Source organism: Pinus tabuliformis, chromosome 7 (genome assembly GCF_031772625.1).
Source record: "Pinus tabuliformis cultivar Carrire ecotype Pingquan chromosome 7, CPIR1, whole genome shotgun sequence".
In the NCBI taxonomy this organism is placed as follows: Eukaryota; Viridiplantae; Streptophyta; class Pinopsida; order Pinales; family Pinaceae; genus Pinus; species Pinus tabuliformis.
This window is the reverse complement of record NC_142293.1, coordinates 1,451,017,715-1,451,089,803: the sequence shown is the minus strand read 5'-3', so window position 1 is coordinate 1,451,089,803 and position 72,089 is coordinate 1,451,017,715. Positions and strand designations below refer to the sequence as shown.

General features: G+C 38.2%; 1 pseudogene; it reads right to left on the bottom strand.

The window, feature by feature from the left end:
* Nucleotides 1-47,506: 47,506 nt before the first annotated feature.
* LOC149253171 (protein GAMETE EXPRESSED 1-like) lies at nucleotides 47,507-57,821 on the bottom strand (annotated as a pseudogene).
* Between the last annotated feature and the right edge of the window lie 14,268 nt (nucleotides 57,822-72,089).

Genomic DNA, 72,089 nt, shown 5'->3' with positions numbered 1-72,089 from the left:
AACCTTCCAGCTGGCCCTTGATGACTCATCCTTTTGGTGTTCCTAGAAACTAGGAGACTGTCCCTTGCTCTGTTTCTGGCTGAAAAATAGGTCTTGGGACAGAGCTCATAACTTCTCGTAAAAAATGTATTTGGAAAAACTGAAGGAGGCTTTTGTGAACCAATCCATGCTTAACAAAAACCTCTCTTGGTTTTTTGAAACACCTTTCCTACCGTCCAGAATACTTCTTTGAAAAACAGGTGTCAAACAGAGAAATATGCCTGTGGAAAACTTGCACCTACAGCAGTTTCGTAGCGCAAGTTTGATAACAACCATTGCCACTGTGTTGCTGTCTGCAATTGTATGAAGTTGATCTAGATTTATTTCCCAACCCCTTTCTGGAACTAAATCATGATGCCTTGCTTCCTTTTTCTTGCATTGCCAATATGATGGTAAGTGAAGATGACATGAGATATAAGCTTCTATTCTGGCTGAAAAATAGGGCTTGGGACAGAGCTCATAACTTCTCACAAAAAACGTATTTGGAAAAACTGAAGGAGGCTTTTGTGAACCAATCCATGTTGAACAAAAACCTCTTTTGGTTTTTTGAAACACTACTCCAGCTGCCCAGAATGTGTCTTTGAAAAACAGGTGTAAAACAGAAGATGAAAAACTGCACCTACAGCAGTTTCATAGCGCAACTTTGGTCATTAATTTCTCTCAGCTCATAATGAATTTGAGGAAAATGGAAGAGGTTTTTGTACTTCAGTATCTTAGGAATTAAAACCTCTTTCACTTTTCAGAGATGAGTTTTCAAATGTTCAGAAACTCTTCTAGAAGCTGACTAGTAAAAATAAGGAGACAAAGTTCCTCATTTTTAGAGTTTCATTCTTATGCTTGTCTTGAAATCCTTCTGCTGACCATGTTGTCTCTTTAACCACATGAAATGCATTAAATCAACCATATACCCTGCTCAAATACTTGTGCTAAGACAAAAATTCTTTAATGGCGCCCGGAGCATTATGAACCTTACATGCCTTGCTTGAACCTTCAAAGAACTCTGATGTATGTTGACCCTGAGTTTTCCAAGTGCTTCTTATGTATGAAAGGAGCATGAGAATGACCAAGACCAATTCTCCCTTACCTTACCCTTTTCCTTTGAAATCTTTTCAGTGATAACAGTTAGCATGCCTTTTCATTCCTTGGCATGCCTTGACCCTCCCTAGCTATCATGCCCTCACAACTACCCTTACTTAACTTGCAACTTGGGAACCCAACCAAGTCCTCGTTTGACTACAAGAGCTTGACCAAGTTACGATTACTACAACTAGACTATGTTGTTGAATTGTGTAGCTTGGGAGGTACTCCACAAGCCTAGTGAGATGGGTTTGTGAGTTTAGTCATCGATGGATTTGTGAGCAAAGAACCCAAGTGAATGGGTTTTGTACCCAAGATGGGGTTTAAAATCTAAAAGAAAATTAAAAAGGAAAATTAATATTTCCTAAGGTCTAAGTGGATAAAACCCATAAGTTGTAGATCATTCCTAATAGGCCTAGCTAGGAAAAGACATTTAAGGAGGCCTTAGTATGAAGGACCTCATTTGATCAAGGAGGTGAGGAGAGACGTAGTCATAAAGTAGGTCAAGTTAGAGGGTTGAGTAAGGATTGCTAAAGGGAGGCCATTATCATCCACCAAGAGCAAGATCATCATGTGAGGGTTCACAAGAATGTCACATACCTTAATGGGTTCGAGCTAGGAAGTAGATGGCATGCTTTTGGTTCTCTTTTGGCAGATCGAGCTCAAGAAAGGTAGCTCATGATAATTTGGGCATGTGATTACAATGGTGTTTCTGTGTGAAGGCTGCATCAAATTATGAAATACTAGAGAGGGTTGAAACATTGTCTTGTGATGGTTAGTAGGCCGCAAGTCTTGCGATAAAGATGAACACAAATGGAGGAGGCCCTGCACTAGAATTTAGGGCCATAACAGAATTAGCCACAGGTGTTAAATTGATTAAGGTAATCATAGTTTTAGGGTTGTAGAGATCTAAATTTCAGGTCAAGATTTAGTCAACGAAATTCCCAGAATCTATGGATCCATATGAGCTATGTCAAGTTAGGCAAGAGTTTTTTTTTTTTGCTATGGGTGGATAAGGTTTATTCTAAAGAAATTAGAACAAAAGTATAATGCCTTAGTTAGGGTGGTTTCCTAGCATTTTCAGTCCATAAGGTATGCCCTTAAGACTGTGATAAATCTACGTAGTAGAAGAGAGGTTGTGAGCCTTAGAGCGAGGTTTATCTCTACAATATAGACCACAGGTTTGGAAGATGGTTTGTAGAAGTATGTCTGGACATAGCAGACCCAAAGGAGGGTGGAACCCGAGTAGAAGATTAAGTAGAAGAAATGTTCCAAATGAGAAATGGATTGACATGAAGTGGAGTTGATTTTTGTGGACTATCCATAGACTTTTGGATAGATATCTGAAGAAACCTATAAATAGTTAGTCAATGGACTGCTAGTGGATTGTTTGTGACCCTAGTTCAGTCATCTACAGATTGTTAGAAGGATGATAAGAGGAGTAGTTCAGATTTGTTTATAGATTGGACAACAAAGAAATTTATACACAAGAATAGTGATTTTGAGAGGACTCAAATCACTATTAGGTAGCATATTTGAAGAGCCCTAGATGAGGGCAGTGTTGTGAGCCCTAGATTAGTAAAATAATTGATTGTGGTTGGGAAAATTGGTGGAAATATAAGTATAGTTGAAGGGTTGTTAGGTGGTTGTCAAATAAGAGGCCTAAGTATTGTACTTGTGAAGGATAACAAGACTGGTATAAGGGTAGGTGTATTGGGCCTAAGGATGTGCAGACTTTGAAGGACTAAAGTAGTAGTCAAGTGGGCTAGCAAACTAGCCCTTGTTCACTTATAGTAGAGGATTGAGTCAATGAGAAGAAGGGAAATGTCCATAGCCCTAGACTTGTCATCTTGGAGCAGTAGTATGGAAAAATTGGGTAGACCAAAGAGTTGTTCACAAACAAAGTTGTGAACAGTTAATCGAAGACCCTAAGTGTTGCAGGCCTTGAAGGAAAAAGGAGGTAGTTAGAGGGAAAAGTTTGTTGAGCCGAGTTCAGTAACCTAAAGGAGTTGATTTCATTGATAGAGACAGATTGAGGAGTTGTAGAATGGGAGGCAAGAGGACCTACCAAATGTGTTTAGGACATGTGGACTGAAAGGGCTGTGTGTGGCCACCACAAGCAAGTAGGTCATGTGTTGTCTTGTTCAAGGTAGATTGGTTGTCAACGAATTAACACCAAGTCCTAGTTGTATTCCTTGTATCAGTGTGATTGTAAAGGGCCATGATCCTCGGTATGAGAGATCTATCCTATCTTAGTATAGTTTGTAATATAACGAAGAAGGGTTTGAAAAAGTTAAAAATTGTCATGTGCACTAGTTGATTCCCTAGGTGTGTATATTTTTTTATGAAAAATGGATGTGTTGGAGCACTTAAGTGTGTTCACATCAAAGATTCTAAGACCAAACCTAGATTCTCATGTGTCATGGAAATCCAACATATGCCTTTTCACCTAAGAATTAACTGTAACTCATCTTAGACTACTCATTTCCAATATCAACTCATCTCTCCTAACAAGTTAACAAGACAAGGCTCATCACATCCAACTGTGGTCGTAAAACAACTAAGCAACATAATTTACATCTTGACATTCCATATCACCTGACATGTCTTAGAATTCCTTGGCACTATGTGGCATGTTTTAACATCCCCTACATTCCTTGGCATGCTTTTACACTCTCTAGCACATTATAGCACTTCCTAACATGCCTTGGTAGTTTAGCACACCTTGGCACTACCTATCATATAACCTTGTAACTTCCTCCTTAACACACCTAGAACTAGTTGAAACTCCTTGTCACACACTCTTATTCATTCATTTCCATGCATTTTGACCTAGTGCTTCCTTATGTTTCCCTGACACTCCTTAACACTCCCTAGCATGTATTGGCACACCCTAGCACCTGGCACATCTTGGCTTGTTTCCCTTACACTCTAGCATTCCTTACCACTACCTAGCATACATTGTCACCCTATCCTTTGCACACCTAGAGCTTGATGACACTCCTGGTCACAAACTCTCATTCATTCATTTCCATGCATTTTTACCTAATGTCCCCTTGTGTTTCCCTAACACTCCTTAGCACTCCTTGGCATGTTTTGGTACACCCAAGCACCTATGACATCTTGGCATGTCACCCTGGCATCTAGAATGCCTTAACACTACCTAGCATACATTGTCACTCCCTCCTTAGCACACTTGGAACTCACTAACACTTCTAATCACAAACTCTTATTTGTTCATTTCCATGCATTTTGACATAGTGCTCCCTTGTGTTTCCCTGACACTCCTAGCTAACACTTCCTTGCATGCGTTGGCACATCTTGGACACACGATTCCCTAGCACTCTAACATTCCTTAGCATTTCCAAGAATGCCTTATCATTAACACACATAGAACTCGCTGACACTCCCTGTCACACACTCTTATTCATTCATTTCCATGCATTATGACCTAGTGCTCCCTTGTGTTTCCCTAGCACTCCCTAACACTCCTTAGCACACATTGGCACACCCTGGCACTTGACACATCTTAGCATGCTTTCCTAGCACTCTATCATGCCTTAGCACTGCCTAACATAACTTGTCACTCCCTCCTTAGCACTCATATAACTTGCTAACACTCCCTATCACACACTCTTATTCATTCATTTCCATACAATTGCAGCTAGTCCTCCTTTGTATTTCCCTAACAATCCCTACACAACATTGGTGCCACATCCTATAAACTAGCATATCTTGGCATGCCTAACATTCCTTGGAACTTTCTAGCATGTGTTAGCACTTCCTAGCATTCCCTGCACACATTGGCACTCCCTAGTTATCATGCCCTCATAGATAGCCTTAATTTTTTGCAACTTGGGAACCCAACCAAGTCATTGGAAAAATAGTGTTGTGCCTAGCCCAAAGTCTCCCTTTGTCTGAAACTGCTTTGTCCATCCCCTTATCACAATCGTAGGATTTCCTCCTACAAGTCCTTTTCTGAAATTCTCCTAACACACTTTGTCCATGGGACACCTAGAATTCACTGACACTCCCTCGCAAAATCTCTTATTCCTTCATTTCCATGCACTTTGACCTAGTTCTCCCTTGTGATGCCCTAACACTTCCAAACACTCATCAACATGAATTGGCACTATATGGAATGTGTTAGCATGCCTTTTCATTCCTTGGCACACTCTAACACTCTTTAGCTATCATTCTCTCATAACTACCCTTATTTTTTTTTAGACTTGGGAACCCAACCAAGTCCTGCCTCAAGTACAACAACTTGACCAATTTACATTTACTACAACTAGACTATGCCTTGTTCACCTAAGAATGGCCTATAAATCATCTTACGGTTCTCATGTCCAATCTTAACTCACCCCACTTAACAAGTTACCAAGTTAAGGTTTACATCCAACTGTTCCCATAAAACAACTAAGCAACATAGTTTACATCTTGACATGCCATAGCATCTGGCACGTCTAATAATCCCTTGGAACTACATGGCACGTATTAGAATCCCCTGCATTCCTTGGCATGCTTTGGAAATCCTAGCAGACCCTACAACTCCCTAACATGCCCTAGCACTCTAGCATGCCTTGGCATGACTTAGAATATAACCTTGTCACTCCCTCCATAGCATAACTTGAACTCGCTGACACTCCTTATCACACACTCTTATCCATTCATTTCCATGAATTTTGAACTAGTTCTCCCTTGTGTTCCCATGGCACTCCCTAACCCTCCCTCACATACATTGGCACACCTTGGGACTTTGTTAATTTTAGGTATGTTCTATGCTAGAGCAATTTATTTAAATTTCTTTTATAGATTAGCAATAACATCAGCATAAAGTAAACTGCAGATAGAACATAAATATAAATCGTAGAAGACAAGCCAAGACAAGAGGACACAAGATGTGGCGCTAGCCAGGGACAAACCCCACAATGTGGGGAAACCCTTGATCAATTCTTCTTTTATGTTCTTCAAAGTTCAGCAGAGAAAGTGAGAGAGATAGTACATTTACAATAGAATTCAATCACTTTGACTTTTGATATTAGCATGAGATCAGTTGAAGACATATTGCTTCAACTGATTCTCTAAGCTAACTCGTTCACCTATCATAGTGTTGCATCTTATCTATTTGTTGCACATTACCATGTGTCACCTTGCTGTATTGTCACATGTGTTGAATGTTGATGACTGAGCTGCTCTCATCTTCATGCGGCATCTTCCGTGGTCTTATTCATCATCAAGCTGCCCATGCTCATGATCTCATTCATCATTATGTTTCCCATTCTCATATCATCATGCATCATTATGCTGCCCATGCTCATATCATTATGTTACTTCTTATGCTGCCCATACACATATGATCATGCATCATTATGCTACCCATGCTCATATCATCATGCATCATTATGCTGCTCATGCTCATATCATTATGCATCATTATGCTGTCCATGATCTCATACATCATGCTGCCTTCCTTTAGAGACAGATGCTCTGGCTGTTTCAGCAGTTCCCAGTAGTTTCGGCTTTTCCAGTAGTTCCGACTTTTCCGGCAGTTTCGACAGTTCCGTCATTTCTGGCTTTTCCAGCTTTTCTAGCTTTTCTGATATTTCTGGCTTTTCCGTCGTTTCCGGCTTTTCTGGTAGTTCCAGCTTTTCCGGTAGTTCCGGCTTTTCTGACTTTTCTGGATTTTCTGACAATTCTGACAGTTCCGGCAGTTCTGCCTTTTCTGGCTTTTTTGGCTTTTCTAGTAGTTCCATCTTTTCCAGCTTTTTTGGCTTTTCTGGCAGTTCCAGCTTTTATGGATTTTCCAACTTTTCCGGCAATTCCAGCTTTTCTGGCAGTTCTGGCTTTTCCAACTTTTTCGGCTTTTCCAGATTTTTCGGCTTTTCTGGATTTTTTGACAGTTTCAGCTTTTTTGGCTTTTCCAGCTTTTTTGGCAATTCCGGCTTTTCCAGCTTTTCCTTAGGATCTCTCCTCCTACTAAAACCCAAAGACAAGTAGAGAGAGGAAGAGATCCAAGTGTGTGTAGAAATGACTTGAAGTCCTCTTCTATTTATACTAAAACATAGAGGTTGAATAGACATGACTATTGGGCTTCTGAGCCTACATAAGTTGCTGGCTGACTTAACAATTTGTCCATAACATAAATAAATTCATAATTTCATAAATACTTATCGGAATCGGATGATATTTAGATCAATCCTACACCTGTCAATGAGAGGGATCCAATAAAAATATCAGCTACCATAAGTAATATGACCCACATGGAGTTTGGTCCTAGTTTCCAATTTTAACACTCCCTCTCAACTAGTGAGAACTCCATTTGCTGATCCATATGTCCAACTGTACTATCTCTGCCATCAGTGCCCTACACTACTCTGCTCAGCTCTGCTAGCTCTGCGGGCTCTACTCTGCTCTGCTCAACTCTGCTGGCTTTGCTCTGCTCTACTGGCTCTGCTCTACTCTACTGGCTCTGCTCTACTCTACTAAGCTCTGTTGGCTCTGCTGGCTCTGCTCCGCTCTGCTCAGCTCTACTGGCTCTGCTCTACTCTTCTCAGCTCTGCTCAACTTAGCTCTGCTGAACCATGAAGAAGAAGAATTGATCGGGAATGTCTCATACCATTCTCCACTAACCCAAAGTCAGTCTCAGAGTGCGTACCACTAGTCCTAGACCAGTCTCAACGGACCCAAAGTCAGCGTCATAGTGGGTACCATTCCTACCACTGTTCCCAGACCAGTATCGCAGTCTCAGAGAGTGTACCACTGGTCCCAGACCAGTCTCAACTGACCTTAAGTTAGCGTCATAGTATGTACCACTCTCACTGGTCCTAGACCAATCGTGCACTAACCCGAAGTCAGTGTCATAGTGGGTACAACTCCTACCACTGGTCCCAGACTAGTATCATTGATCCTAGATCAAAGAAGTTAATCCTAGCATAGGGAGTATGGTAGATACAGTGATGCGTCAGTCGGTACTACTATGGTCCCTATCCTCATTTTCCTGCTCATTGATCAGATGAGAGGTACTTCCCATGAGTCCCATACTGCATGGGTAGGATGCCTTGCCAGGAGAACTTAATCAATCCTGTCCTCACAGGAGAACTAATCATCCTGCTACAAAATCGCCATGGAGAACACATCATCCAGGCCTCACAGGAGAACTAATCATCTTGCTACATAATTGTCATGGAGAACACATCATCCAAACCTCACAGGAGAACTAATCATCCTGTTACAAAGGAGAGCGAATCATCCTGTCCCACAAGAGAGAAAATCATCTTGTCCCAGTGCGCACCACCAAGGGAGGGTGAGTCACCCTCTGGTCACATGTTTCTCTAGTAAGAACCGCAAGCCTCCAGAGCTCCCAGAGCTCAATGTATGCAACATGCAAGACCCTTGTACAAGGGTCTCTTGACAACTCCAAGTCGTTCGGGAAAATCACAGATTTGATCTTTCCCCCGGCGCTTTAGCGACTTGTACATCATCTCAGTGCGATGGAGCCTCCTTGGTTATCGACTTACCATATCCCAGATAAGGTAGTATTTGATGTCTATCTGCTCAAGCAATCATTGAATACAGGATTCCTCAATAATCGAATCCCACCTCTGGTTGTCACAGAGAATCACAGTGGTATTCATCATGTGTTCTCACTGAAGAGTTTCCACAACCAGGCAACTTCATACGAGGTCATACTCGTAGTTATATATCCAGTCTCAGTGGTACTTATAACAACCGACTTCTGCTTCCTACTCATCCATGATATCAAAACAGAATCCAAAGAGAACTAGCACTAAAAAGTGCTATAGTGATCCTCCACACAGCCTACCTAGTCAACATTTGAATAATCATGCAGTTTTCATATTTCCAGCAGTGTATCTCAATCCATGAGAGATTGTGCATTGAAAATATCTCAGAGGATTCTTGGCACCAATCCAGTGAGGCTCAACCAAATATGGGCTCATCATGCTAACTGCAAAACATATGTCCAAAATCCAACTCCCTCTTACTTTTGCAAATGAGAGGGTCTGCACCTGCCAGAAATAGTTTGTCCGCATAAGGTGCTGGTATGAGAGGTCTATCATCCACAACCTTCAGATAATGGTTTCGATCGGTTGCACTCCTACTGAATTTTAGCTTCATCAAACAGCTATTAGTCCTCTCATATTACGCTCGGGGTGTTTTTCTTCAAGCCATAGAGGGATTTCTTCCACCTGTATACATGAGATTCCCATTCATGAATCTCAAACTCCATGGGTTGTTTCAAACTTGTGGACCTGCTACATGAGGGAAATGGTCCCCTTGTAAGATTTTCCTTCGGTACATCTCAGACATGTACCTTCATGCTCTTTTTTCATTCAGGCATCTCGGTCACCATCTGACTCACAGACCTCCGATGCCGAGTCAATGGACATGGTCCCTAGTGGACTTGATACAACCCTGAACTCTAAAACATCTTTGAAAAATCTAGTTTCAAACACGTACCTTTCCATCAATGAGTGCCGCCTTGAAATCTTAAACTTCCATTTACAAGATGGAAACTGGGTTCTTCTTGCGATCAGGTACATAAAAGAGATTCTGGGGTTCCTTGCTTTCTTTAAAGAGTCGACCATTTCCTTGATGACTTGCATTACTTATCATTCCTCTGATCATTGAATATGTTCTTGGAATGATTGTTATCTTCATCAAGAGATGTGTCTCTGCTATTCGGACACTCCTTTGCATGATGGCTGAACTTATTGCAACCAAGGCATCTGCGTTTCCTTCCACCCTTAGATATGAACTTCCCAATGAAGTGATCTTCTGTTGTGCCATTCTGATAATATTCTCTGCTTCCGCTTCACCCTTAGCGAACTTAGAAGAGAGATGTGGAACTCATTGATCCTTTTGTATTGTCCCTATTGTCTTTGGTGATTGCTCTTTCACTCTTACTTGGGCATTGTCTTCACCTCAGCTCTGATACCATGTTAATAGTAGGTATGTTCTATGCTAGAGTAATTTATTTAAATTTCTTTTCCAGATTAGCAATCACATCAACATAAAGTAAACTACAGATAGAACATAAACATAAATTGCAAAAGACAAGCCAAGACAAGAGGACACAAGATGTGGCGCTAGCCGGGGACAAACCCCACAATGTGGGGAAACCCTTGATCAATTCTTCTTTTATGTTCTTCAAATTTCAGTAGAGAAAGTAAGAGAGATAGTGCATTTACAATAGAAGTCAATCACTTTGACTTTTGATATCAACATGAGATTAGTTGAAGACATATTGCTTCAACTGATTCTCTAAGGTGACTCGTTCACCTATCATAGTGATGCATCTCATCTATTTGCTACACATTACCGTGTGACACCTTGCTGTACTATCACATGTGTTGAACCTTGATGACTGAGCTGCTCTCATCTTCATGCTACTCATCATGCTGCATCTTCCATGGTCTTATTCGTCATCAAGTTGCCCATGCTCATGATCTCATTCATCATTATGCTGCCCATTCTCATATCATCATGCATCATTATGCTGCCCATGCTCATATCATCATGCTGCTTATTATGCTGCCCATGATCTCATACATCATGCTGCCCATACTCATATCATCATGCATCATTATGCTGCTCATGCTCATATCATCATGTTGCTTATTATGCTGCCCATGATCTCATACATCATGTTGCCTTCCTTCGGAGACAGATGCTCCGCCTATTTCAGCAGTTCCCAGTAGTTTCAGCTTTTCTGGCAGTTCCGGCTTTTCTAGCAGTTCTGACAATTCTGGCATTTCCGGCTTTTCCATATTTTCTGGATTTTCCAATATTTTCGGCTTTTTCGGCATTTCCAGTTTTTCCAGCAGTTCCATCTTTTCCAGCTTTTCCGACTATTCTGACTTTTTCAGCAGTTTTGGCTTTCCCGGCTTCTCCGGCAATTCTGCCTTTTCCGACTTTTCTGGCTTTTCCGGCAATTCGGGCTTTTCCGGCTTTTCCAACTTTTCCAATAGTTCCCAATTTTTTGGTTTTTCCGGCTTTTCCAGCAATTCTAGCTTTTCCGGCGTTTCCAGCTTTTCCTTAAGATCTCTCCTCTTACTAAAACCCAAAGACAAGTAGAGAGAGGAAGAGATCCAAGTGTGTGTAGAAATGACTTGAAGTCCTCTTCTATTTATACTAAAATGTAGAGGTTGAATAGACACGACTATTGGGCTTCTGAGCCTACATAAGTTGCTGGGTGACTTAACAATTTGTCCATAACATAAATAAATTCATAACTTCATAAATATTTATCGGAATCGGATGATATTTAGATCAATCCTACACCTCTCAATGAGAGGGATCCAATAAAAATATTAGCTGCCATAAATAATATGACCCACATGGAGTTTTTCCTAGTTTCCAATTTTAACAGACTTGTCACATCTTAGCATGTTGCCCTGGCACTCTAACATTCCTTGGCACTACCTAGAACACCTTGTCACTCCCTCCTTAGCACACCTAGAACTTGTTGACAATCATTGTCACACACTCTTATTCATTCATTTCCATGCATTTGAAATTAGTTCTCCCTTGTTTATCCTTGGCACTCCATAACTCTCCCTAGCATGCATTGGCACACCGTAGCACCTGACAAATCTTGGCATGTTTCCCTGGCCTCTAGCATGCCTTAGCACTGCCTAGCATACCTTGTCACTACCTCCTTAGAACACCTCGAACTCACTAACACTTCCTATCACAAATTCTTAATCATTTATTTTCATGAATTATTTTCACCTAGTGCTCCCTTGTGTTTCCCTAGTACTCCCTAACACTTCCTAGCATGTGTTGGCACACCCTAGCACCTGTCACATCTTGGTTTCACACTGCTTTGGCACACTAACATGACTTAGCGCTTCTTAGCATACCATGTCACTCCCCCCTTACCACAACTGGAGTTCATTGACACTCCTTGTCACACACTCTTATTCATTAATTTCCATGTGTTTTGACCTAGTGCTCCCTTGTGTTTCCCTTGCACTCGCTAACACTCAACACACATTGGCACACCTTGGCACTTGGCACATCTAGGTATGCTTCCCTAACACTCTAACATGTCTTTAAATTTCCCAACATATCTTGTCATTCCCTCCTTATCACACTTGGAACTCATTGACACTTCATTTCCATCAATTTGAAACTAGTGCTCTTTTGTGTTTCCTTGAAACCTTGCCCTAACACTCCCTAGCATGTGTTCATGCCACACCTTGGCACTTGGAACATCTTGGCAAGCCTTAGCAATTGGCATGTCTAACATGCCTTAGAACTATCTAGCATGTGTTAGTACTTCCTAGAATTCCATAGCACACCTTGACACTCTGTAGCTGTCATGCCTTCATAGATAACCTTATTTTTTTGCAGCTTGGGAACCCAACCAAGGCATTGGAAAAATAGTGTTGTGCCCAACCCAAAGTCTCCCTTTGTTTGAAACTAATTTCTCTAGCCCCTTATCATAACCATAGGCTTTCCTCATGCAAGTCCTATTATGAACATCTCCTAGCACACTTCATCCTTGGGACACCTAGAATTCGCTGACACTCCTTGGCACACACTCTTATTCATTCATTTCCATGCATTTTGACCTAGTTCTCCCTTGTGATTCCCTGACACTCCCTAACACTCCTTAGTATGCATTGACACTGTCTGGCATGTGTTAGCATTCGTTTTCATTCCTTGGCATGCCCTGACACTCCTTATCTATCATGCCCTCACAACTACCCTTTCTTTTCTGGCGACTTGGGAACCTAACCAAGTTTTTCCTCAACTACAACAACTTGACAAAGTTAAAATTACTACAACTATAATATGCCTTTCTCACCTAAGAACTGAATACAACTCATCTTAGGCTACTCATGTGCAACTTATCTCACTTAACAAGTTACAGGTTTCAAAGTCAAGGATCGCCTCCAACTGTGGCCATAAAAAAACTAAGCAACATAATTTACATCTTCACATGCCATAACACCTTGCACGTCTAACAATCCCTTAGAACTATGTGGCATGTGTTAACACCCCCTGCATTCCTTGGCATGATTTTAAACTCCCTATCACACCCTACCACTCCCTAACATTCCCTAGAAAGTACAATCCCTCGTCTCCCAAGGAAAAAGGGAATGGTTTTGTCTCGACAGTGACGAATCCTCCCGTCCTTTCTGCAACTATCTCGACTACCCCTACTATCTTGAAGACTTCGGCTCCAAACCTCACTATGACTATTTCTATCATCATTGACGGGGCTTCCATAGAGCATAGATTTGATCAACCACAACTCCACTTAGCCACTACTCGACGACGTCGCCCTCAGGTACTCTCTCTTCATTTGTTTCTTTATCTTCTATTGTTAGTTGCATTTTGGATTTGGGGAAAGATTGGAATACAACAAAACATGCACTCCCTGTATATATGTTATTGAAAGCAATTATAAGTTTGTGTGGCTAGGGTCATGTGGTAGATATCAACTTCTTCAATGAGTCCTAGAAGTCATATTCCTTGGTTAGGTGACTTCAAGAACAAATCGAATCTACTTTCCATTGCAGCTAATAATTGGGCATGGTTAGCTTGATAGGAAAAAAGGTATTGTAGGAAAGTCTTATGCATTTTTTATAGCATGATTAGATCCATAAATCAAATTCCATTTGTACATGTTGATGTAGAACTTTGATGGTGATGATAAAAATGTCTTTAAGTTAAAACATAAAAAGTCTATTGAGCTTAGATAACCCAATATGGGAGTGTCATCATTTTGCTAAAGTTCATGGTTCTAACAAATAAAATGCAACATATGAATATCCAAGATGAATGTTGAATCCATAATTTGAAGATGTTTATAAAGACACCAAGTATATTCATGACCCTAGAGAAATATGTAGGGAAAATTCTTTAGTCACATGTACCATTATTTTTTGTTGATTATTGTAGCCTTGCAATGAAACATTTTTTGATGTAAAGGGAATTCTTGGGTTTGCTTGATATGGCATGTTGTAGCTAAAAGGAAAATATAACAAGAGGTTGTATCTCCTCTATTTGTTCATTGATGAAAGGTTGTTTAATGAATGTGGTGTCATAAGTCCTTAGGTTAGTAGGTATAGAGTGCAAGACCAATTTGGATGCATTCATTCTCTATAACATTTTTCTAGAGAATCATTGAGAACATTATTTGAGTACATAAATGTCTTGATAGATGGAAGTATGTTCATAAAATTCACTATTATTCAATGTTTATAGATAGGTTGATGTTATACCCTATAATACAGTAAGTTCCTGATTATTTTGTGTGGTCCCAATGTTTGGCCAAAATGTTTAATTGGTCTCCAATTCGTATGTTGTTTGAGATGACAACCCTATAAGTAGATAATAATGGAGGAGCATGTATGAATAATTTGTTGTAGAGATGCTAGAATGTTTCTACAATGAATAGCTAGTGGTTTTTTATTATAGTGGTGAAAGATGAATTGAAGCAATATTCTTTTACGCTGAGTGTTAATGGTAAACATTTCTTAGTTGGAATTATCAGTTTTCAACATGGAGGGCATAATGATGTTGTAGATATAATAAATATTTTTTGGAATTTCATCCAAAAGCATGGCAATGATATTCCTTGTGGTAGCAATGGAGATTGGTTGGAGATGGATAAACAAGGTACACCTTTTGTTATATTGAATCAAAACCAAGACCATGTGGAAAGATGAATCACATCTTATATTTGGAGGAAGTCTAACATGTTGTGTGTAGATTATGTATATTGGTCATTGATGTTTTTGAGCTTGATCTTAGCTAGAGTTGGTACTTGGGAGGAGTATTTTAATAATGCACAACATTATAAAAGCTTGTACTTATTGCCTGCATGATATGGAGCATGTAAATAGTATGTAACCATATCTGTCTATGCATTATGTAAAGGGTGTATCATTGTATGACTCTTGTAAGAAGGCATACGCATTATCCATGTCTCCCTAATGATTTTTATAACTTGTTTAATATAGTGCACAACCTCTGATAAAGTATGGGCCATGTGTCAGTTGAATTCTCTATGAGTGGATTATTTTGCTTGTAAACTCTATGGGGCATGATAGTGTTGTGGATGAGATCACCCTAGAGTCTTGGGTTGAAAACCCCAATAGAGCAGATGGCAAACAACAGCAAGGAATGCTCAGGAAAACAACCTAAATTCTTATTCTACAGAACTGTGCAGGAGTTTCCTTACTTGGTTCCGATCCTACATTTGGGTAGATCCCGCAAGGTGAAAACCCTCAGCTTCTCCTGATGTCTTTGAAACCTGAAAATTATTTGAATGAAACATATATAGCAATAGAAACATAAAGCATGTTCATGATATTAACTTTGGATTGTATAAATGAATGAACAATTATGCATCAATATAAGATTCATAAACAAATTACAATATAAATCAATGCATAAACACATTTAATATCGGGAATAGAACAACATTTCTTTATTGAAGTAAGCTACAAGTAAAGTGGAGAAATACGACCTGAGTCTTCCTTCGGCTCCAAGCGGAACTGTCCTCTGGATCCATCCTTTCCCGGCCTCAACAATCTTCCTCCATCATCAACACAAGGATATCTCAAGAAAGATGAAGGATATCTCGAGCAAGGAAACAAGGGTTTCCTAAAACTTTGGGGAGTGTAGGAGGCATGGGGATTTCATCAGACTCAATCAGGGATAATCTCACTATAGTATCAATATCTCATATCTTCTCCCTTAAGGCCTTCCCACGGAGGTTTATTTATACCTCTCCAAATTAGTTTTTTTTAGTTGAGAAATAGTTGGGCCACGAGCTATAGGAGGTAAGTAACAGGTAAAACCCGTGAAATTCGCCAGAAATTAAGGATATTTATTATTTTTAAGTTTTTTAACACATGTACACGGGTTGGGTATATGCTAACATGTGTGTACAGGCTTTTATCACAAGGCAAAGTAGCGTATAGGGAATAAAAAATTGTTTTTTAGATTTTGGACCATGTCTGGAAGGAAGGGTTTCCCTAGGCCATAATCAGAGCATCAGATCTCCCAAGAGTGGTAAATGGTGCTGTAACGGATGCCCCCTAATATATGAGGTTAGAAGGGGTACATGATGGCCGAAATGTACTAAGTGTATAGAATGAATCATGCCGAGACCAAGGAGGAGTTCACCAGAATTCAACCTACCAAGCTAGCGAAAGAGATCAGAAAGAAACTGCTATTTGAGGTAGGCATGTCCATGCTCAGAAATAGTAAAGCATGTTCACATGTCAAGTACAAAATAAGATCTAATATGCATACAAGTATAAAGGAACTGAAAATACATAATGGATCCTCTGATCATAAACAAGAAAGTACATGTCTGAATATCACATATAAAGAGTTGATCAATGATCCTGAAGTATGAAGTTGATCATTGAAGTCAAAAAACTGATCCAAATAGTACCAATTCAACATGGTGGAATAAATGGTACTACACTGCAACTCGGGTGCCAACATATAGGATGTCACTGTAAGGAACTACAACATATAGTGTTGATGGTGTAAACTAACAGAAACAGGAGCAACTGACAAGTGAACCAAGACATGCTGATGCAAACCTGAGGTCTTCAATGACTGCCTTGGTACATTTCTACACAATGGGAATAAATGATCTAAAGTTGACCATGTGAGAAATCATTTGATTACCGGTCGTTGAGGTATACCATTAACAAACACGATACTACTCACCGATAATGATGATGAGAGTTAAGGTACCCAGTACAATCTAACAAGTGTGAATAAATGAGTTGTAGTTGAACACTTGGAAGAACATATCAATCAGGAGACAATGATGTTTTCCCACTGTCGATAAGGTACTGTCAAATGGAATCTAGATCTCTTTCCCAGAGCAATGAGATGAAGTCGATGGGAAAATATCTACTAGAAGGAACGCATTAAAGCATCATTCATCAATCTAGTGCGAGTGTAAACTGTAGGCCAATAATGTGGAATGAATCAGATGAACAAAGATATAGTAACCCAACCGAAGCACATTTCTGGCGTACTCAAGATGTAGCTAGTGCACGATAGAAACCCTCTGAACCAACCAATAATGAAAGATGACATAGACGCGATGAATCCACCAATAGGGTCTATTAGGTTCCTATACCAATAGGTGTCATAATTATGATTGACTTAGTTTATCTCTATAATATGTACATACCTTTGCTTTCTGCAAATGTTTTCCATATTCAAAAAAAAAAAAAAAAATGTAAAGAGGGTATGTCCTAAAAGAAACATAAAAGGACAAAAAGAATGAATAAAGGTCAAAAAATATGAAAAATGAACCCTAATGAAAAAACAAAAAAGACCATGAAAGTGTGCAAGTCAAAATGCCACTACCATTTACTTTCAATGTAAGATAAAAGATTGTGTGAAACTTGTTGTTTATGCCACAATCCATGGTAACCAAATAGTTTAACCTTGGTTATTCCATGTTTTGAATTTCATGCTTAGAGATAGAGAATAAAATCTAACCAAACTGTGTAATCTTGGCAGATAAGTAGATAGGTAGGAGTAAATAAAAAGGAGCTCAACAGTTTAATCTGAGCCCTTGGATGTAATAAGGATAGCCTTAGATAGAGTTCTATTGTAAAAAAAAAAAGAAAAATGTTTGATAAGGGTTTGCCAACTTAAGTGCACCCTAATAAAGAGTAGAAAAAATGGTAGGATGAGTAGATGGGTAAGTAGTTAGATGGTTGCAGAATTATGGTGATTGATTGGATAAAATCATATCATTTACTTTCATCCTCAAGTTGCTAAGAGTGTGGATGACAATGAAACATTTACAAAGTCAAATGATTAATTTCCCCATTCATTTTATCTTTAATTTACTAATTTTCCATAAATAAAGTCAAAAGTACCTAAAACCTTAAGTTAAAGGGGCTCACAACATTTCTCTGACTTCTGGAGGGATTGGACCCTCGACCCAATAACTTATAGGGTCTAAGTACTAAAACCCCCTTACAAACATTCACTACCTCAATAATACATTCATTTCATCTAAAAATCCCTTTTCCTAAGGTGAAATCATCAGTTACCTAGGGAAAGTGATTAATCCTACATAAAACCCCTTTTTTCCACAAAAATCCACAAATATGCGTTTAGCCTAAGTTATAATGTTTAAATGCGAAAGTGTAAATAAATTTCAAACACATTATACTTAGCGCAAAATCCATGGTTCCGCTTTCATTTCATATTAACTACTAATTTTAATTATATTTATTAACTCCCAAAAATAAACCCTTTCCCGTATATTTTATTAAAACCCATATGTTAATATCCCACCCCAAGGTTCGAAATATAAACCTTATTAATGAACTTATTAAAGGGATTAATTAAGTCAATTAGCAGCTAATTAATAACCATGACCCACCGCCTAATTAAAGAGGTTAATTAATCAAACAATGATTAATTAATAATTTGTCCCCACCAATCAAATCACCCCCGACGTCATTAAGCCTCCCTAATTCACGTTAATTAAATCCTTTTGTTCATTAAAATCTTGTCGGGCCCCTCCATTAAATCTTCGATCAAATCATCCCCCTTGATCACCACACGATCTAACCCCTTCAGATCCAACGATCGACACTCATATCGGGCGACCTTCGAAGGCCAGCCTTTACCCACCCGATGTAAGTGGTTTCACTGTTCACCCCGCTACTACGTGGCACCCGATGAATGGCATCGGGCAACCTCCCTCAAAACTGCCCACGCCTCATGAGCGATGCGATGGCCCTTCAATACCACTTCCCCACCATTTCAATAAACCGCCCATCCATTCATTTAATTGACTTTCGTGCCATATTTCGAAATTCTACCCATTAAACCTTATAACGTGAAAACCTGTGTTTTCATGGTTTTCGCCCGTTCGACTGTGTAAACCTATGAAACCCTCCAGCGCCTCCCTCAACCTTTGCAACACAATTTCACCATCTGTTTTCTGTCCAAAACCCTATTGTGACCCCTTCCCCAGTCATCCCTATGCTAGAGATCCATCAAGCACCCTTCATGAAGACCTGTGTTCTCTTAAATAATATTGAATTTTTTCAGGTTATCAAACTAAGATCAGATCTTGGATAAACAGTTCTGATACTAGTCACATAACTGGTTTATTCCAAGAATCAATAGAAAACCTCATTCAAAACTTGTGCTCAGAGGATGAACACAATTATACAAGGAAACAAAGAAGAAAAAACTACATAGAGCATTGACAGTCAAAACAAAGCAACTAGACAAAGAATACAGTTAGAAGACAAGTGAACAAAATATGCATGTACTTAACCTATATTCACTACCTGATGCTGATATACACAAAAATAAAAGGATTTACTGTTGAAACAGACAGTAAAAACCTAAAATATATAGTGAAGGTAAAAGGACATAGTAAATAACAATCGAAGTGTATCAGGGTTAAAGAGTATCAGATTCAAGACCAAGTTAAGTAAATCAGCTAGCATGAAGATAAATAGCACGGAAGATAGTTACAAAGCATAGCATACAGATTCATGTCAAAGTGAAGACATATGAAAAAACAGAGCGATAAAAGTAAACATGGAGGTAGTAAGTGTTAAACAGAGGTGAAAACACTTTCACCAACAACAATGAATTTTATCCAAAGTAAAAGTGAAAAACTGTTAAAATAAATTTAAGGTTAAAAGATGAAATCAGAGCAGAAATGGTACATTTTTCAGAAATTTCCTGTTTAAGTCATAGTTTTTTAGAAACTATTGTGACCAATCCAAGAAGTATTTTATGAAACCGGAGGAATTTTTTGTTCCTAATAGGCCAATCTAAAAAAACCTATCTCACTTTTTACACAGGTATTACCAAACATGAGATAATGGCATGTCGTCACAGTCTATGTTTTAGTTTGTGCAAAGTCCTATTTTTGACGTCTTTTTGCAGAGAATATTGCGAACAACTAGAGCTGAATTTTGGGAAACTGAGAGAGGTTTATCTCAAAAACATTCTTATCTACAATAGCCTCTTTCATGTTTTACATATCTAGTTCGGATTGAGATATAAAAGTATATCGTTGGACCCTAAGTTTGCAGAATTTCTGGGGCAGAATGCACAAAGGAAGGAGGCAGTTAGTGACTTGGAAGCCTCATCATCACTTAAGAGTTGCTATCAAATCCGAATTTCTTTTATTTGTCACCATAACTCCATAAAAATATTGCCAAGTAGATTCATTAGTTTTGAGTGTCCTTTATTTAAGTTCTATTAATGTAAAACTATTTGAGATATTTGTAAAACCAATCTTGATATTTCTTCAAGATATTTCAGTTTAGAATTAGTATAAATACTTCTTCATTTGAAGTATTTTGGGTGGATTAAAAAGAATTTCTGTAGAATTTTGTTTTTAGCTAAAGAAGCTGTTGTAATCAAGGCTAGATTGGTTTAGTGGATTAAATAAAGCTAAGGACATTTCACTCGATTCATGTGCACTGTGGGAAACAAATAAGTATCACTTCTCTGAGTTTGAATATTGTTTTCCTTTATGTTATGAAATATCATGTGTTTCTTATAATTTTTAAAAGCAAACAAGGAATACTATCATCAGAATTAGCTTAAGTGCTCTCTGTTTTAACTGTTTTCTTATTTAATGTTTTCTACTAAATTGCTTAAGTTTGAGAATTCTTAGTTGCTCTCTTACTTCTGTAATTCTTTCCCTCTATCGGCCCTTAGTACAAGATTCTTAATTGCTCTTGCTATTTACCAAGTCTCCCTTCTTCATCTTAATCCCTGTTAAGGATTCTTCATTGCCCTTGGCCCTGGTTAACATTTTCATCCATTGAAACCTTCAGATTTGTCCTTGCTGTGCTAGCTTGCCTTGTGAGCTCTTACCTCAATGATTAATCAAGTCCTGATAAACCTTTCCTACTTGACTCCATAGCTCAATGGCCTAAATACCTGCCCTACCCATCCGTTTCCTTAATTCCACCAAACAAATCAAAACAAATTCCCTAAGCATTAATAACTAGCCTAATATCATATCAAAACAACGCTAAGTTATAAAGAGAGAGCCCTCTTTGAGTGTAGATTGGCTAGGATCTATACTTAAAATATTGGTTTGTAGTTACCTCAGATCCTTTCCTTCTTTTAAATAACTTCGAAGGAAAATCTGAGTGATAACATAGTGGCGACCATACTGGGGAGAACTAACATTTTCTTCATAATTGTTTTACAGGTTTAGATCTGATCTATGATGGTGGATAGTGATCAGACACACAAAGGTTAAAATCATCCATCTAAAAACTCCAAAATCAATTCTACAATGAAGACTCCACTGGAGGAATGAACCTGAAAGAACTATGTGAAAAGATCAGGCTTTTAACTTGGATTGTTATCCGAGACATTATGTTCTTTCTCATCAAGAAAGTCTTTCAATGTATATAGTATTTTAGAGAAGATCTTAGATTAGTGTTTAATTATTTTCTTTTGAAAATTGTAAATATAAAATCTCCTTGCACATTTGAGCATCATTCTTCTGACTCTTTTGATGATCATTTTCCAATCAAGAAGCCTCAAATAATCAAGACTCCATTGTTCAAAGATCCAGAGCTTCAAATTTCAGAGCAATTCCACAACCAAATAATCCATATTCCAAAGCATTAATAGTGATACATGATGACAAGGTTTGTGGAAAATCTTTCATTTCATGAAATTTTAAATGAATTCAGGGATGAGTTATCAAAATTTCAGCTTGATGAAGCTTTTTTAAGAGTTGTGTTTATAATTGTTAAATCAAGAAAATACTCTCATAAAGCTAAAATGCGTGTTCTTGAGTTAGTTGCTGAAAAATATGAAAATGAAATTAAACTTTTGCATTCTCAAATTCAGTCATATAATTTCCGAGATCCTAAAGAATTCTTACAAAATCTTCCTTCTCCAAACCAAGAGGAAATTGTACTGCCTTTTGATTTGCAGATTGAGGATGATTATGCTTTCAAGAGCAAGACTGAAGAAGTAGTTTCAGGGTTTAGTATTGAGGATACAGTTGATCAATTAGACATTGAAGGCCTAGAAGAAACTATCATACTTTATGCTTTTGTTGATCCTATAGCAGATTATATGGAGGTTCTTCTCAACTCAAGTTCTTTAACATGTTTTCTCTATGAGGACCAAATACATCAGCAGTGGCCTTTATATATCACAGTTTTGATTATGTGGATACATGATCAAATTATGCTTCTAACTTTACTGACAATCAGTCAAACAGTCCATTTGTTTATGTAGTTGATTGACTGGCTTCATTGTCATTTTTATATTATTTAAGTTAGCCTGATTTTCAACAATATAGAGTAGGTAGCAGTTCAGTTTGATTTAATTTAGTTTTCAATAGATTATGAAATAAATCATAAAAGATTTGAAACCAAGAAAAAGGCCCTAAGGTCTTGATGATTTACTAATTTGGTTTGAAGGTTGCAGCACCTTTTAGTTTCAGGTCAGATCTCAAGTTGTGCAGGAAAAGGTTAAAAATATTTTTGATAAAAGGACCAAGGCTGGAGATTCCTACCTAGGTGACAAGGTGCTCAAGTGGGATTTAAGGAGGGAAGGCAAAGGTAAACATGGGAAATTTGATTTCCTATGGAAAGGTCCCTATGTCATTTATGCTTACAGAGGAAATAATGCTTACTTCCTAAGAGGACTTGATGGTATTGAAGAAGCAAGTGGGCCAGTAAATAGTCTAATGATAAAACATTAGTTTGAAACTAGTTACTAATGGTCACTTCCCATTTGTACATATTTTATTTTGAAAAGTCTAGTATAGATTGGATGGTAAACATTTGGAGTTGAAGCCCGGAGAGAAGGCCATAAGCTTTTAAAGATTTACTATCATAAGTATGAATAAAGAAGGATGAAGGGTGACAAAGCACAAGGTAACTAAAGCCAAATTTCAGAAGGCCATTGATCTACTAGTTCTTGACATTTCACCAGGAAATGCCATCCCCAAGTGGAGCCACTGTTAGGTTCCTATACCAATAGGTGTCATAATTTATGATTGACTTAGTTTATCTCTGTAATATGTACATACCTTTGCTTTCTGCAAATGTTTTCCATATTCAAAAAATCAAAAAATAAAAAATGTAAAGAGGGTATGTCCTAAAAGAAAAATAAAAGGACAAAAAGAATGAAAAAAGGTAAAAAAAGATGAAAAATGAACAACAATGAAAAAACAAAAAATACCATGAAAGTGTGCAAGTCCAAATGCGACTTCCATTTACTTTCAATGTAAGATAAAAGATTGTGTGAAACTTGTTGTTTATGCCACAATCCATGGTAACCAAATAGTTTAACCTTGGTTATTCCATGTTTTGAATTTCATGCTTAGAGACAGAGAATAAAATATGACCAAACTGTGTAATCTTGGTAGATAAGTAGATAGGTAGAGTAAATAAAAAGGAGCTCAACAGTTTAATCTGAGCCCTTGGATGTAATAAGGATAGCCTTAGATAGAGTTCTATTGTAAAAGAGAAGAAAAATGTTTGATAAGGGTTTGCCAGCTTAAGTGCACCCTAATAAAGAGTAGAAAAAATGGTAGGATGATTAGATGGGTAAGTAGTTAGATGGTTACAGAATTATGGTGATTGATTGGATAAATTCATATCATTTACTTTCATCCTCAAGTTGCTAAGAGTGTGGATGACAATGAAACATTTACAAAGTCAAATGATTAATTTCCCCTTTCATTTTAGCTTTAATTTATTAATTTCCCATAAAAAAAGTCAAAAGTACCTAAAACCTTAAGTTAAAGGGGCTTAGAACATTTCTCTAACTTCTGGAGGGACTGGACCCTCGGCCCAATAACTTATAGGGTCTAAGTACTAAAACCCCCTTACCAACATTCACTCCCTCCATAATACATTCATTTCACCTAAAAATCCTTTTTCCTAAGGTGAAATCACCAGTTGCCTAGGGAAAATGATTAATCCTACATAAAACCCCTTTTTTCCACAAAAACCCACAAATATGCGTTTAGCCTAAGTTATAATTTTTAAATGTGAAAGTGTAAATAAATTTCAAACACATTATACTAATCCATGGTTCCACTTTCATTTCATATTAACTACTAATTTTAATTATATTTATTAACTCCCAAAAATAAACCCTTTCTTGTATATTTTATTAAAACCCATAAGTTAATATCCCGCCCCAAGGTTTGAAATATAAACCTTATTAATGAACTTATTAAAGGGATTAATTAAGTTGATTAGCAGCTAATTAATAACCATGACCCACTACCTAATTAAAGAGGTTAATTAATCAATCAGTGATTAATTAATAATCTATCCCCACCAATCAAATCACCCCCGACGTCATTAAGCCTCCTTAATTCACAGTTAATTAAATCCTTCTGCTCATTAAAACCCCGTCGGGCCCCTCCATTAAATCTCCGACCAAATCATCCCCACCGATCACCGTGCAATCTGACCCCTTTAGATCCAACAATCGACACTCATATTGGGTAGCCTCCGAAGGCCAGCCTTTACCCGCCCAATGTAAGTGGTTTCACTGTTCACTGCACCACTACGTGGCGCCCGATGAATGGCATCGGGCGGCCTTCCCTCAAAACTACCCATGCCTCATAAGTGGTGTGATGGCCCTTCAATACCACTTCCCCGCCATTTCGATAAACCGCCCATCCATTCATTTAATTGAATTTCGCGCCATATTTCGAAAATCTACCCGTTAAACCTTATAACGTGAAAACCTGTGTTTTCATGGTTTTCACCTGTTCGACTGTGTAAACCTATGAAACCCTCCAGCGCCTCCCTAAACCTTTGCAACATGATTTCACCATCTGTTTTCTGTCCAAAACCCTATTGTGACCCCTTTCCCAGTCATCCCTGTGCTAGAGATCCATTAAGCACCCTTCATGAAGACCTGTGTTCTCTTAAATAATATTGAATTTTTTTAGGTTATCAAACTAAGATAAGATCTTGGATAAACATTTTTGATACTAGTCACATAACTAGTTTATTCCAAGAATCAATAGAAAACCTTATTCAGAACTTGTGCTCAGAAGATGAACACAATTATACAAGGAAACAAAGAAGAAAACAACTACACAGAGCATTGACAATCAAAACAGAGCGACTAGACAGAGAATATAGTTATAAGACAAGTGAACAAAATATGAATGTACTTAACCTATATCCACTACCTGATGTTGATATACACAAAAATAAAAGTATTTATTGAAACAGATAGTAAAAACCTAAAATATACAGTGAAGGTAAAATGACACAGTAACGAACAATTAAAGTGTATCAGGGTTAAAGAGTATCAGATTGAAGACCAAGTCAAGTAAATCAGCTAGCATGAAGATAAATAACAGGGAAGACAGTTACAAAGCATAGCATATAGATTCATGTCAAAGTGAAGACAGATGAAAAAACAGAGCAGTAAAAGTAAACATGGAGGCAGTAAGGGTTAAACAGAGGTGAAAACACTTTCACCAACAACAATGAAGTTTATCCAAAGTAAAATTGAAAAACAGTTAAAATAAATTTAAGGTTAAAAGATGAAATCAGAGCAGAAATGGTATATTCTTCAGAAATTTCCTGTTTAAGTCATAGTTTTGCAGAAACTATTGTGACCAATCCGAGAATTATTTTGAGAAACTGGAGGAATTTTTTGTTTCTAATAGGCCAATCTACAAAAACCTATCTCACTTTTTACACATGTATTACCAAACGTGAGATAAGTGCATGTCTTCACGGCCTATTTTTCAGTTTGTGCAAAGTCCTGGTTTTGAAATCTTTTTGCAGAGAATATTGTGAACAACGGGTGCTAAAGTTTGGGAAACTAAGAGAGGTTTATCTCAAAAACATTCTTATCTAAAATAACCTCTTTCAATTTTTACATATCTAGCTCGGATTAAGATATACAAGCGTATCATTGGACCCTAAGTTTGCAGAATTTCTGGGGTAGAATACACAAAGGAAGGAGGCAGTTAGTGATTTGGAAGCCTCATCATCACCTAAGAGTTGCTATCAAATTCGAATTTCTCTTATTTGTCACCATAAATCCATAAAAATAGTTCCAAGTAGATTCATTAGTTTTGAGTGTCCTTTATTTAAGTTCTATTAATGTAAAATAGTTTGGGATATTTGTAAAACCAATCTTGATATTTCTTCAAGATATTTCAGTTTAGAATTAGTATAAATACTTCTTCATTTGAAGTATTTTGGGTGGATTAAAAAGCATTTCTGCAGACTTTTGTTTTGAGCTAAAAAGGCTATTGTAATCAAGGCTGGACTAGTTTACTGGATTAAATAAAGCTAAGGACATTTCACTCAATTCATGTGCACTGTGGGAAACAAATAAGTATCACTTCTCTGAGTTTGAATATTGTTTTCCTTTATGTTATGAAATATCATATGTGTTTCTTATAATTATTAAAAGCAAACAAGGAATACTATCATCAAAAATAGCTTAAGTGCTCTTTGTTTTAACTGTTTGCTTATTTAATGTTTTCTACTAAATTGCTTAAGTTTGAGAATTCTTAGTTGCTCTCTTACTTCTGTAATTCTTTCCCTCTATCTGCCCTTAGTACAGGATTCTTAATTTCCCTTGCTATTTTCCAAGCCTCCCTTCTTCATCTTAATCCTTGTTAAGGATTCTTCATTGCCCTTGGCCCTAGTTAAGATTTTCATCCATTGAAGCCTTCAGATTTGTCCTTGTTGTGCTAGCTTGCCTTGTGAACTCTTACCTCAGTGATTAGTCAAGTCATGATAAACCTTTCCTACTTGACACCATAGCCCAATGACCTAAATACCTACTTTTCCCATATGTTTCCTTAATTCCACCAAACAAATCAAAAAAATTCCTTAAGCATTAATAACTAGCCGAATATCATATCAAAAAAACTCTAAATTATAAAGAGAGAGCCCTCTCTGGGTGTAGATTGGCTAGGATCTATACTTAAAAGATTGGTTTTTAGTTACCTTAGATCCTTTCCTTCTTTTAAATAACTTCTAAGGAAAATCTAAATGATAACAGGGTCAAATGGAAACCAAGGCACTACACGAATCCCATTGTGTGATAATGAAAGTTGATGTCGAACACAAGGGAAACCACTCAGTCAAAGACCCATGATACTGATCCAGACTTTAAACAGGAACGCAACAAATTACAGAGATAACCATAAACACAGATATGCAGCGGAAATAATACTTCATTTCATTAATGTAAAATACTGAAATATGCTTACAAATAGTAATGGAAATAAAATAGCTAGGGCGATGGTAGCTTATCTCTGAGAAGAGATGTGGTGGCTACATGCCTCTGAACTGTGTTACAATGAGGCTCGAAGGCCTATTTATTGTTGAGAAACAATGGAAAACCCTTAACATTCCAAAACCTAACCCTAGAAGATGAAACACCAAACTGTGGGCCCCGTTTGGGTAAATTGGTACACCAACTTCCCGGAGTCGTAACTTTGGCATACGATCTCCGTTTGACGCGTAAAATAGCTCGTTAGAAAGATCTATCCGAGCACTACCACTTTGGGAGGCCCCAGATTTCCCAAAAAACGTCGTTTAGGGCCTCAAAATGGCTCTATAAGTTCAGGACCCGAAAAACTGCTAAAAATAGTAAGTTGTGCTACAATTAAGGAAACTGAAAATGGTGAGAGAAACAATGGTGGGGGTCCAGGTGGACTTGGCAGGTGGCCACCAATATCCACCTGGATCATTCCTCCCCCCTTAGGAAGCAATGGTCCCCATTGCGTTGAGTTCCTCCATGAGATGAGGAAACTTTTGTTGAACTTGTTCCCTGGTGAGCCACTTGCCCTGGTGAAGGAGTTGGCCTGCTTTGACAACTCAATACAGTTGGATATTCTGTTGGCGAGTGTTCATGATCTGTGTGTCCATAATCCGATCAGTTGCAGCTTGTTCCATGCAATCTGGATTTAATTCTGTGGGTGTGAGCTATTCTGCAATGTCGGATGTGTCTAGCAATGGTGGAAAGTATGGCCGAAGGCGGTCCACATTGAACATTGGGTGCAGGCCAAGGAATGGGGGGATGCTGAGCTCAAATGCATTGTCTCCCACAGCCTTAGTAATGGTGTAAGGACCATATCGGAGTGGTCTCAGTTTCCGATAGGCTCCAGTAAGGCGTTCCTTTTGCAAATGCAACCAGACTTTGTCGCCCACCTGAAACTTGTGTGGCACCCGATGTTGATCATGTCGCTGCTTGTACTTGGAATTTGATTTCTCCAGAATGTCATGGACCTGCTGGCGAATATGTTGGATGCGCTCAATGAAGCTGGTGGCCTTATCTGTTTTGGACTGGACATGAGCTGAATTTATGTGAGTAGCTGCAAGTGGCATGGCCACATCAATGGGGCATAGTGGCTAGAATCCCAAACCCACCTGAAAAGGGCTATGGCCAGTGGAGCTGTGAAGAGCTCGGTTGTAGCTGTGCTGAACATAGGGGAGGCTCTCGTCCCATGTGCATGGATGCTTTGAGTTATACATGCGCAGAATGTGCACAATCATCCTATTGACAACCTCTGTCTGGCCATCAGTTTGAGGATGGAAGGCTGTGGACTTCATGAGTTTGGTGTCCAGCATTGACCAGAGACTGGACCAAAATGTGCTGAGGAACCGACTGTCCCGATCTAAGATGATAGACTGTGGGATCCCAAAGTGCACCCATACTCGTTCAAAGAAGAGTTTAGCAGTGGCTTCTGCTGTGATATTCTTCTTGTAGGCCGCCATAATGGCCATCTTCGAGAACCTGTTGATGACCACAAAAACACAGTCATTTCCATGCTTAGTGGAAGGAAGGCCTGACATGTAATCCATGGAGATGGATTCCCAAGGTTGACTAGGGGTACGCAACGGGGTATAGAGGTTGTGCTTCTTGATGGTCGGTTTGGCAATAGCACGGGCAGTACATGATCCGATGTACTTCCCAACATCCTATCGAAGATTCGGCCAATAGAAATAATTTTGCAGCACTTCCACTGTTTTCTCGACCCCGAAATGCCCAGCAGCCCGACTGTAGTGTGCTTCCCAAATCATCTTGGCACGCTCGCTTGAAGGAACACAAAGGTGACCCAGGTGGCATAACAGGGCATCCTGGAGGTGAAAATCTGGAACATGCCGACCCTCCAAGAGTGTCTGGTATGTGTGGCCGAATTCTGGGTCGCTTTTGTAGAGAAGTGGCCAATCAGAAGTCTTGTGCCCACAAGAGTTGAGCACGGTGGTTAACGCCATGATCGGTGGTCGACTGAAGCAATCTGCAACATTATTGGTGTTGCCCTTCTTATACTTGATATTCAAGTGGAACTGTTGCAGGTATGTAGACCGCTTCTGATGGCGATCATTCTGCAATTTCCCTTGGGTCTGTATGAACTGCAGGGGTCAGTGGTCTGTGTGGATGACCATTTCCTTCCCCAAAATGTAATGCTTCCATTGTCGGCAGGCCTGCACAATGGAATACATCTCTTTATCATAAGTGGGGTACTTCCGGACTGTGTCTGAAAGTGTTTCACTGTGATATGCCACTGGATGTCCATGTTGAGTAAGGACTGCCCCAATAGCATAGTCAGAGGCATCTGTCTCGACTTCAAATGGTTGTTGTAAATCTGGTAACGCAAGCACTGGTGCCGTGCAGAGGCGATCCTTCAACTCTATGAATGCCTTCTGTTGAGATTCAGACCAAAAGAATTTTGCTTTCGCTCCTCCCTTGGTGACTTGACTCAAGGGCCAAGTAATATGAGAAAACCCTAACACGAACCTACGATAGAAGTTGGCAAGACCTAGAAAGCTGTGGAGCTCTGTTAGAGTGGTTGGAGATGGCCAATCTCGAATGACTTGGATCTTGGCTGGATCCACATGCACCCCCTGTTCATCAATGATGTATCCCAGATACTAAACCTAGGTCATGCCAAAAGTGCATTTCTCCAAATTGGCACATAGCTTGTGTTGCTGCAATGTTTGGAGAACCTGTCGGATGTGGTGGAGGTGCTCTTCCCAACTCTGGCTGAAGATCAGAATGTCATCCAAGTATACTACTACAAATGAGTTGGTGAATGGCCGCAAGATGTCATCCATTAGCCTCATGAAGGTTGCAGGAGCATTCGTCAATCCGAAAGGCATAACCAACCATTCGAAAAGGCCCTCCTTGGATTTGAAGGCAGTCTTCCACACATCAGAGGGTTCGATTGGTACCTGGTGATATCCTGACTTTCGATCGATCTTGCTGAAATATTTCACCCCCTTTAGTTGGTCCAGGAGGTCATCAATCCGCGGGATCGGGTACCTATTACGGACAGTGATCTTGTTCAGCGTCTGATAGTCAATACAGAGTCTCCACGTCCCATCCTTCTTCGGTACCAACACGATCGGGCTCCCACAAGGCGATGAACTCGGACGGTTATGACCTTTCTACAGGAGTTGCTGAATCTGCCTCTTGATTTCATCGTTCTCCAGAACAGAGCACCGATAAATTGGTCCATTGGGTAGCGGTGCACCTGGGGTCAGATCAATGGAGTGCTTGACCTAACAGTGCAAAGGAACCCCTGCGGGGAGGTGAATATGTCCTCGTACTCCTCCACGACCTTGTCCATCTGTAGTTGTCGTGCGGAGGGGCCCTGTCTGGAGGCCGCGGCCACCGTCTTCTTCTTTCCTTGAGGGCATATCATCAGGAAAACAAATTTCCCGGTTTTGGAAATGAGCTTACTGCATTGTTTTGCAGTAACCAAAGAGATGGCGGTAGGTGGTGCTACCTCTGGTATCCTGTACAACTTATTTCCCAATGTAATAATAACAGCATGGGCCTTGATTCATACATAGCATGTCGCTTCCACAAGTATGGCTGTCCTAATAATACATCACAAACTTCGAGGGGAGCAATGTCACACAATACCTCATCCGTGAAGGGCTTGATGTTGTATGGAAGGCGACACTGCTGGCTCACGCGAAGATCTCGTCCTTGGTGAAGCCACCCGATGGTGTACGGTTGTAGATGTGTTGTGGTCGGTAAGCCCAACCGCTTCACGACCTCTACCGAAATGAGGTTCTTTTGGCTCCCACTATCAATAATGAACTGTAGCAGGGAGCCCTTTACCCACATCTAGGAGTGGAAGAGACGCTCCTCCTCCTCTGGATCTTCGGGTTCATTTCTCTGGATCTTGGCGGTAGCAACAGTGGAGTTGGGATCCGCATCAATGATCTGCTTCCCTTTGTCATTCCCCTTGTTAGGTTCTGACTCAGAGTCGGAACATGCATCTGATTCTGAAACCTTTAGCTCAGCCACCAGTGACTACTTGGCCCGGCACTCACTTGTGTTGTGAGTGGAGCTCTTATGGAACTCACACCATTTTCTCGTGTCCTTTTTCGGCTTCGCGGCGCTGTTCTTTGTTTGCAGCTTCGGCGGGTTGTCTTGGGCTGCCCCGCCTTGGCTTTGTCCTTTGTTCTGTGGTTTAGGGGCACCTTTCCCCTACTTTGCATTTGCAGATCCAAAGTCTCGCTTCTTTTGTTTAAACTTCTGCTCGACCTTGACTGCATATCGGTATGCTGTGCTGAGCGAGGAGATGTTCAGGAATTGTATTTCTTCCTGGATGTACTTGTGCAGGCAACGACGGTATTCGAGTATCAAATGCTGCTCCAAATCCTTGATACCCAACTTTGTGCGAAGGGTATGGAAAAGATTGGTGAACTCTGGCACGTCTTGGTCCCTTCCCTGCCGTAGCGTGGTCCACTTTATGTATTCATCCTCATAGCTCCCGACAGGGTAGTACTACTCCTTAATGGCATCCTGGAATGAATTCCAGGTGGGTGCGGCTGAAGATAGTGAGCCAGTACTTTCATCCTTCTGCTCGCAGTAGGTTTCCCACCAGTCCTTGACGTGGGGGGCTGCTTTGAGAAGAGCGAAAACAATCTTTTCCTGACTCGAAAATTCATGAACAGAAAAATAACCTTCTAGCAGATTTAACCATTTATCTACGACATCTGCGTTTATCTGACCCTCGAATATGGGGATTTCAAAATTAACTTGTACCTTAAAGGGCGTGGCGTTTCCAGAGTAGCTGCTGGAAGCTGATGCGTCGCTTCTGGGTAGCCGCTGAAGGATCTGGGCAAAGCTATCCATCATCGCGTTCCATTGTTGCTCGAGGGATTCTTCGAGCAAGATTTTGATAGGATATCCTGCCCCCTCGTATTTCTTCTCATCCGCCATGGGAGGCCGTCGGGATTTGCGAGGCTGGTCTTGCAAAGGTTCGACCAGTTCAAGCCCTAACTCCTTATATCCCAACCTTGTTGGGGACATGCAAAGAAAAACAAAGAAAAAGCAGACCGCTCTGATACCACTGATCCAGACTTTAAACAGGAACGCAACAAATTATAGAGATAACCATAAACATAGATATGCAGCGGAAATAATACTTCATTTCATTAATGTAAAATACTGAAATATGCTTACAAACAGTAATGGAAATAAACTAGCTAGGGCGATGGTAGCTTATCTCTGAGAAGAGATGTGGTGGCTACATGCCTCTGAACTGTGTTACAATGAGGCTCAAAGGCCTATTTATTGTTGAGAAACAATGGAAAACCCTTAACATTCCAAAACCTAACCCTAGAAGATGAAACGCCAAACTGTGGGCCCCGTTTGGGTAAATTGGTAGACCAACTTCCCGAGGTCGTAACTTTGGCATACGATCTCCGTTTGACGCGTACAATAGCTCGTTAAAAAGATCTATCCGAGCACTACCACTTTGGGAGGCCCTAGATTTCCCAAAAAACGTCGTTTAGGGCCTCAAAATAGCTCTGGAAGTTCAGGACCCGAAAAACTGCTAAAAATAGTAAGTTGTGCTACAATTAAGGAAACTGAAAATGCTAAGAGAAACAATGGTGGGGGTCCAGGTGGACTTGGTAGGTGGCCACCAATATCCACCTGGATCATACTGATTGATGTTGAGCACAAGGTGACCTACCAATAATGAAAATAGGGCCATGGTGCGGCTCTAGATCTGCCCTCAGAGCAATTGGTCGTATTCGATAAGAGTAAGACCCACTAGCAAGAAGTGAATGGGGACCTTCTCAAATTGACATGAACAAAGGACCTGTTAGCCCCTGAGGTGCAGTGCTGCTATTTTTAGCGGAAATATGCCCTGTTTTAGCTCCGATGGCCACGTCTCCTCTTGCTCCGTTTTGGCCTCAAGCCGGACTTCAAAAATATTACTCTCGCATCTATAATTACATCGGGTCCTGATCCAAATGGATCCAAATATGCTCTCTAAGTCTTCAAAATCTCGTAAAATCATGCCAAAGATCAAAACAATCACATGAGAGCAACCCTTAGAATGGCGAAGAAACACTATTGGGAGGCCAACAACACATAAAAATAGTGAAAAACAGAGTATCGGAGGCATAAACAAGTGAAGGTACAGTAGCTGTCAGATCTGGCCGATCAACGGTCCAAATCTGATCAGAAACCACAGCAGAGTGCTTACAACGGCCTAGGGCTATCACGATATGTGATTGCGACTAATCGCATCGCGATATCCCATTCGGAGAAACATTATCGAGCGGGGCCTATACCCATACATGTATGTGATGCGATTAGCCAGACCCGATGGATATATAAACATTATTGCATAGATTTTGAGATCTACCGAAAGGCACTTTTTAATGTATTTTCACATATTTCGTTATTTAACGAAATACAAAGAAACAACGCCGATGTGATAAGACCTAGATCCGAAAGGGTTTGTGAAGGGAAATATATAACATTTGAAGTGCAGAGGGAGCTAATTTTCACATTATTTTCCCGATTTTTAACGTATTTTTAAAATACAAAGGAGCAAGGCCGAAGCGACTTGTGATAGCGATGAGAATGGACCCGATAGAGGAATAGACTGTATTTAAGGACTTTTAAAGTCTGGAATGAACATATTTTTGGCGGAATTTCACAGTGTTGCAGCATTTCTCTATGTAAAATAGAAAACAATCATTTTTAGTATTCGAAAGGATTTCAAAGGCCCGAAGACCCATTTTGTTACAATACAAGTGGCCACCATCCTTAGAAGCATTTAGCAATGATTGCTAATGCTATAAGAGGGATTCTATCGGATAGAGGCTGGGAGACAGAAAACCAAAAAGGGGAAAAAGGCCACAGTACAATGCAGTCGAACCAACAAAAATCATGGAGCATCACTGGCACGAGCGAGCTAGCTGACAGTGCAGCAAAATTACCAGAATTTGGTTACTATGCTGTTAGAAAAAGAGACCTATGAGCTCATGTGTGTCTAGTCAAGGCATCAAGTAGTTAAAAAGACAAAGGGGATAGATTAAGACCGCTCGAGTCTCAGAGGGTTCGAGGGCATTGTAAAAGGCCTATAAATGGTTGAAAGTTTAGAGTAGCAGGGGTTCAACTTTTGGAGACTGTGGATACTCTGTTCCTTTAGCATCTCATCTTCATTCCAGTAACACAAGCTTCTTTTGCTATTACATGTTCAATTCCCATTTTCTCCTCAGTTCTAAGCTTGCACTTGAATAGGTTATTCACGTTTTCTTCTGTATCTAATGCCAAATAATTGTCATCTTATCTCTGCATTGATAAATTAGATTTGCAAGCTTCATTTACTTTATGTAGCTAGCCATTCATATGTGTTTATGTACGTATCTACTGGTACAGTTAGGATTCTCCATCTATTCACTGAATCTATAAACTATTGAGCATTAGTGGTCTAAAGCCTTGTCAAGCTAAGGGTGTTCATGCATGTCTTGAGTGAAAATAGAGTTGAAACAGTCATTTGACTTTATCCAAACCATCATCCATTCCAATAGTTCCCAGAACGATATTGAATATTTATATGTTACCAGGAATCTCTGAGCTACAACCTAGGAGAGCTTCCTGGAGTGCTAACATAATTGGCGCCATTGCCAGGGAGAGGAGACTGAAGCTTAGCTTCCCTAGGGGATGACACAAATCCAACTTTGATGATAGACAAAGTCTAGACAATTTTCAATTGTAATCATCTATATGGCGACTCTACTGGAGGACGAACCTCTTGGAGACTCCACTCCATAGTGCTAGCTCAGTTTGTGAGGCATACTAGGAGAAATCCTCAGAAGCCACTAGCTAACCCAGTACCTGACCCTGAAAAAATCATCAAAGAAAGAAAGGCGTTGTAGAAAGGAGCATTAGGTTCAGGTAGCTCTAAACAATATTCTATATCTCTTCAAGAAAATCCTGTAATAGAACAAATACATGTTGAGAGTATGGCATCTAATACTAGTAGTGAAGAAAAAAATCTCAGAGACTCATAGAGCTCCTTATTCTTTGGTTCTCCTTTTGTTGCAAGCCCAAAGGAAACCTCTCCTCCTATCCATCATACTCTTTTAGTCCTATCAGTCACTCCTCAACCCCCTATCATTCAGATTTCCAGTACCCTTATAGCCACCACAACTATGGCAGGACCACAAGCACCTACCAAAATGGAAAGTATCATAGCTGTTAGGTATGGAACTCTAGTACTGCCCACTCCTTTGAATGCCATGCCTACTGGAGAATATCATAAGTATATGCCTAAGTTCACTGGTATTGAAGGTGTTACAACTGAAGAACATCTTGAATCATTCAATAGCTATGATGATAACCTGGACACTAGTGAAGATGATGTGTGGATGAGAGTCTTTGTCGAAAGCATAGATGGAGAGGCTAGAAAATGGTTTAGAGAACTGACCCTAAGGTATATAGAAGATATTGAGGCTTTAGATGATGTATTCCTAAAGCATTGGGGGGATAAGAAGGATCTAATCTACTACCACATCGAGTTTGGCAACTTAAAGAGGGAAAATTATGAGTTGTTGTCTGATTTTAATAAGAGGTTTAACCACATGTACAACAAGATACTAGTTGAAGTAAAACCCACCACTACCTCTGCTAAACTCACCTATGCCAATGATTTTGATTCTGACTTCTGTCTACTGTTGAGGGAGAGACGATGTGCTACCTTGGCTGATATGCAAGATGCAGCCTTGGAAGTAGAACCAAACATCATGGCTGTAGAGAAGCTCAAGGGGAATGTTGATGGGAGGAGACAGAGGGGCGAATCTTCATCATCTTCAGATCCCAAGATAGATAAAATGACCAAGATGATAGAGTCATTAGCATCTGAAATCTCCAAATTAAAGGTTGAGCAACACCTTGGGAAAGGAAGAGTTCCTAATACCTTTGCTCCTAGAAACCCAAATCCATATAGAAGAGCTAGTGAGCCGTTGCAGATTCTACAAAGAAGCAAAGATGCCAATGAAGACCAAAGGGTGAAGACCCCTTTCCAGAACGTAGTCATGGAAGAAGAGCAGTTTGAAGAAGATGATGAGATCCATTGTATAGAAGACAAAGGCAGTGCCTCCTTTTTGACCTTAGCTGCCTATGAAAAGTCATTATTAAATGACCAGATCAGCCAAGAGTGAGATGGTGGAGCTGTTTTGAAAACTGATGATCAACACAGATATGATCTGAGGTCGAAGATGAATAATGCAAAGGAAACTCCTATTTAGGGAGTTGTTGTCCCTGCAATGCAACAAGCTAAAAAGTAGAAAGGACCGACAGTTGATCCCATCATCCTCAAAGCTCTAGCTCACGAGGTAAGGGGCCTTGACAAGTCTCCTTCTCCTTTCAGTTTTGAATCAAAAATTCAGAAGCTAAGCATACCTATACCTCTAATTGAACTAGTGAAGAATGAGTCCTTCAAGAGATCTATTCTCGAGGCCCTTGAGCCTAAAGCCATCCAAGCCTCCAATGACTATGTAAATCTGCAAGACGACAAACCAACTGTTGTTCTTAGCCCAATGATTGAAAATTGTGATGACAGCTCCTCATCATTCTATGTCTCTTTGACTATTCATGACAAAATCCTTCAAAACTGCCTTCTGGACACAGGAGCCAGCCATAATCTAATGCCCAAGGCTATCATGGATGAGTTGGGTCTTGACATTACCAAGCCTTATCATGACCTGTTTTCTTTTGACTCTAAAAAGGTGAAATGTTTGGGATTAATCAAAGACCTATCCATTACTTTGTCTTAGCTACCTATGAAGAGCATGATGATAGATATTGTGGTAGCAAATGTACCCCCCAAGTTTGGGATGTTTCTTTCTAGAGGCTGGATCAAGAGATTAGGTGGAACATTGCAAAGTGATCTGTCCTATGCTACTGTCCCAGTTTTTGGAGGTGAGAGTAGGAGATTATACAAAGAAGCTCAGCTAGCTTATATCATCAGTGATGAAAGGAATCCCACTAATCATCCCATTTATTCTGTCAACACTGATTTTGGAGCCTGTATTATTCAGATTGAAGAATCCCAGTTGGCCTCCATGCAACTTAGGAAACCAGTTTGCCAGATCACAGAGGAAGAAGGCCCACAAATTTGGGACATGTTATTTGATGGAGCTTGCTCTAAGGAAGCTGCAGGGGTAGGTGTAGTCCTTGTGTCCCCCACACGAGAATACATTCATTTATCTTTCAAGTTAACTTTTCAGGTCACAAACAACATAGCAGAGTACGAAGCCTTGATATTGGGCTTAAACTCTACTAAAGAAATGGGCATCAAAGGACTGAAGGTATTTGGAGATGTATACCTCATCATTCAACAGGTCAACAAAACTTTCCAAGCAAAGCATCCAAGGCTGAAAGCATACAGAGATGAGGTATGGAACCTCAAGGGTTCTTTTAATAGTTTCAACATTTCTTACATCCCTAGAATGAAGAACAAGCTTGTTGATTCCCTCGCTAGCACATTTATTCCTCACTTGCCTAAATTGACTTATGAAGTTCAGGTGAAATATAGACCATCTCTACCTAACAATGTCAAATACTGGAAATTTTTTGAAGATGATGATGAAATTAATAGGTTTTTACAGGTCATTGATGAATTTTCTGAAATGCACATTGACGAAAAAAATGAAACCATTGAAGAATGCAACCAGTCCAAGCTAAAGGATGAGATTGGTCAAGATAGCATTATTCAGCTGCCTAGTAACCATATACCCAAAGGATTGGTGCCCCTAGAAAAGTTGTTTGATCATAATGATGTACCTTATAAGCCTGCCAAAAAAGAAAATGAGTCTGCTATTCATAGACATAACATAGGGAGTCTAGACCATCCAAAGTACATAAATCTGTCCACCCACTTGTCTTCTACCCAAAGTTCTGAGTATTGCACCCGAATGAAACAATTTGCTAGTATTTTTTCCTGGACAGTGATCTTAAGATCTATGACACAAACATCATTCAACATAAGATTCCACTGGAGAAGAACACTATCTCTTTTAAGCAGAAATTAAGACCTATCAGCCCTCTCTTATTGCCTTTGATTGAAAAGAAAATCAAGAAGCTGTTGGATGCCAAGATCATAGTTCCTCTAATGTATTCAAAGTGGATAGCTAACCTTGTGGTCGTAAGAATGAAGAATGGGGAAATCAGGCTTTGTGTTGACTTTAGGAATTTGAACAAATTCTCTAAAAAAGACAACTACCCCCTGCCTAAGATGGAACACTTGCTGCAAAAAGTTTCAGGGGCTAGAGTAATGTCTTTCTTAGATGGATTTTTAGGTTACAATCAGATTGCTATACATCTATAAGATTAGGAAAATACCGCCTTCATTACTCCCTAAGGCACTTTCATGTACTTCAAGATGCCTTTTGGACTAATGAATGTTGGGGCTACTTTTCATAGGGCCATGGACAGTTTTCAGGTTGGTGACTGGGTTCTCAAATGGGAGAAAAGAAGGGAAACCTTGGTAAATTTGATGCCTTATGGACAGAGCTGTTTGTCATTGCTCAAGATCAGATGAATAATACTTTCATTCTGCACAATTTGGAGGGGGGAGGTGTTTTTGATGGCCCAGTCAATGGGCGGTTTTTGAAACTTTACTTCATATGAGGCTTTAAGGCCTTAATATAGTAATAGGTTTTTTCAGTTTTTGTTTTCTATGCAAATAAACTCCATGCCTAATGGAACACTAGAAATAAGTTTGTTTCTGTTGTTACTGGAAAGGCAATAGTCTCCAATTCTTGAAACCTCACAAGGAGGCTTTCATCCCTAGAAGGAGCCAGTGTTAGCCCCTGAGGTGCAATGCTGCTATTTTTAGCGGAAATATCCCATGTTTTAGCTCCGACGGCCACATATCCTCTTGCTCTGTTTTGGCCATAAGCCGGACTTCAAAAATATTACTCTCGCATCTATAATTACATCAGGTCCTGATCCAAATGGATCTAAATATGCTCTCTAAGTCTTCAAAATCTCATAAAATCAAGCCAAATATCAAAACAATCGCATCAGAAGAGCCCTTAGAATGGCGGAGAAACACTATCGAGAGGCCAAAAACACGTAAAAACAGTGAAAAACAGAGTATCAGAGGCATAAACAAGTGAAGGCATAGTAGCCATCAGATCTGGCCGATCAATAGTCCAGATCTAATCGGCAAATCGCAATTGGCAACCACAATAGAGCGCTTACAATGGCCTGGGGCTATCGCGATATGTGATTGCGACTAATCGCATTGTGATATCGCAATCGGAGAAACATTATGGAGTGGGGCCTATACCCATACATGTATGCGATGCGATTAGCCAAACCCAATGGCTATATAACATTATTGCATAGATTTTGAGATCCACCGAAAGGCGTTTTTTAATGTATTTTCACATATTTCAGTATTTAATGAAATACAAAGAAACAACGCCGATGCGATAAGAACCAAACCCGAAAGGGTTCGTGAAGGGAAATATATAATATTTGATGTCCGGAGGGAGCCATTTTTCACGTTATTTTCCCAATTTTTAATGTATTTTTAAAATACAAAGGAGCAAGGCCGAAGCGACTTGCAATAGTGATGAGGATGGACCCGATAGAGGAATATACCGTATTTAAGGACTTTTGAAGTCCGGAATGAACAAAGTTTTGGCGAAATTTCACAGCGTTGCATCGTTTCTCTATGTAAAACAAAAACCAATCATTTTTGGTATTAAAAAGGATTTCAAAGGCCCGAAGACCCATTCCATTACAATACAGGTGGCCACCATCCTTAGAAGCATTTAGCAATGATTGCTAATGCTATAAGAGGGATTCGAGCAGAAAGAGGCCGGGAGATAGAAAACCGAAAAGGGGAAAAAGGCAACAACGCAACACAACCAAACCAATAGAAATCATGGAGCATCACTGGCACGAATGAGCTACTTGACAGTGTGGAAAAATTACCAGAATTTGGTTACTATGCTGTTAGAAAAAGATACCTCTAAGCTCATGCGTTTCTAGTCAGGGCATCAAGTAGTTAAAAAGATAGAGGGGATAGATTAAGACCTCTCGAACCTCAAAGGGTTCGAGGGCATTGTAAAAGGCCTATAAATGGTTGAAAGTTTAGAGTATCAGGGGTTCAACTTTTGGAGACTATGGATACTCTGTTCCTTCAGTGTCTCATCTTCATTCCAGTAATACAAGCTTCTTTTGTTGTTACATGTTCAATTCCCATTTTCTCCTCTGTTCTAAGCTTGCACTTGAATAGGTTATTCATGTTTTCTTCTGTATCTAATGCTAGATAACTATCATCTTATCTCTGCATTGATAAATTAGATTTGCAAGCTTCATTTACTTTTTTTAGCTAGCCATTCATATGTATTTATGTATGTATTTGCTGGTATAGTCAGGATTCTCATCTATTCACTGAATCTATAAACTATTGAGCATTAGTGGTCTAAAGCCTTGTCAAGCTGAGGGTGTTCATACATGTCTTGAGTGAAAATAGAGTTGAAACAGTCATCTGACTTGATCCAAATGATCATCCATTCCAATAGTTCCGAGAATGATATTGAAGATTTATATGTTACCAGGCATCTCCGAGCTACAACCTAGGAGAGCTTCCTGGAGTGCTAACAGGACCAACATAGCCAACGTGATACCGAACAAGACGCTAACAACTAGGGATGGATGACTGAAAAATAGGTCAAGGGACATTGTAGAGAGGTTGACTTAGGTTTACTTCTCTTGAACAAAAGCACGACTCAATTGTGACTACATGGCAGCATATGATAACTTTTATAAGTTTGTCATGCAGGAGGCATATGCAAACTCTCCATATGATTGGAAGAGATAACTAATCGGAGGAGTACTGACTCAATAAAAGGTTAAGGCTCTCCTAAGTCAAAATAAAGCCCATCCCGATGGAGGAAAGACTTATTTTTTGAGTGCTTTGTTCAAGGGCGACACAACTGACTCTCGCTACCATCAAACATGGAAATAAAGTCTCGTTCCCGGTCTTTTTAGGGATATATAATTTTCTTGTCTTTTTCATTTATATGAAGCCTGAAAAAGAATAAAAGAATGCTATAGTACAGTGGAAAGAATGATGAGATTTTTAATATCTCAATAATATTTGCTCTGTTAGGATCTGTGAATAGGTTTGGAAGTAAGACACTCCCATGTGTGCTATCTCTAGGAATGTTTTTGCCTTGCTACCATCTACTTTCTTCATCTCCCGTATTGTATTGACCCTTTTCTTGTGATTTGAAAAATTATGGAAAAATGTAGTGTTTTCACCACCTTTTCTCTAACCATACTCCCTTGTTTTTTATTCTCTAGCTTGCCTCCCTTCTTTCCAATAAGTTTTACCTTGCATTTTCCAATGATTTCACTCTTTCCCTTTCTTCTTCTATGAAGGCCCCCCTTGCATTCTACTCATATACTGAAGATAGGTTGTCTTCTATCCCCTTCAATTCCTCATTAGATTCTTTGAATTTTTTTGAGGCCGATGCCATTTTAGCTTTTTTCAATTTTTTCAGTGCATGTAGAATCCCTCAACGTAGGATCAAAACCCCTTTCTTTTTCCTTTACCAACTTGATGCATTCTTCATCTTTTATCTATTCAGGGTTAAACATAAATGGGGCAGCTAGTGTAGTATATTTTTTATCTATCTATAGAAGGACAGGTAGGTGATCTGATCCCCCACCTACTTTAACCTACATTCTAATTTTTCCTACCTCGATTAGAATATCTCAGATACTAGGAACCTGTCCAGCCTCTTGGGGTACCAACTTCCCTTATTATATTATTTCTCCAAGTGGGAACCTTCTTGATGGGTTCGACATCAATCAACTGAACCTCCTCAAGATTATGTCTCAAAATAATCAACAAGTCTATCTTGTCTTGCAATTTGTCCCTAGACCTTAGAATTGCTTAAGTAAAGTTTAAGTCACCACCTACAATGACTTTATCCTAATTGATTACTTCTTGAAAAAATATTTCATCCTGGAATGGCTTCTTGTCATCATAGAGGCCATAGCAATTAATTACTCTTATTTGTCCTAAATCTTGAAACCTGAAATCTATACATTACTTGCTACAAGAGAAGATTGCAATTAGTCTTTCCACCTAGTAACTACCCCACCTGATATCCCATTTGCATGAAGTGCTAAAACATCCTATTCCCTAAGGATTTTACCTAATGAGTCTACCATCTTCTTCCATTTCCCCATTGTTTCTTGCAACAGAATAACACTTGGCTTTGTTACTTCCACCATTCTCGCTATGGCTAGTCTTTTCGATGGGTTGTTGAACCCCATAAAGTGATCATGGATTAACCTTGGAGGGTTTCTTTCCTGCTTTAAGGACCCCTTTCAAGGATTTTTGTTTCCCTTGTTGAATCTCCTTTAAGGCTTTCCCTTAGGCATGGTACAAGAAATATTTTCTCCCTGGGTTATTTGAAGGCAGCTCTCGAATAGGGTTATCCCCTAATACATCTGCTTCACTCTCATCCATTTTTCCTTCCCCCCTTTCTAGATATAAGTTGATATCTTAAAGAGGTTTGTTTACTTATGAATTCCTCAAGGTTGGGATTTTGAGGTATTGTTTTACTGGATGAACTGATCCCATACCCCATTAAGGCTTATTTTTCAGGAGGGTTATGTATTATCATTTGAATTAACATTTTGTCTTCCTGAAGATCTTTAGCTTTGGTATCCAACGTTTCCTTTTTTTTCTTGTCCTTGACCTTTTATGAATATCTTTGTCCCGAGAGTCCTTAGCTATTACTAGATTCTTCTCTTGAATTCTCAGTGCTTCTTCTATGCCCTCTGAATTCTTTTGCACATGCCCTTCATCTGGTTTAAATGCTACTTCTCCCAACCCCATCCCTATAGGGTTCAAGTTCCCCTTCACTTCTTCACTCCAGCGAGGGACTTTCTTTCTCCACACTTTTTTTCAAACCTAAAGCTGCATTCCTTTGCAACGTGCCCTTAAGAATGGAATCTAACAGATTTGAAGAGTATTTTTAAATAATCAATAATTATTCTATACATTTGTGCACTCATTACCATTTCATTGCAGTCCAGAATTCCTTCCCTTATGTCTACCTCTACAAGGATTTTTGCCACTGCTCTCTACACACTTGTCTTATTTGCAATATTCACAACCAAAGTCTTCCCAAAGCTGTTACCAATACTTCTGAGAAATTTAATATTTACTGAACCAACATTCCACGGGTAGCCTTAAAAGCTTTTCCTAGACTAGGAATTTTGATATGGGCTCCACCTTTGGATTGAAGCATGGATGTCAGTTTGACAATGTGAATATGGATGAACCCCAATACCACTTTTTCCTCATAATTATTCCCACATATTCCTCCACTCTCATTATGAACCCTAGCCATCCCTAAGGCATCATGTGAAACCTGGGAGAATAACCCAAAAATGGAGCCTAGTTTTCCCTTCACCATTTTATGAGTGTTCCTTCTATTATCTGCCACCCATAGATTCATCTAATTAAAGCGAGGCCCTGATATTTTTCAATTTGTTCAAGGTACAAATCCTCTCCAACCACCATCCTTACTACTTCCTTCCTTTTCTTAATACATTTAATTATCTTCCCTTTTCCTTGCTTCTACTCACCCACCCCACCAAACCACTTAATGACTCCAAATCCAAGCTTCTACCCACAAATCTTGAGTTTCCATCTGCTGCCCCAGGTTTTTGTTCTAATTGTGTTTCCTCTCTGTAATGAAAAGCATAATTCTAAATTGGACTATTTTGAGGGTTCCAAAGTTCTACTCCTAACCCTTTTTTAATATTATAATGTAACATTCTAATTGTGTTTCCTCTCTGTAATGAAAAGCATAATTTTGAATTGGACTATTTTGAGGGTTCCAAAGTTCTTCTCCTAACCCTTTTTTAATATTATAATGTGACAAGAGTGCCATTAACTTATACCTCCTCGGGCTTGTCTCTCATGCACTTAGTATTAGTCCGCTTGTTTAGACTGCAGGTGTGATGTGACTAGCATGCAATAACACTGCCAACCTTGCAGTCCTTTCCAACGAGGCCTTTCTAGGTTTCATTCCTAAGGTTCTTAGGTCCCGTTTCTGTTGTACTATTCACCCCAAGCTCTTAACCCCATGGGTTAAACCTTGAGTTTTGGATGAGAGTAAGAAACCAAAACCTTTGTATGGGTTTTCTGAGTACTCAAGGAGTTGAACTTCCTCAGATTTCATATTCAGTACTTTCTTAAGATGGTTATCTCAATTATTTCAATGTAAGGGAGTGAGAAGGTAAACTTGGTTGGAGGAAATAATATCCTAGTCTCCAATAGAACTTTTTCTTCATGGTTTATTGGGATTCAGACAAAGATCAACTATATAATGGAACCCAAATTGTATCTTCAAATCATACCTTGCCATAATTTACTCATGCTAAAAAAATATTAAAACATGATTCTAAATTCACTTCCGTTGGTTCACAATCTTTCTTTTATATGATCCTTGCACCATAAGATACCACCTTGTGGTGATGTTCTATCACTGAACTAATTGTCTAATTCATAGCACTGATGTGTGACACTAAAATAGTGCATGGAGTTGTCAAGGTTAGTATTAGGGTCTTCGTAAGTCTTTTGAAAAACCCTTTAGAAATCATGAAGGAAAACATATTGATATTATTAATTAAAGCATTTCTTTCAAATCAGAAGCATTAAAATCCAACAAATCCTGGAAAGCATATACATTGAACACATGGACATCATATGGAATGTGGTGATGATTAATAACAACTACCTTATTTTACCAACGAAGCTAAGGTTTTATTATGCTAATGCAGAGTTATTTAGTATTCATTGATAGCTTGGTTCTTGTAGCATATTTATAATTGTTGCCTGATGGTTGGTCAGATCCAAAGTTTACTATGTAAAATGTTGTTATTATTTTACTATTGTTGAATTTATTGCTTGTTATACTACTGTACTTATATTTACCCAAATTTTTTATTTTTTTCATAGTAACTAGCTGTGCTAAATCTTCTGCTATAGAAATATTAGCTTACTGTTAGTGTTGTCTCTTGGGTTAATAACAGTCTGGGGCTCATAACAGTGGTGTACAAGCCCCAAATAACAATAGAATTCACATTAGATTTCAGTTTAAATAAGATATTTCAATTTTCAAATTAGGCTCTTTACAATGTATTGGAGCCACTTCCTTTGCCTAATGGGTCAACACTGGCAATATCTGATGGAAGACTTCTAAATGCAGAGAAGTTATAAGAAGAGAGGTAAATTATTCACTAAAAGCATTGATGAATATCTAGGCTTATGTGAATCTTATAATAAATATTCTCTTGAAGAAATATTCTCAGAGCATGTTCATCTTTATGAAGAAAATCAGAGAGAACTTTGAAGATTTTATAGGAGAGAAATCTGCAACTGACAAAGAAACTATAGATCATGTTGATGACCATAAGGTTGAAATTAACATCCTTGTCCACAACTCTAATGCTCTAGAATTTGAGGGTGCTTTATCAACATTATTTTCAATGTCTTTTAAGGATGATGAGGAAGAAGAGGATTCAGCTGAACCATCAAGGGTTACAACATTGCATACATGAAATATTGTTGCTGAAATGATCAAGTTTTTAATTTTAATCTTAAACCTGCATCTGAGGTAGTCCTGTTACCCCTCATTTCAGGAAGGGTACATAGAGATTTTTGTCATTTTTCATATCACCATTGTAAGCCCAAGAATACAAGTTAAAGCCTTGTAAAGTTTATGTGAGTCTTTTTATTTAGGTGTTTTAGGCCTTTTTATGGTTGGAAATTGTTGGTCCCTTTGGGCTAATAACAAGGTCCCTTTGTCCTGGATAAGATTGGAAGATTTTGGATGGATCTCATTGGGAAACATGCTTTATGAGAACCTTGGTCAATGTTGCAAACATCGACATCAAGATAAAATTGGCAAGGGTTCGGAAAATGAAAATATCATAAAAATCAGGAAAATATTGGTAAAATTTGGCAAAAATCAACAAAATTAAGATAACACCAAAATATTGGTAAAAATTGACAGAGATCGGCCAGGCCAAAAAATCATGATTTTTCCACTTTATCACAATAAAATCGGGGATGTTGTCAACATTGTGCTTGGTTATGTAGGGGATCACTAGTGTATGGGCCAATGTAGCACGCATCAGGGTGCAACTATGTCTTACTGCATGGTTAAGTGTCATTGAGTCTGTATGTGTGCAATATCCCAGTTTTAGTTCACATTTCTCGAGGTAGTACACATTTCTTGATGCATGTGATCTTAGAAATAAAAAAGTCAACTTGGTCTCAAAATGCTTGGAATGAAGAGAATATGACATCCCACATTGAAAATTTTCCAAAATGTGAAGATTGTTAAAAAACAAGTAGTGAAAGTTGGTCATGTGGCATGTGGGGGTTCCAAGTGGAAAAATAGGGGAAAATCTTGACATTTTGCATTCAATATGTCAAAGGTGGTCTACAAAGTTAGTAGGATAAAACCTAGGTGACAAATTCTCCAAATTCTCTATGGTGGTAGAGATCCCCATTATTGCATGATGACATGGCATGCGTGGGTAAATTTGTGACAGTGCAGGGGTTGGTCTAGTCGATGGGGCTAGTGGCACATGGAATAAAGTAAAAAAATCAACTAAATAAATATCAAATAATGAAGGAAAAATAACTAAGGGTATTGAGGATCTAGCCAAGGTGGCCAAGTCAACCCTCTTACTAGCCATTAAAGTCTATTCAAGAAAGATGATGGGGGTGTCAAACTAGTCGTTTGAAGGTCAAGCTAGTCATTGCAACTCAAATGGACAAGAAAGTAGCCATTAGAAGGTCAAGTCTTCATCCAAAGGACCAAATTGAACCACCAAGGGACCAAGTCGAGTCAAGTCTTCATCACATATAAAATTTCATATCAATTAAGAAGATAAGGTTTTAAGAGGTTCTCTTGTTCATGCCCTCTCATGTCACAAAATTCAACAACATGGTTGTCGTGTGTCACAAATTTTCCCATTACTCACTTATGCCTTACTAGCCCCCTGTATCTTACACTGCTACTACCATTCCTTGGTATATCTGTAGCCTTTTCTGATTATAGGCTTGAGGGTGTGTTGATTGCCAGGCTGTCTTGAAGAGAGCAAGAGTATATGAAAATGTTGTTCTTACATAAAATTTCTTTGAGGAAATCTAGCCTTTTTGTGAAATATCGTTGCCTTTAAAACGGGCTATGATGAAGTCAATGGAAAATGATATGCAAAGTATAGAGTATAGAACACATCTGACATTATTGGTTTTCTTTTGTGTTTATCAACATATAGATCACACACATCATAATCAAGTAGAAGAAGATGGTATTAATAGCTTGAGATTCAAGAAGAATAACATTTTGCAATGAAGATAACTTATCCAAATCCATGACCATAGTGGATTGCTTTGACTCAAATACTTCCTGAGCTGAAAAAATCACAAAGGATATTTGTGCTAGGCGATTATGAGTTGCCTAAAGCTCCTCTTGGTAAGTAGTGAACTCAAGCTAGTGTTGGCGAGCATTATCAGCAAGCTTCTATACCGATACTTGATTTATTCAAGTGCTTCAATGTGAGTTTGTGTAAGAGTATCAAGGCCTTGCAATGAAACACTGTGGCCATCTAGTAACAATTTCTATTGACCCAATGACAAAGTGACTGCATTTCCAATGCCATCTATTTTATTTTGAATATTGTATAATTGAGATGATATAATACTAGCCACTTCAGTGATTTGCTTATGTTTGTGAAGTTAATTTTTGAAGGAACCCTAAGTCTTCTCCTAATATTGCATATAACTTTTGAAGATCAACCATACTAGTATCCACAATCTTATGCATATCAAACTATTGTTCTTGCAACTTACATTGAGTGGCAATTATTTGATGAGATTGCTAGAAAATAATGGAATTGGACTAATCCATAACATTTGTGATTTTATCTTTTACAACCTTTGAATTTGAGCCAATAGTTCTGCTTGAGAATCAATAGAGTCTAGGGAATTATGGTTTTCATTAGAGTGCTCCAACAGAGAATCTGATTTCTACTCTATTTTATCCAATTTGTTCACTACCCGATGAGTGGATGACTTCAACTCATTCACAACCCTTTCTACATCTTTCTTGAATGCATTTCTTTGAAAATGATGGCACATAACATTTGCGTCAATGAAGAAGGCTAGGTACACTTTGTGGGAAAAATCATCTAATCCCTTGAGAAAATTGAGCATAAGAGTTGAAGTGGGACATTGTGAAAGTGGGCGCCTACCAGATTTTATCTAAAAGAAGTCAAATATATGCCACACGAGTCTTGATTTCTTCTCGTCATCATGCATGATATGTTTGCAACTGGAAAACAATTGACTATAAGCCTTCTACCAACATGAATTGGACAATAACACTTTATCTTTCTTTGCTAATCTATTCCTTGCTTTGTCTACCAACTCCTTGCCCTTGATATTGTCAAGTGCCTCAATATCAAACTCACTACCATATGGATGTTGATATTCATTTGCAGTACTTCTTGTTCTCTTACTATTGGAGTTATCATCATCATTGTAGTTTGATGAAAATAACCATCCCCATGAACAAGCCCTGTAAAATCATGTGTATGTTATGGTCAATGTTCTTGATGTCTCTATCGAGACAATAGAGGGACTTTCCAGAAACCTTTGTTATGTACACTATAAGAATTGCAATTTGTGACACCAAATCCCCATGCCCAACATAAGAAAGTTGTGGCATATAAATTAATGAAAGACTGCGATTGGAAAACCTTTGTAATGTAGATGTACATTTCATGAGTGTAAAATTAAGTGGGGTATTTTTCAGGTTTGAGGCAATGATTTTCCCTTCAAACTGAGCCTGAATAGAATTCCACCACTAGTAAAGAGCATTTTCAACACTACATTGAAGTTAATAATGGCTTGGCATGCCTTCACAATTTCCTCCATGAGCATATAATGAAGATTGAAAACCTGGTCACGACCCCTTTTTCTCTAATGATGGCAGTCTCGGTAGGGAAAACCCCTCTTTAACTAAACCAAAATATGTCTGCAAAACAAATACACTACAGATTGTCATTGTTATACTCCATTTAATGATTTCGTCAAAGAGTTTGCAAACATTATAATAGTTTGTCTTTGTTTTTTATCTTCAACGCATGCATGTCCCATGTTCCATATTGTTGAGAATAATTGCAGGTCCACTAACATTCACCACCACATCTAGCACCATCAATTTCGTAAGATTATGTAACCTGTTAGGCAATGCCCCATTCAATCCCTGCACAAACTAATACTCTAGAGTCTTATCCAAGTTGAATGTTATGGAACCAGCTCGCAAAAAGATAGAAAAGATAAATCAACGCCTTAGAAATAAACCTCTTCGAGAGGGCAACCACCTTTACATTACACAACTAAACAATTCTTGGATGATACAAATGACAAGACCTCCATTCTATATATAGGAGTCTAAGGGGTCACAATATAATCAGAGCCGACATAACAATAATAATGTAAGGGCACAAAAATAATAATAGTGGGCTTCTATGGGGCACAATAATAACAATATGGGGACCACATGGGCACAACGATATAATAAGCGGGTTGCACTAATAAAAATAAGGGGTTACTCTAGTAGTATAGGGACCTAACATGCCCCTCCTCTTCAAAAAGTGTTGTCCTCAATGCTTGAGTAGTTTTGGATGCTTCTATATAAAATTCTCGTCCTCCCATGTGGAATCTTTAGTGGGTAAGTTCTTCCACTTGATGAGATACTCTTAAATTGATCGATTTCGTAGCTGTCGGGTTCTTGTTTCCGTAACTACTTCAGGTTCCCATATGATTTTTCCTTCCTCGTCAAATTTTGACAATATTGTTTGAACTGGGAGCTTGTCACCTATAACCTTCTTTAAGCATGAAACATGGAAAAAGAGGGGCACTCGGGAAGATGCAGGAAGCTCCAATTTGTATGCCAAAATATCAATCTTTTGCAGCTTCTTGTAAGGACCATAGTACTTTGGTGATAATTTATTATCCTTCTTAGCTTTCTTGAGGGACATTTGTTTGTATGGTTGTATTCGTAAAAATACCCAATCGCCTACATCAAAACTTTTTTCACTGCGATGTTGATCTTCCTATTATTTCATTTGATTCTGCACCAAAGTGGGGTTATCCTTTAAAAGTTGGAGAACTTGTTGTTGATGCTCGATGTGATCTTTCACTGCTTGAACCTTTTTCTTCTTGATATGTCCTTCTATCTTGATAATTTTAGGAGTGGTAATTCTTTCCAATGCATTAAAAGTTATGGTCAGATTCATTTTTTGATGCTCGATGTGATTTTTCACTTCTTGAACCTTTTTCTTCTTGATATTTCCTTCTATCTTGAGAGTTTGAGGAGTGGTAATTCTTGCCAATGCTTTACAAGATATGATTGGATTCATTTCTTCTTTCTCTAGGGTTGTTTCCTGGTGTATATCCTATTCTTTTGATGTTTCTTGATCATTTTCTTCCTCCTCTTCACAATCTATGTAAAATAATTTCTTCTCAGCACACTTATGACCTTTAGTGTATTTTCTATCACAAATGTAACAAAGCCTTTTTTCTCTTTTTTCTTCCAATTGTTGTGGTGTAAACCTTGTAGGTTGTGGAAGGCTAGGAGAAAAAACACTTCCATATTTATAGTTGTGAATGGTAGGATTCCTTTTTTCCATAATTCCGCTTTCATCTTTTCTTGCCAACCTGAATGCCTTCTCCAATGAATCAGGTTCCTAAAGACGAACCTTGTGTTGAATATTGTCCTTTAAAGTCCCTATGAAGAAATCAATCCTTTGCTTCTCTGGAATATCATTTACCCTTATATTCAATTTTTGGAAGTCCTCAATGTGCTCTTCCATTGAACCCTTTTGTTTGAGATTTAACAATTGGCTAAAGAAGGTGTTGCTCTTTATATCCTCATAATCTGCTATCATTTCCTCCATGAAAATTGACCATGTGACAAGTGTTTTACGAGAACAAAGCCCTTTATACCATAAAAATTGATTCTATTCTAAATATAAAGATGCAATATGTGCCTTTTGTAACAGTTGTACATCATGTAGATCAAAATATTGTTCCATATGTAGTATCAAATTTACTGGATCCTTGCCATCAAACTTCCTCATATCGCGTTTTCTTGATTTTAGGAGCTCGATATTGAAACGATTGTAACTCTATAATTTCGAATCTCCAAGGTCTAAAATTGTGACCTACATTAGCCCTATGTGTCCTCTTTCCAATTCTACTAGTCTGATCGAAATTGGATTCTCCAAGAAAGAGTTATGCCCAATATCCCAAGATGACATGCTTATATACTTTTTCAGTAGAGCGAACTTGTACGAATTTCCACATGTTACTATTTTGACCTGCGTAACTGAAAACAATACACAAAAACGTACAGTCCATCCCATTTTTGTAGTTTCTTACAAAATTTCAATATGATGCTCAGAGAGAAAGTTATGACGATTTTCCCCGGGTTACCTGTTTGGGATGTAATTCGGGAGCCTGCATAAACTCTAAATTTCTTGGACTGTATCTCTGAAAATATAGCAAAACAAGATATGCAATTCTGGCCCGAGCTTCACCACGATTGCAGATCAAATGGGTTTTAATTTCACAGTCTGAACCTTTGTATAAAACAAAGTATAACAAAAATTCCACGATGACCTTTTTGCGACGGAATTCTGGAGCTTGCAAAAACTCTAACTTCCTCAGATCATATATCTGAAAATATAGCAAGACAATATCAGAAATTCGGACTCGACATTCAAAATGACTTGTCTCAAATGGGTTTTATTTTTAGCTTTTGAAATGGTGCAAAAAAAATTTTATATAAAAAATTCCACAATGACCTGTTTGGAGCAGCAAAACCCTAGAATCCAAAGCTCTGATACCAAATATTATGAAACCAGCTCACAAAAAGATAGAAAAGATTAATCAAAACCTTAGAAATCAGCCTCTTTGAGGGGGCAACCTCCTTTACATTACACAAATGAATAATTCTTGGATGATACAAATTCCAAGACCTCCTTTCTATATATAAGATTCTAAGGGGTCACAATATAATCAAAGCCGACATAAAAATAATAATGTAAGGGCACAACAATAACAATAGTGGGCTTCTATGGAGCACAATAATAACAATATGGGGACTACATGGGCACACAAATATAATAAGGGGGTTGCACTAATAACAATAAGGGTTTACACTAGTAGTATAGGGACCTAACATTGAAGATGCAAGTGAATGAAGTTAGGGGATTAAGAAGCTTCACAAGGAATCATCTAGGTGACATCGAGCAATCCATGAATGTGAAGGAATCGAGAGTTGACACATAGATAAGCTGATATACATTCTTGAAAAAATTTACATGCACCTTTGGATTGATTGGTAGTCCCAAAAAGAATGAACCAACAAGTAAAATCCATTTCCTTCACATACATGACCATATCATTTGTATGTATACATGCATACTGATTCAAAATAGGCACACAACCTTCTACTAATAAAAGAGTATGTGATGCTATGTTGGCTTACAACATTATTGTAACTATTGAACTTTCTCAATTACTTTAATTTTATCCTCTTCAACCTCAATCAATCAATCCCATAGAATATAAATTTGTAAGAAATCCATTTAGTGTCATCGTAATAGTTTAGAAAATAATAACCATTGGGACTGTGATACCCCATGGGCATATTCATAAAATTATCTTTGTGATCTTCATATTTAAATGTATCGCTCACACCAATATTTTTTCAATTTCATTTCCCCACTTCATGAGAAAAACATGTTTCTAAGTTCACATCATATTCTTTTGACATTTTTCCATAGGTTTGGGCCAAGAAGTTAATGGCTTTTCCTTCATGGTTTATGAACAAATGGTCAAGATCTCTTGTCCTCCAGTTCTAGCAACACCCCTCAGCCAAGGAAAACAAAATGAGAAAAAATAGAACACTCCATTCTGGCACCAAGGGTGGAAAATATTCACCATAAACAAATCCTAGCATTCCACATATCTCTCGTGCACTCTCGTGAAGCTTAAATACAAACCCTCTTGGAAAATTAAGCATAAACCAAAGAGACCAACATCCATATGTATTTGGTATCCCAAACTCAATGATAAATATCTCTTTTATATTACATAAAAAAAAAGAAAATGAACAACATCCAAAAGCCTTTTTCCTATTGTTGTTTTTTATCACCCCCCCAACAAGAACAATCTAATGGAAAACAAATAGCCATGAGATGCCAGAGCTCTCTTTTGAGTTGACTTGTAGGAAAAAGGTCGATAATGAGATTGTGCTAATGGAATTTAGAGGTTCCTTTGAATGAAAGTAGAGAAAACTATATTTTGTACCATTTGAATAGAATTTCAATTGATCAAATGAAATTTGTTAGTGAATGTTTTGCAAGACAATATACGAACAAAAGAAATATTTACTTGTTGACAATTCCAAGATTGATGGTAGAGACCATGGAAAGTACTTCTATTTATTTGATGCATTTCATGTTTAAATAAGAAAAATAGGAAAAAATAACCACGATACTAACCAAATGCAGTTCACTATGACTTCACTACATACTTCTAACAATTAAAATGTATGATGCATTTGTGTACATGCTTACATGATAGAGATAGAGACCAATTTGTTGAAATTCTGATATTCTATGCAGAAACAATTACTTATTCGAAAAACCTTCTTCTTCTTCTTTTTTCCAGTTGTAATATTAGTTAAGAAATTGTAGATAGAACATAAACCAAATGCATAATAGAACACAACCAACAACAAAATGAGACACAAAGAATTTAGGTCCCATGACTAGCGCAAAACCCACAAGGGGAAAACCCAACCAATTTTTTTTCTATTAGATATCAATTATTTAGCGGAGGTACATAGTACAATGAGAGATCAAGAGAATGAATAAGTTCACCCAAATCTGAACAAGTTGTGGCATGAAGATCACTGGTAGCAGTAACAAATGCAAACATTGATTCATCCTTCCCTTCTTCTAAATCAACATTGAAATCTTCAAGCATTGAATCAACCTTGGCTCAACTAGTTTTTCTCTTACTCTCTAAGTCTCTATATCTCTCTCACAATATTCTTCATCTCTCTCCAACTCTCTCTCACATTCTTCTTTCACAATGCACAAGTAGTAGTGGTTAGGTAAGAAGACATGAGACACATATATAGGGGGGCAACGAATTCTTGTCATAAAGGAGGCACAATACACATGCCTTGAGGAAGAGTAACACATGCCATTTAGGGGAGTGTAACTCATCCCTTTAAGGAGAGAAATACATGCCTTAGTAGCTTATGCAATTAAGGAGAGGTACACATGCCTTAGTTAAGGAGAGTGTAACATATGCATTAAAGAGCACGTAAGAGGAAGCTTTTATGACATTCCTTTAATGAGTGTAAGAGGAACCTGCCATGTATTTTAATGAGTGCGTAAGAGAAGAGTGTAATGTATCATTAAGAGAGAGAGAGTTACGTAGTACCATGTGAGTCATCAAGGCGAGAGGTGCGAAGTGATTGAGGTGATGAAGGTAAGGTGACTTGTAATTCCTTTTAATAATAATATCATAGTATCGTAAAGGATAATAATAATAATACTGAGGATTAAGTCAAGATTGAACTATTATGGTTGATTAATGATAATTTAAGTGATTTTCCTTCAAATATACTTGATTACCAATTGATGCAAGGTGAGTTACTATTTTTGGAAAGTCATACTTGAGATGTTAGACATGGCTTTCTATTTTTAGAAAGTCACTCCAAAATTGTCAGAAACGAGATTTTATTTAAGGGAATTCATTCTTGAGTTGCCAATTTTCAACACAGTCATCTTGATAATGTATATTTTCATTATCATGATTGTAGAGTATTCCAAGTTGAGATGAATCCCGCACAAATCTTTGAACTATGGAATGAATGAAGAAGCCACCATAAGGGGTTGATATTATCTAGTACAAATTTGTTGTGAGATTCTTTGATGTCAGATAAAATTCATGAACCTAGCAATCAAACATATCAAAATATGGATTCAAACCAATATTTATGTACCACTTTCCACTAAAATCTTCTTCCAATGAGCCATGTTTTAATTTCCAGCAAAATGATCAACCTTTGAAAGCTTAAGTGGTTATTTTGAGCACCATATGAAACATATCTAAGTGGTTAATACCAGACTGTTGTCAACCAATGACCTAAGCAATTAGTGTTGTCAACATTGTTAATGAAAATAAATAATGCACTTGGTGTTTGAATGTGTAATAACAACTTCCAAATTTCACATATATCAGTTATAATACACTATGGATTGAAAGTGCATATGCATGACTCTACTTTGTTGTGGCAGCACGTGGAATCATTTGTAATTTTTCCCATCCATACATCTTTTCATAATCTTAGTGGACAAGATACATGATGTTTTTTCTATCCTCATTAGCAAAAACAAACTTCCACTTGAGCAATGGAATAACTCTGAGGTAGTTCCAAATTCGTGAGAGGGTTGAGAGCACAAGATACCAGAAATTTCCAAAGTTTGCATTATCCAATTCACTTTTTCCTAGAATCAAACTGAGTGTTGATCCTCAATGTCCTGCTAGTAGTCTCTTGGAGACAGGCAATCCAAAAATATGTGTTTCACTTGTCTCTGGTTTACCACAAATTTAGCAAATCCCATCTATCAACATGCTCTTAGCCAAATAGGTCTTCGGTAGCCTTGGATGGTTAATAACCAACCATGAAAAGACCCATAGATAAATACTATGAAGCCCGTTTATCCACTTATCCTTGAGATTGAAGAGTTGAGAGCAATAAGAATCAACTCAAACCCAAAACAACTAACAAAAGAATAATATAAAAGTGAAAAGGACCCCATAAATGATAATAAATAAGGAACCACTAAATAATCCTCCTAATGGTTGCCACAAATGCCTAGTTATATTGTAGAAGTACAATAGAACTGACTAATGAGAAAGATAAGATTCTTATAGTAGTACTTTGCAGCACAATAGGTAGTCAACTTTGATGCCCTTATTGACACTAATCCAAGGTAACTTAATGTTTGTGAAGTCTTTAACCCACCTATCAACATGCTTTATAAACATCTGAGACCTTGGTGCCCAGTGATACATTCTTATACCTAGTTGCAACCAATCGTTTCAATGGCAATTTTTTTCTTAACTATGGTCCCACACCTCTGATACCAGTATTGGATGCTTTGGCATGTTTAAATATGTATTGTAACATTGAAAGGAACATAATGAAAAATCAATCTCGTAGTCTCGGTTTTGGGATCCAGGGGAAATCTCTGTGTATATGTGTTATTCTCTCGCATTATTTATTTTCTATGTTTTAGAATTTGTATGTAGGTAATTTCTGTACGGGGTTAAAAACCACATTTGGTATCAGAGTTGTTTTGGATTCAAGGGGACGCCTTTTTTTGATCTGAAATGGATACTAAATCAAGAAGAAAAGGTATTACAGACTCATGTGCAGGAATGCCTATATTATTTAGTGTAATGGATTGAAAAGATTACGAATAATACAGACATTTAACAATTGGAAAACATAACAATTCAACACATCAACACAACAAATAATCAAGGAGTTCACTAGACTTCCTGGCTATGTCTCTTGGTCTAGCTTTTAGTGTCGACCTCTATATTATGTCTTCAAGAATAGAGTTTATAGGTGTGAGCTCAATCAGAGCCATAACACAACAAACAGTGATATTACATAGGGATTTCACTTGAAAACCTCGAGTCTAAAGAGTGCACAGACTCTCCCTCTTAGTGCCTCTGATCAACTATTCGTAGCTGTGCATTTTCTCTGACTCTCTATCTCCCCTCTGTCTCTGACCTCCCCCTTCTCTGTGTTGCCATTGAATGGCTTTTAAGCCTATCGGCGCTGTCGGTTCAATCCCCTTCTTGGGCTCTCTTGCTCTAGGTGCTGTCCCTTCATCTCCCTGCTTAGCGTTTAAACAATCATTGCAAAAACGCTTAAGGCACAAGGCAGTTGTTTACAAACAGAAGGATCTTTAGGCGTGGGTGAAAATCCCTAAGAACACACTTTTCTATTTACACAGGGCATACATGGGAATACACTGAAACAGTGGAAAATCCGACCAAAAATCCAAAGCTGGTCTTCAAACAATATAAAGTCTGCCTTATAATCCTCTCGGGTCCATGTTTTATCACTGTCACAAGTCGCATTGGCATAGCCCCTTAGTATTGTTGCGATCCCATTCCTTCGCCGATTGTCGATTGTCGATATCGGCGCCATCGGCCCATCGCATATCACATGACCTACGGTCCTATTGGCATCACCCCTTTTCATTGTTGTGATGCGATATATCACAATCGCATATCGTCAATCGCTATCGCACCTCGGCCCTTTACTATGCTTCGGGTCCTTCCCCTTTGGTTCTGTGCGATGCGATAAGTCACAAATCGCATATTGCATGGTCTTCGAGCCTGCAGGTTAAGTCCTCCCCTTTGGAATCCACGATGCGATATCTATAATCTCCGTCATTGATCTGCACACTCGATCAATGGTCCACGTTAAGTCACCAATCGCAGTCATATTTCCCTTAGGGCCACCTCCGATATACTCCATTGGCCTCTCCCGATGCAATATATTGATTTAATCTGGGCCATTGATCTATCTGATCCGACAGCTCCTGTGCAACGAGACTTTACTCTTTGCTTCACTTTATTTTCCGCCATTCCTTAGTGTTTTCCTCTGCGATCTCTATTTTCTGATAGTTTAATATATATGAAGACTTACATTTTTAGAGGGTTTAAGATCCATTTTGGATCATTGTTGCTGAGGGGTTTCACTCGGGCCTTTGGTAGACCCTGTTCAGTGGGAGATCTGTGGGATCGATTCTGGTGGTGAAAGAAGATGACGAGCAATGGAAAGATAAAGATCAATAAATTTAATGGTTAGAGCTTTTAGTTGTCGAAACTCGAGATGGAGGATCTATTGGTGGGTAAAGATCAGTGGATCACAATAGATCTAGTTACTAAACCAATGTGAATGTCCAATGAAGAATGGAAGAAGTTGGATCGAAAGGAAAAAAGAACAATACGATTGTGTGTCTCAGATTCAGTATTGTTGAACGTATCAGGGAAAGCTACGGCTAAGGCTTTGTGGGACAAATTAGGGACTTTGTACCAATCTAAGTCTCAGGTGAATAAGCTATTCCTATGGAAAAATTTGTATAACCTGAGGATGAAAGATGGAGACTCGGTGACAGAGCATTTGAACGCATTTAATACTGTGGTAAGTCAGTTATTATCTATTGATATTAAAATTTCAGATGAAGATAAGTGCATCAATTTGTTGTGTTCTCTACCAGATTCGTGGGATAGTCTGGTTATTGCAATAGGTAGCAATGCAACTTCCTTGAAGTTTGATGAAATAGTCTCATCCTTGCTAATAAAGGAGATGAGACGAAAAAATATGGAGAGCCAGAATGGTGATGCCTTGTCTGTACGAGGATGGTCCTAGAATAGAAACAAAAATAAGTCATTGAGTGGGAGATCTAAATCTAGAGGGAGATCTAAATCTCTAGGAAAACCTGTAAAGGTGGTTTGCTAGAAATGTGAAAAGGAAGGGCACTACAAAAGGGACTGTAAATCTAAAGCTTCTTACAAAGAAAAGGAATTTGATGATGCTCCTTCTGCAGAGGCAAAAACCACCTCAGATGAAGGTGGGGATGTGTACTTGGCTTCTTCAAGTACACATGTAGATCATGAGACATGGTTGATTGACTCAGGTGCATCCTTTCACTTCACTCCCCATAGAGAGCGGTTCTGCGAGTATGAGAAATACGATGGTGGTGATGTCTTCTTAGGGGATGATAAGAAGGCTAGAATCATTGGTCGTAGAAGAGAAAGTTGAAGTTGCAAGGTGGGAAGGTTACAACACTTTCGGGTGTTCTGCATATTGCTGCATTGGCCAGAAATATGATTTCTGTAAGCAAGTTGGATGATGCAGGTGTAAAAGTAGTGTTTGAGAAAGATACTTGCAAGATGGTTTGGGGAGCACTGGTATTGATGCGGGGAGTTTGGATTGGAACTCTGTACCAAGCTGCAAGGTAGCACTACTATTGATGGGTGCAACAGTTTTGTGGTTCCTGGAAGTGGAGTAGAAAATCTAGTCATCTCTGGAGAGAAGACCATGCTGTGGCATCAAAGGCTTGGACATATTGGAAAGAAGGGCCTTCGAATACTTCATGGTAAAGGTATGGTAGAAGGTATGAGTAATAGTTCTCTCGATTTTGATTTCTATGAAAATTGTGTATATGGGAAGCAGAATCCGGTGAGTTTCCCCTCAGGTGGTAAGAGGGCGAAACAGATATTAGAGCTTGTGCACAGTGATGTATTTGGACCTGTGAAGATTCCATCACTGGGTAAGTCTGTGTACTATGTATCATTTATAGATGACTTCTCAAGGAATACATGGATATATTTCCTTAAGAAGAAATCTAAATTCTTTGACAAGTTTAAAGAATTTAAGGCTCTGGTGGAAAACCAGACAGAGAAGAAGATAAAGGTGTTGAGGTCAGATAACAGTGGAGAGTTTTTTAGCAAGGAATTTGGAGAATTCTGTAAGAAATGTGGTATAGCACGACAGAAGACTACTCCATATACACCTGAGCAAAATGGAGTTGCAGAAAGAATGAACAAGATGTTGATGGAAAGGGTAAGAAGCATGCTCAGTGGTGTCGGGTTAGGAAATGAATTCTAGGCAGAGGTGGTGGAGACTGCATGTTACCTGGTCAATAGGTCAGCATCATCAGTGTTGAAGGATAAGACTCCACAAGAGTTATGGACTGGTAAGGAACCCTCTCTTTCACATTTGAGGGTATTTGGATGTGATGCATATGTACATGTTCCAAAGGAGAAAAGAACAAAATTGGATAGTAAATCTAAAAAGTGCATCTTTATTGGGTATAAGGATGGTTTAAAGGGTTATAAGCTTTGGAAACCAGTAACAAGGAAGGTTGTGTACAACCGAGATGTGGTGTTTAGAGAGGTTAAAGATGTTACTAAACATGAAGTCCAACCAAAGGAACCTGAGAAGATAGAGTTTGAGCTAAAGGAGGAAGAATCAGACTCTATAGTAGAAGAGGAATCAGAAGATGAAGAGCCACAAACTCCAGGCGTGAGAAGATAAGTTCGAGAAAGAGGGTAGATAGAAAGGTATAGTCCATCTCCTTTCTATTCAAACTTTGCTTTATCTATTACTGATGATGATCCTAGAACTATGAAGGAAGCAATAGATTCAGAGGATGGAAAACTCTGGAAAGAGGTCATGGTTGATGAAATGACATCTTTGCACAAAAATGAGGTTTGGGATCTAGTGGAGTTTCCGGCTGGAAGGAAACCCATTGGCAGAAAATAGGTTTTCAAGAAGAAGAAAAATGCAGAAGGAAAGGTGGAGAAATACAAAGGTCAGTTGGTAGAAAAAGGTTATTCCCAGGTGCTAGAAATTGATTTTGGTGATATTTTTTCTCCTGTTGCCAAGGTAACTTCTATTAGATAACTTTTATCTATTGTTGTTGCTTTTGATTTTGAGGTAAAACAGACAGATGTGAAGACAACATTTCTTCACGGTGATCTAGAAGAGGAGGTCTACATGAAGCAACCTAAAGGCTTTGCGGTGAAGGGTAAAAAAGAACTGGTATGCAAGTTAAAGAAGTCTCTGTATGGGCTAAAATAGTCACCAAGGATGTGGTATCAGAAATTTGATACATTTATACGGGAACTTGGCTTCTCTAGAAGCAAGGCAGATCACTATGTGTATTTTAAATTAATTGGTGACCGTGTTATTTATCTATTCTTGTATGTGGATGATATGTTGCTGGTTGGAAATGACAAAGAAATTATCCAGGGTTTGAAGACCCATTTGTCCTCCAAATTCGACATGAAATATCTTGGTGTTGCAAACTATATTTTGGGCATGGAAATTAAAATTGATTGGGAAAAGAGGAAGCTCTGGTTAAACCAGAGGAAGTATGTCGAGACAATAATGCAGAGGTTTAATATGCAAGATAGTAAACTTGTGAAGGTTCCTATTCCTATAGGTGTAAAGTTATCTGCTGAACAGTGTCCCAAGACACAAGAAGAGGAAGAGGATATGTCTTGTGTTCCATATGCAAGCGCAGTCAGTAGCCTGATGTATGCAATGGTTTGTACTAGACCAAACATTGCACACACAGTGGGAGTATTGAGTAGGTATATGTCAAAACTAGGGAAGGAGCATTGGACAACAGTGAAGCGGGTTTTCAGGTATTTCTGTGGCACTAGTGATTATGGTTTGTGCTACCAAGGAAGACCAGGATTGGACAGAGCCTTGGATATCTGTGTCTTTGTTAATGTGGACTAGGCTAGAGATCTAGATCAAGGAAGATCTACAAGTGGGTATGTGTTTAACCTATTTGGAATTGCAGTCAGTTGGATGAGTAAGAAACAATCTGTAGTGGCACTATCAACTACAGAGGTAGAATACATGGCAGCCACTCATGCAAGCAAAGAAGCAGTTTGGTTGCAGAGATTGTGCTCAAGTATGGGCTAGTATAGGGAGCTATAAGGATAGATTGTGACAGCCAAAGTGCAATTTTCTTGGCAAAGAACCCTGCTTACCATTCAAAGACAAAGCACATTGATGTTCAATATCACTTTGTGAGGGATATGATAGAAGACAAAAAGGTGTTGCTGGTAAAGGTGGACACTTTGAAGAATATTGCAGATGCATTAACAAAATCTGTGAGCTCTAAGAAGTTCTCCTGGTGTAGAGAAACAATGGGAGTTGCAGGGCTGGATAAATGACTAAGATATCTTGTGGCTCCCTGTGGAAAGAAAACAACAAGTGGTAGAATGTTGGATTTTGTTATATTCTTTCCACGACTAGCCCACGTAGTTAACCGGGGGGTTACTTTGCCCCCCCTTCGTTGTGCCGATTGCGCAGCGGGGTGGTCACAGGGGGTTTGAAGGGGCGGGTAGCCCCCCTCTATGGGGTCCTGGGCAGCGCCTTGGGGAAAAAAAAATTTGGACCCTATATTAGGTTGGGCAGAACTATCTATGGTTTTGTGCATGGTTTTCACACATGGTTTTGGACGTGATGGTTTTTGGTCCATGGTTTTGGACGCAATGTTTTTTTGGTCCATGGTATTGGATGCTTCGGCTTGTATAAATATGTATTGTAACATTGAAAGGAACATAATGAAAAATCAATCTGGTAGTCCCGGTTTTGGGATCCAGGGGAAAATCTCTGTGTATATGTGTTTTATGTGTTATTCTCTCGCATTGTTTATTTTCTTTGTTTTCGAATTCTTATGCAGGTAATTTTTGTACGGGGTTAAAACCTACAAAACCAACTAACAAAATCACAATATAAAAGTGAAAAGGACCCCATAAACAATAATAAATAAGGAACCACTAAATAATCCTCCTAATGGTTGCCACAAATACCTAGATATATTGTAGAAGTACAATAGAACTGACCAATGAGAAAGATAAGATTCTTATAGTAGTACTTTGCAGCACACTGGGTAGTCAACTTTGATGCCCTGCTTGACACTACTCCAAGGTAACTTAATGTTTGTGAAGTCTTTAACCCACCTATCAACATGCTTTATAAACATCTGAGACCTTGCTGCCCAGTGAGACATTCTTATACCCAGTTGCAACCAATCGTTTCAATGGAATTTTTTTTCTTAACTGTGGTCCCACACCTCATCTTGACTAAACTATGGCTCCTTTTGTCTCTATACTTGATCATAATATTTAAATATAATTATATTTCCACCATAGCTAAATAAAAAAAGTCACCATAGATTCTAGATAGACATTTCTTTTTAGTGTTCTAACCATGTGGATAATTGATTATTTTGCATGGTAGGCTGTTAGAGCTTTGCCAAAAGTAAAAAGCCTAATTAGTTTATGTTAGAACTTAGAACCTAGAAATCTCATGGAACATTGGAATTCGTGATAGCGTTGTGAGGCAATTTTTTATTATACATGAAGAGAAACTTCAAAACCGTGTTACTTTTGTTTCATAGTGATAACTAGAAGCACATTACTTTTGAATTAGAAAAGAAGAGTGTAGAGATCACACAGAGCAAAACAATTCCTTTGAGAATCACAATGTATTCCATTTGTGAAGAGGAAGGAGCCAAATATGAAATCTTTTAACAACATCTATGAAAATACTTTAGTACATTATTCCTAAGTTCAGATAGAAATGACTATTGGTATTCCAAATTTGTAGTGATTAAAAACTATCTTGTTATGTTTCATGGCTCATGTAATGGAACTAAGCAAAACTAGGGATATATGATGTAAAGATTTATCAACCTGTGGTCAACTTGGCAATGGATTTATAAGAGAGGTCATTATATTTTTGGTTATGACATAGTCGTAGACATTTTGATCTAGAGATTTAAATAGTATTTTACTAAAAATGTACTATAATTTACAAGTTGGAAATTGCTGAACAAAGTGGTGATATTATTATGAGGCCTATCTCTTTTAATTTTGCAAGGTTAATGATTTCAAATGTATATATTCTAATGAATTTGAAAGAAATGTGATTGAAATTTAGAATGAGATCTTTGTTTTCTTCTTTAGTTAAATATTGTGTTGTTTCACAACACTAGAATTTTTGGCATTTGTATCTTGAAGATATTGCCCCTCTTCTGAGTTTCATAAATTATAGTTGCATATTTTTATTGGTTTTAATTTATTTAAAGTTGTAGAATTTACAATTTATAAAGTTTCAAAGTATAATTTTTTAGACTCTAATTATTTAAAGGGTGCTAGCTGAATGAAAGAGCACCTGCTTTATAAGCAGGAGGTTGGTGGTTCAATTCCATCATGACCTGCTATTCATATGGAATGGAGATGATCAATTTTTGGTGACATAGGCTCTTTTGACCATCACTAATGAGTTTATGGTGACATTTTTCGACCCTCACCAAAATATGAAATGGCGACGGTCATGAAAGGTCCATCACCATAAATCACTAGTATTCACATGAAATGGTGATGGTCACTATCTATCAATATAATCATTATTTGTGAAAGACTTTGAATGTCACCACAACACCTATATTTTTTACGATGTGAACTTTGGTGATGTTCAAGTTTTTGTGACATAAACTCTTTTGACCATCACCAATGAGCTTATGGTGACATTTTTTGACTCTCACTGAAATATGAAATGGTGATGGTCAACGAACGTCACCATATATATGCATTAATAGTGACGAACATGAAAGGTCCATCACAATAAATCATTGTTCATATGAAATGGTGATAGTCAATATCCATCATTATAATCATTATTCATGACAGACCTTGAATGTCACCACAACTCGTATTTTTGGTGACATTCAGTTTTTTGGTGATGAAGGCTAATGTCTATCACCATTTCTCATATAAAATGGTAATGTTCACTATTCGTAATTATAAATCATTATTGACGACGAACCTTGAATGTCACCACAACACTTATACTTTTGACGAAACCACCTTTGGTGACGTTCAATTTTTGGTGACAAAGGCTCTTTTGACCGTCACCAATGAGCTTATGGTGACGTTCAATTTTTGGTGACAAAGGCTCTTTTGACCATCACCAATGAGCTTATGGTGACATTTTTCGACCCTCACCAATGACCTTTTTTCTTGTAATGATGAAAGGATGAATAGGTTATTCTTTTCCTTTTCTTTGTAATTCTACAAATATGAATGAATGAACTGATGTCGAACATGTGAGAGTTCATATGATTAATGGTCAGTGATGAAAACCATTAATAGATGCAAGGAAGGCCATCGATAAGGATGATGGTCTCCAAGATGGTTAGTACAACCTAGCGAGTGTGAATGAAGGAGTTGGAGTCGAACACTTTTAGAATCACTCAATTGTGAGTCAATAATGAAAACCCCTTATTATGTTTCTCAACCCGCTTCCCAAATAATTTGTTGAAGATGATAGGAAGGGATCTATCGAAGCTGAGAAATGATGAGTCTCACATCAATTGACATGAAACAATAGTAAAATAAATGATCTTGTATATATATAGAAAATCAGGATGAATTGACTCAAGGAAAAAGGACACATGATCAAATGGTTGATAAGGTGAACAGAGAGTAAACAATCTCATGAACAATAGAAGGCATGACACCAAGGAGACTAGGAAGCTTAGGCTGAACAACAGCATAGACAGTGGGATACGAGGATGCAGAGACATTAGGGTATCAAGGAAAGGCTCATAATGTGGTAGGGTTCAAAGAGAAGATGACAAAGGATGAATTGTTGGATGATTTCCATGGTCAAGGGATAGACAATATACTGTTGCCATATAACTTTCGACTAATATAGATAGAACATTATTCTTTCTTCCAATTTTTTCCCATTCTTCTTAGGCTTAACAAGTTTAGAAAGGGTAAAATTGATGATATTTTCACATTTAGAGAGTCTGAAAAGAGCTTAAATAATATTCCAAGGGGTATATTTGTCATGGTTGGTGACCAGGTGCGACAAAGATTTAATGGTATACCTAGCACAATCATTTTTTGTAGTTAGTCCATTAAGTCCAAATAAAGAGATAAACCTATGATCAATAGACATTCACCTCATTTTGTTATGAGTACAAGGAAGAACAAAGCTAACTCGATATTGTTCGTAAATTTTTGATGGCTCAGACGAAGAAAACTCGTGGTATCTTTTTCAGATTGGTGAGTGAGAAAATGATAGAAAAAATGGCTCGACCTTCTTCATGGGAGTTTTACAAGCTTGAAGAAGTAAACTTGAGGTTTTTTCAATTTTACAAGCGAGGAAAAAACCATAAAAAAATGATCGTTCCTCTTTGTGGGATTTTTACGAGCCCAGACAAGTAAACTCAATGTTTTTTTAGTTTTACGAATGAGAAAATGACCATAAAAAGAATGCTCATTTAATAGTTTTTTTACTTTTGAAAATTATGTAATTTTTTTGGTTGGATGAAACAAAATAATAGAAGTTTTGGTATGACATATATGTGGCACCAATTCGTATTGTTCAGTGTGGATGGGAAAGAGACTAAGACATGATGATGGAAATCGTCCCAAAGCTACTTAGCTAGAGACGTGATCTCTATAAAATCCTCATTAGAGGGCAAGACAGTGTCGAGAATATCAATAGAGGGAGTTTTAGTGGAAGAATACATAAGACCATGGGCCTCAACCAAGGAAGAAGGAGATTCAGATGTAGATTGGGTAGCTTGATAAGGCAGTTCCACTAGTGACAGTGACATCTGTCCTCCAAAGGGTTCAATGGTGGAAAGGGTAGGTATGATCCATAGATACATTAAGTATAGTAGAGACCATAGAAATGGTCAAAGGAACTTGAGGTGGGGGAAGAGGGAAACACCCTAAAAGCGAGAAATTATTCAAATAGTTGATACCAATACTAACAAAAGTTTCAAGAGTACCACCCACTAAAGGGACATTGATAGAGGGTAACAGTTGAAAATCAGTAGTGCAGAAAGATAGTTGGTCAAGAGTCACAAATTTTCCTTGGCGAGAAAAATAGATGAGTTAAAAAAGTTGACGAGACAATGGCTTTCATGGCATAAGTCCAACTACGCCTGAACAAAAGGTTGTAATCAAGCGGGAAATCAACAACTTCAATATCAACTAAGATAGTCTTCACCCCAAGAGTGATGGGAAAAGAAGCAAGATGTACTTGTGGATGAAAGTATGGCCATAAAAAGATTTAAGTGAATTGGACGACAGCGTAAGAGTGGGAAAACCCAAGGTGAACCAATAGGAACTAGCTATTACACAGATAAATGCACCTTCATCAATGATAGTACAGTGAATGGCTTTGCCTTGCACTTGAAATGCAAGTTGGTGGGAGAGGCGAGGTGTACTTTTATATATGTTGAAGACAACTAGATTAGAATCTTGGGGGTCGACCCTACCTATAACTAAGACTAAAGCTTTACGTTGCACTAGAAAAAAATATAATACTCCAAGGACAGGCATAGCATAAGGCGTTTGTGTGAGATCTTCTTCAATACAATAGATTTGGGTAGTGCAACCAGTAGGGTTGTGCGTAGTTTAGTGAAGTGACACTTTTTTGGGGGTGAATAATAAGATCGAAAATAAGTCTCTCTATGTGAAGATCATTAGGCGAAGGTGAAGTAGAGGTCAACCGAGTATCCAAAGTGTCTGGTACAGGGTTTCAATAGTTTTTAGCATGCATTTGTAAATTGACCATCTTAAAATCATAGATTGTAGATGATCCTTCTCCAGGAGGAGGGGGATGAGAACCATCTTTACCCCCTTGTAGGGGTTGTGTGGGTTCACGACTATATGTTATTATTGCTGCTAAGTAGGGAAAGGGTTGTTGAGGAAAACATGAGTTCAAGAAGCATCCATTTGCGCAAAGAAATCAATGCACTCTTGTAGGCGAGGAAATTTATAGGTTAAATGGTCCTCATAGTAGATTTTCTAAGGAAACTTTTCTCTTTCCCCTCCTCATATGTAGTAGTAGAAGGTGATTGATTGTTCGAGATAGATTTTGGCTCCTTAAAAGGAGAGGTGTTGATATTTTCTTCTTTTTATTTCCCTTGGATTGCTATGTAGACTACATAGAGTTAATCGTGTGGACATAGGAGTAGTAGTATGATAATCTGTAGTTGAGGTGAGGGTAGTAGTAACGGATGAATGGGCAGTTTTCCTGCTCAATTTTGTGACAACAGTCCCAGAGGCAACACCAACGAGGCTATTGGTGTGAGGACTAGGTTGTTGTGTAACACGAGTATTGGAAGAATGAGGAACATTAGGGATAAGGTCATAAAGAATGTATGACTAAGAATAGATGAGATCTAAGTGTTGGGCACGATGAATGACGCGGTATTCAATAACGACTCGAGACATGGAAACATCGTTCACAATGGCAGGTAGAAGAGACATAACCAATTAGGTGATCTGGAATGGGGTCCTTTACTAACCTCCACCTTCATCTTGATTCATGGATGTGATCGGATAAGTGGGTGGAAGTGTTCTAGCACAAAGTAGTTAAGAGTTTCATTCTAGTTTCATAACATATTAGTAGTTGGAAGTGCTTTAATAATTCCATGGTGAGGTATTAAAGTTATTCATAGAAGTGCGAGGTAATTCAATATACCACTTAGCTACATTTCCAGTCAAGGTGTGCAAGGAGAGTCTAAAATGGATGTTTTCATCAATCATTGAATTAGAAACATACCAAACGTGATAAATAGTGACATGTGTAGTCGAATCATCTCCATGATTTTCGTCAAATTTAGGAAATTTTGTAGGAATTCTATGCGAGATTGGAGGCCAAGGCATATTATGGTTTATGGGGTCATTAGCCAACTTGTACATATCCAATATATCTAGAGTAGCTAGGAATGACAATGGAGTAGGTGTCGCCAAATCAAACCAGGGAAGAGTAGGATGACCAAAGGGACTAGGAGGTCCTCCCATCAACCAGTTTCTTTTAGGGTACAAAGTTTGGGAAGGATCGTAGCTTCCTTAAGGTGGTTATGGGGTTGTATAAAGTGACTAGCCATAAGCCATGCCCCTACCCTGAGGAAAGTTATTAGTAAACTGGTTTCCCCCTGTAGGTAAATATCTTTGAGTTAAGAGGCCCAAGGAGATGTAGTAGGTCCAAGAAATGAAATGAAAAAATGATGGCCCTCATTATTACAACACGAGTGTTGAAACTCTTAAGGGTATCAACTTCAATTATCAACCCGTGGTTCGTACAAACTTAAGAGGTATTGGAACTATATGTGCAGTAGGAAATATATTTTATTTTGGTTAATCTAATGTAAATGAAGAGAACCTAAAATGCATATAAACCACCTTTTCTACCAAGGCTATAGGAAATGTTCAAAGAAAACGAACAACAAATAGATCTATTCTATCTTGCAGGAAAGGAAAGAACAAAAAAATCCTATCATATTTGTAGAAAATTAAATAATAAAAGGAAACCCTACTCTACTTGGGAAAGGTAAATAACAATAACTAAACCTACTCTGTTTTGTAGGAAAATAAATGACAACAAAGAAATATATGCTAACTATAGGAGAGAAAAGAAAAAATATTTCAAGAGTGCTAGAGAAAAATAAAGTCTATTCTATGATCCATGATAAATCAATTTGTAGTTGAAAGAAGCCATTCACACAGTGAACCTAATTCTAGAAAGAATGTAATTTTTTCTATAGCTATTGGGGTAAAGTTTCTAAGGGATATCTAAACCTCTAAACACCATATCCAGCGTCTAATGAGCATTTTAATGTTCTAAGGAATGATAAACAAACTTATAGCTACAAATCTAGAGGTTTTCTAAGGCAATTTGCGTACTGCTATAGGATGGCCCTATTTTGCTATAACAAACAACTTAGAGTAGTTTTATGAGGTCTAAATATGTTCTGAGGGGTGAAGAAGGAAAATGAAGGTTGTGGAAGGGTAAATGAAACTTTTTAAAGCTCAGGTACCTCCAATGGATTAGGTCATGCAAGGAATAGGAAAATCTAGAGTTTCATGTAACACGTCTATGTAGAAATAAGCTTGTTGGTAGATTGCATAAATATGTAATAGTGGGCGAAGAGATGATGTTATAAGTGAACCAAATGCATAGAAAAAATATTAACTACACCTATGAAGCAATACTATCTAACTAGAAGAAAAATGCATGGTTAACTGGTAAAATCAAAGTGTATAGATAACTGATAAACTACTAAAGACAAAAAAGTAAAATGACAAAAAGGAGGAGTTGAATTTTAAATGAAGAAGGTCACTAAATGAAAGAAACTATTTCTTAGTATACAATAGAAATATACATAAACAAGCTCGAATATAAGATTATTCCTTAACCTTGTAAAGACAATACCTTTTCAGAGATGAGATTTGCAGAAAAACATATAAAAATAAATTCCTAGAAATGAAAGGTACAAGAAGGGAGCTTGAGCACCTGGGTTGGGCCCTAACCTTAGGAACCTTAGATAAAAATCAGACTGGAAACAAAAGATTAATTTTCATTAATCAACAAATGTGTTTATACATGAAACACGACAAACTGAAATTACAGGGAAGGAATACTTTCTCTATTGCTGACTATCTTCTCCAAAGTTTTGAATATTTACTAGGTCACTAAGGCCACTTATTTATACAAAAAGTGCTTGAGGGGCATCCTCCTTGAAGAGAGGACTTCTTCCCTCCAAAATCCCTAAAACGTTGGATCTGGTTCCCTCATGGCCTTGTAGCTACAGGGAGGTGATAAATGTCATTGAGCTAGCCGAGTTTTGTTTATCATTTAGCAGGGGACATGCACCATAATATTCTCTTTATGGACTCCTCCATGATCTGCATAATATATCCTCAATATCCTACATAATTAATGCATTAGGCACACAAGATATGGCAATTATCTCTTAATCCTTCTAAGAACATATTAAAGTTGAAAGAGACATTATTAAGTGTACAAGGAAAAGTTAAATATACCTCAAGATTGTTAGATGGGCCTTATGTTGTACCTATTTTGGAGGCTTTTCAGTCACTACCGCTATTATTACCGACACTATTTTTACTATCTTGGTATTACCTCCATCATTGTTACTATTGCAACAACGTGTTGAAACTACATCATTTTTTGCGAAAGGAAGCCACCAATGCCCTTTGCACTATTTTCACACCACAATATTTGTTAGGCTTGCTAGCTTTCCTACTCTTGTCATGGTCATCATTATCATTGATGCCTCAACTTACTATCACACCATCCTCTTTCCACATCACATCTTCCATGGAATCACCCCATGGTAAGTAGCTTACATGCATGTCATTTGTGTCTTCTTGCATGAATTTGGCTTGAGATGACACTTGGACTAGCCTATTAAACCCCCTACCACATTTTCTAAGGATGGATTTCATCCTAAGTTAAGGGTGGGGGGGGGCATATATCATGATGATGTGTGCCACATAATTCCACCATACTCATATTATGAGATGATATGCCTTATCATTCTACCATATATTACGGTAACTGCCTTTTCGCCTTGTACTAACATGTTACACTTCCTTATATATTGTCATAATCTTATCATAATTGACCATAAATTTTCTCATTTTTCATCATTTTCCATTTATGGCATAAACCTGGGAATTTCAAACATTTTGAGTTTTGAATCTCAATTTTCCAGTAGCGATTATTACATGCTACTCCAATTATATGAGTAACAACACCTTAGCAAACCCATAATGGGAGGAGTATTCATTTTCCATGAGCTTGATTTGCTCGACTTGTTGCATAGCTAGCTTGAAGTCTATCAAATCTTTCAGGATGCATAATGGGTGGTTTACTTCGAGAGGTTATGGGGATTTGACAATGCCATTGCATTTGAATTCACTCAAAAATTGGAGGGACTAAGATGCATAGTGCATGGGGTGTGCATTGAGGTCATAGATGAGGTTATTATAAGAGTCACTAGGTTGTCATAATCAGGGATGAACTGGTTTAGTAAGAAGA